This window comes from Phyllobates terribilis, unplaced genomic scaffold (genome assembly GCF_046119375.1).
Source record: "Phyllobates terribilis strain yellow unplaced genomic scaffold, ASM4611937v1 Scaffold_4__5_contigs__length_816908805, whole genome shotgun sequence".
NCBI classification, from domain to species: Eukaryota; Metazoa; Chordata; class Amphibia; order Anura; family Dendrobatidae; genus Phyllobates; species Phyllobates terribilis.
In genome coordinates, this window is record NW_027362764.1 from 351,078,672 (window position 1) to 351,150,760 (window position 72,089).

The following is a 72,089-nucleotide window of genomic DNA, read 5'->3' on the forward strand; positions in this document are numbered from 1 at the left end:
TAATGGGCACCACATAGCCCTCAATTTAATATAATGGGTCTCACATAGCCCTTCAATTAATGTAATGGGCACCACATAGCTTTACATATAATGTAATGGTCCCCATGTAACCCTCCTTTTAATATTATGGGCTCTACATAAATTTTCTCATAATATATTAGGACCCACATAGCCTTCCATTCAACATAAGGGGTCCATATAGTCATATATAGGTGAAAAAATGGGAAAAGATGTGCTCCGGAGGCACGTCATCGGGAAAGGGTGTGCTCCAGTGGCACGTCAACTGGAAAGTGTGTGCTCCGGTGGCAATCCAACAAGAAAGGTGTGCTCCAGTGGCACTCCAATGGGAAAGGGTGTACTCTGGTGGCACGCCAACGGGAAAGGGTGTGCTCCAGTGGCACGCCAATGGGAAAGGGTGTTCTCCGGTGGCACTGCAATGACAAAGGGAAGGCTATTTGTGTTATATGAAATGCCATGTGAGGCTCATTATATTAAATGGAGGGCTATGCAGGGCGCATTATAATAATTGCAGGGCTTCGTGGAGCCCATTGTATTAAATGGAGGGTTTTGTAGGGCTTTTTATATTATAGCTAAATCTATGTAGGGTCCATTATATTGAATGTTGGGATATGTGGGGCCGATTATAGTAAATTTGAGGCTATGTGCCCACGTTGCATTTATGAAGCAGAAAATTTCTGCTTCATTTCTGCAAGTCCTCTCCCGGAAAAACGCATGCGGAATTCCGCATGCGTTTATCGCGCATTTTTCGCGCGTTTATCACGCGTTTTCCACATGCGGAATTGCCTTGCGTTTTTTATGCATTAGACAAAGGCAATTCTGCTTGCGGAAACGCAAAATTAAATGACATGCTGCGGATTTTTGAATGCAGCATAAACGCTGCGGAAAAATCCGCAGCATGTGCATAGAACTTGCGGAATCACATTGGGGACCATGGGGTGCGGATTACCTAGCGTTTTACAAGCGTTTCCGCTGCGGAAATTCCGCATCAAAAACGCTTGAAAAACGCTACGTGGGCACACAGCCTGAGGGTTTTGTTGTTCCAAATATATATTAACCCTAGAATGCGTGACGTCTGAAATATACACTTTCACGTAACCCGGGCCTTTTAGGCTCTTGTACAAATCACCTGGAGGAACTCAAATAAATAACTTTTACACGTTTATTTCAAAATTGCAAAGTAAGTTATTAAAAATGCACAACATTGTAATTATAATTGTTTGCAGAAAACACCAAAAAAATAAGTACATGGGCCTAAAAGGCCCGGGTTACGCATTCTATGTGATTAATCCTTTTTATCATGTAACGATTTTTTTTCAAATTTCAAACAAAGACATGAAAAACACACTAACATGGGTATATAAATGTTGAAGTAAACTAGCTGCAGCTACTTTTCTTTTCCAACTTTTCCTTTTTGAATTTTATTGATCTTCCGCACAAGTTGCATGTTATCTTTTGTGAAGAATGTTCTTTACAGATATTTTCTCCACAAATGATGTAGTAACACTCAGTTTTCCTGTCTTTCTTTGTTGGAGAAATAAAACCAAGCTTTTGTTTTCTTTCTCCTGGCTCTAGAATTGCCTGAAAATGGAATACGCCACACCATTTGATAGCTTTTCTAGCTTGCTTTGGCAAGCATTTTATGTTGCTTCGCTGCATCATGTGAGGCATTACAAGTTGATGGCAAAGGAACTTGAAGAATAGGCATCTACTGTCCTTCCTACTAGCATGGAAATGGGGATTAGTTTCAGTATAAATAATGTAGGAATTAAGGGTTGATACATCAAGCATATTTGAAAAAATTACTGCAGACCAACATTTTGTATGCCTCTGTCATGAATATTTTCCAACCATTTCACCCATTTTGTCCACACCTCCTTTAGTTTTATTATAGTTCAGGATGATTTCTGGTTTCTGTTTCCTGACAATACTGGAATCATGATGCATGGTGCTGAGTAATATAAAGGATTTTTCCTTCTTCACTTTGTAAGACACAATTGTTGCTTTGTTGCTGAAACCAAAGACACTATCATAAAGTGATTGCTGTGGAATGTGCTTCATCACCGAAGGAATATCTTGTCAATTTGGCTTCATAGTACGCTGTAAGACCTTTTTCATGCAAAAAAATTGCCCAGTTCAACATTAGTAAAGTAATTGTCCATTGCAGTGTTTCTACCAGAATTATAAATTGGTGCAGCAAGTTTTTTTTACAATGTCTGAACCTAGGTCTTTCTACACTGGAGTGCCAAGTTCTTTGCCACAGTAGATAAGCCCATTCATCCCATAATAATTTGCAGAATCACACATCCAGAATATTTTTATTCCATACTTGGCTGGTTTACTAGGCATATATTGAATGAACTTGCAACGTCCTCTGTAGGCTACAAGTTGCTCATCCACTGTTACATTAGCACTAAGATTGTAGAGCTTGGTACAATCCTTGATAAAAATATTCCAGATGTAACTGATAGGTGCTATTTGATCCATTTCCAACCTCGCAGGACGAGTTCGCTTATCATCAAATCGAAGGCTTCTCCGAATTTCGTCATATCTATCCACTGACATTGTTACTTTGTAGTGTGGATCAGAAAGTGGGTCCAGAAATAATTCTCTGATAGGAACATCACAAGGTTTTTTACACCCTGCCAGAAGTGTTAGTCCAATATAATTATTAATCCATGTCCATAAATGCAGAAAGGTGCACTAGACACTGCAATAACTTTATCTAGATATACAGTACAGACCAAAAGTTTGGACACACCTCATTTAAAGATTTTTCTGTATTTTCATGACTATGAAAATTGTACATTCACACTGAAGGCATCAAAACTATGAATTAACACGTGGAATTATATACTTAACAAAAAAGTGTGAAACAACTGAAAATATGTCTTATATTCTAGGTTCTTCAAAGTAGCCACCTTTTGCTTTGATGACTGCTTTGCACACTCTTGGCATTCTCTTGATGAGCTTCAAGTGGTAGTCACCGGAAATGGTCTTCAAACAATCTTGAAGGAGTTCCCAGAGATGCTTAGCACTTGTTGGCCCTTTTGCGGTCCAGCTCACCCCAACCATCTCGATTGGGTTCAGGTCTGGTGACTGTGGAGGCCAGGTTATCTGGTGTAACATCCCATCACTCTCCTTTTTCAAATAGCCCTTACACAGCCTGGAGGTGTGTTTGGGGTCATTGTCCTGTTGAAAAATAAATGATGGTCCAACTAAACGCAAACCGGATGGAATAGCATGCCGCTGCAAGATGCTGTGGTAGCCATGCTAGTTCAGTATGCCTTCAATTTTGAATAAATCCCCAACAGTGTCACCAGCAAAGCACCCCCACACCATCACACCTCCTCCTCCATGCTTCACGGTGGGAACCAAGCATGTAGAGTCCATCCGTTCACCTTTTCTGCAGTGCACAAAGACATGGTGGTTGGAACCAAAGATCTCAAATTTGGACTCATCAGATCAAAGCACAGATTTCTGACGCTGGTGACTCGGATAAACTTATCCTCAGAAGCAGAGGTGACTCTTGGTCTTCCTTTCCTGGGGCGGTCCTCATGTGAGCCAGTTTCTTTGTAGCCCTTCATGGTTTTTGCAACTGCACTTGGGGACACTTTCAAAGTTTTCCCAATTTTTCGGACTGACTGACCATCATTTCTTAAAGTAATGATGGCCACTCGTTTTTCTTTACTTAGCTGCTTTTTTCTTGCCATAATACAAATTCTAACAGTCTATTCAGTAGGAGGACTATCAGCTGTGTATCCACCAGACTTTTGCACAACACAACTGATGGTCCCAACCCCATTTATAAGGCAAGAAATCCCACTTATTAAACCTGACAGGGCACACCTGTGAAGTGAAAACTATTTCCGATGACTACCACTTGAAGCTCATCAAGAGTATGCCAAGAGTGTGCAAAGCAGTCCTCAAAGCAAAAGGTGGCTACTTTGAAGAACCTAGAATATAAGACATATTTTCAGTTGTTTCACACTTTTTTGTTAAGTATATAATTCCACATGTGTTAATTCATAGTTTTGATGCCTTCAGTGTGAATGTACAATTTTCATAGCCATGAAAATACAGAAAAATCTTTAAATGAGAAGGTGTGTCCAAACTTTTGGTCTGTACTGTATGTCTAAGCCCCTATCGTAAAGACACAACCGCGGAAGAAGCTTAATTGCGAAATGGCGTAGGAGAGGTGAAGCTGCTCCACATGGTTTATCTCTGGTCATAAGCCTAATCAGGTATTGATTTTTATACATCTCCTTTGCCTAGTGCTATAGTGGTTGGTGTGTCCATTTATTGATTACCTTATAGTCAGGTCATAGGGGTTTAATTATATAGCACTTTATATTTAATATTAACCCTATAGCTGGCATCTTTAGTCTTAAATAGGACATTTTTTGGCACCCCCAGCACTTTTACATTTGTGAGGCATCATTAATTATCCTCCTTTTTGTTGGAAATGGAGATATGAATCAGCTTACATTTCACTTCTCTATTGTGGAGGTCCCCTGTATTTTATATTGTGCATGTTTTTTTAATATAGGTGTTTCAATAAAATCATGTTTTTAAATTCTAACTAGAGTCTCTCTTATCCTGCTAGTGTTAATACATCTAGCTGGTTTAAGTGGATATTATTAGTCCAATATAAGCAAACAATTACTCTTTTGAGATATTTTGCCATGTTTTTTTTTCCAGAAGCAATGTCATGGCCTTATGATGCTGGGAAGGCGGAGTCAGCCCCCCTTCCAAGATCACATGGCCATTACATCATCACAGGTCTTTCAACACACAGCCATGATACACCCCCCTCCCCAGCAACCCTGACTACAATAACACAGTAACTTGAGACACAAACACTGATGAGTACAAGGCCCGGTATAGGCCCGGGTTCTATAAATATGGGGTTTCCCCAAAAACGCTTTCTTATACCAAAATGCCTATCACATAAAATTATATGTACAACTGGATATTACCAACAACGACATACTTGAGGAATACCTAGAGTTTCAAAATTTTAATGTAATTTTGCAGAAAAAAGCAAAAAAGTAAGCTACCGGGCTTAAAAGGCCCAGGATACACATTCTAGGGTTACATGGAATGCTATGTAGGGCACATTGTAATAAATGGAGAGCTATTTAGGACCCGTTTTTTTGAATGGAGGGCTATGTGGGTCCCAATATATTATAAGAAAATCTATGTGGGGCACGTTAAAGTAAATTGAGGGCTTGGTAGGACCCATTATATTATATGTAAAGCTGTGTGGTATTCATTACACTAATTGAAGGGCTATGTGGCACCTACTATGTTAAATTGACTGCTATGTGGTGCTCAATACATTAAATGGAGGGCTATGTGGGGCCCATTATATAAAATGAAAGGGTATATGGGGCTGTTATTAAATTTAGTGCCATGAGGGGCCCATTATATTATGTGGAGGCTTACATCTTTCCCCTTACACTAGATGGAACGCTATGTGGGTCCCGTGATATTATATGAATGGCCATGTGGCGCCCATTATATTAAATGGAAGACTATGTGGGGTCCATTATTTTAAATGGAGGGTTATGTGAGGTCCATTATATTAAATGGAGGACAATGCGGGTCCAATTATAATAAATAGAATGGTATGCAAATCCCATTATATTAAATGGAGTTCTTTGTGGGACCCATTATATTAATTGCAGGGCTACATGGGCCCCATTGTATGAAATAGTGGGTTTTGTAGGGCCCTTTATATTATATGTAAAGCTATGTAGTGCCCATTACATTAATTGAAGGGCTATGTTGGACCCACTGTATTCAATTGAGGGCTATGTGGTGCTCAATACATTAAATGGAGGGCTATGTGGGGCCCATTATATTAAATGAAAGGGTATATGGGGCCATTATTAAATGTAGTGCCATGGGCCCATTATGTTATGTGGAGGCCTATATATCACCCCTTATATTAAATGGAAGGCCATGTGGCTCTCGTGATATTATATGGATGGCTATGTGGCGCCCATTATATTAAATGAAAGACCGTATGGGGTCTATTATTTTAAATAGATGGTTGTGTGGGGTCCACTATATTAAATGAAGGGCTATGCGGGTCCCATTATACTAAATAGAATGCTATGTAGGTTCCATTATATTAAATGGAGTTCTTTGTGGAACCCATTATATTAATTGCAGGGCTATGTGGGGCCCATTGTATTAAATAAAGGGTTTTGTGGGTCACAGTATATTAAATGGAATGCTATGTAAGGCGCATTATAATAAATGGAGGGCTATGTGGGACCCCTTATGTTGAATGGAAGGCTATGTGGGTCCCAGTATATTATGAGAAAATGTGGAGCCCATAATATTAAATGGAGGGCTATGTTGGACTCCTATATTAAATGGAGGGCTGTGTTGTGCCCATTATAATAAATAGAAAGCTACAGTTGTGTTTAAAAGTTTACATACCCCGGGAGAATTTTTGCTTCTTTGGCCTTGTTTCAGAGAATGAATGATAACAAAAAAACTTTTTCTACACTCATGGTTATTGGTTGGGTGAAGCCATTTATTTTCAAACTACTGTGTTTTCTCTTTTTAAATCTTAATGACAACCAAAAACATCCAAATGACCCTGATCAAAAGTTCACATACTCTGGTGATTTTGGCCTGAAAACGTGCACAGAATTTGACACAAATTCCTGTGACATGTTTGCTTGTAATCAGAGTGTGTGCATAAAAGCTGAGTGAGTTTCTGGGATCCAGACATCTTTCAACCAGCCACTGACGTTTCTGGCTTGTGAGTCATGGGGAAAGCAAAAGAATTGTCAATGTATCTATGGGAAAAGGTAGTTGAACTGTATAAGACATGAAAGGGATACAAAAAGATATCCAAGGAGTTGATAATGCCAGTCAGCAGCATTCAAACTGTGATTAACATGGAAAATCAGGGGCTCTGTAAAAACCAATCTACAGTTAGGTAGACCAACAAAAGTTACGGCCACAACTGCCAGGAAAATTGTTCTGGATGCAAAGAAAAACCCACAAATAACATCAGCTGAAAATCAGGACTCTCTGAAAACTAGTGATGTGGCTGTTTCAAGATGCACAATAAGGAGGCACTTGGAACAAAAATGGGCTGCATGGTCGAGTCGCCAGAAGAAAGCCATTACTGTGCAAATGCCACAAAGTAACTCGCCTATAATACGCCAAATAGCAGAGACAAGCCTCAAAACTTCTGGAACAAGGTAATTTGGAGTGATGAGACCAAAATTGAACTTTTTGGCCACAACCATAAACGTTACATTTGGAGGGAGGTCAACAAGGCCTATGATGAAAGGAACACCATTCCTACTGTAAAGCGCGGAGGTGGAAACTTGGTAAAAGTTAACCGGTTCCTGAACGCCCACTGTAGATAAACGTCGGCGCTTGCTGGGCTCTGTGCAGCGCCGACGTTTAAAAACCCCCAGGGTCCTGCAAGCACTGTGATTCCAGTGCAGAGCGACAGCTCTGACAGGGGACATCATCGGGACCTGATTGGATCAGGTCCCAATGATGTTAACCCTTTGCTATCTTCTATATGCCACGATCTATAGTGATCGCGGCATATAGAAGATAGAGGAGAGGGGGTCGTCTTACCTCTCCGACGACCCCTGATACCTTCCAGGACCTGGCTTTGCTATGGCAGCTGGAGGTCACATGACCGCCTCCAGATCTGCCATATATGGTGTCCTCCCTGGCTCAGCCTGCAGCTGAAGCCTGGCAGGAGACTCTGACTGTGAAACAGTCAGCGAAGATCTCATGTAATGTAATACATGTCTATTACATTACATGAGATCAGTGATCAGAAAAAAAAAAATTAATGTCCCATACAGGGACTAAGTAAAAATGTAAAAAAAAAGTAAAAAAAATGTTTTTAAACTGTTAAAAAAAATCACAAAATAAATAAAAATAAATAAATAAAATATTAAACCAATAAATCCGTATATTTATGCAAAACCAAAAAAAGTACACATATTTTGTATCGCCGCGTCCGAAACAACCCGATCTATAAAACTGTCACACTAACTCCTTCTGTGCACACCGTAATAAAAATAAATAAAAAATGGAGCAAAAAACTATGCTTTTTCATCATATCGCCAAACAAAAAGTGGAAAAAAATGCGATCAAAAAGCAAAATGGAAATAAAAATGGTACCGCTGAAAACGTCATCTTGTTCCACAAAAAAAACGCCATACTGCTCCATCAGCCGAAAAATAAAAGTTATAGCGCTCAGAATAAAGCAATACAAAAAAAATATTTTTTCTATAAAACTGTTTTATTGTGTAAAAGCGCCAAAACATAAAAAAAATATACAGTAAGTGTAGTATCGCTGTAAACGTACTGACCCGAAGAATAACGCTGCGTGATCACTTTTACCACACGCAGAACGGCATAAAAAAAACCTCAAAAAACAATTCCTGAATTGTTGGTTTTTGTTAATTTTACCTCCCAAAAAACGGAATAGAAAGCAATCAAAAAATGTCACGTACCCAAAAATGGTACCAATAAAAATGTCAACTCGTCCTGCAAAAAACAAGCCGTCACATGACTCTGTCGGCCGAAATATGGAAAAATTATAGCTCTCAAAATATGGCGATGCAAAAACTAGATTTTGCAAAAAAAAGCGTCTCTTAGTGTGTGACAGCTGTCAGTCATAAAAACCCGATATAAATCTGGTATCTCTGTAATTGCACCGACCCGAAGAATAAAGTAGTCTAATCAGTTATATCACACGAGGAACGGCGTAAAAAATAAATAAAACCAATTCTTCACCTGCTACTGATTTGTTTATTATGTCTCCCAAAGATCGCAGTAAGGCTCTGCTCACATTTATCCTGCTCTGCGCTAAGCGCTTACACCCGAGTATCCGTGTAAATCTCTGAAATACGTGATTCAGACGGAACCCATGACGGAAGATTCCCTGTAATGAGGCAGATATAGGCCACTGTGGATGCTGTCTGGCTTGTTATCCCACGGTGTCATTTGTTTTAGGCGTGCATAAAAGTGCGGTTGGCCACAGTTTTGTGCACTTCTGAAAAAAAGAACACCGCTAAACAGAGGCCAGACGGAGTCCAGAGTAACTCTGCTGCCTCATTACAGTGAATGGATCCCGCAGGGGTTTCATCTGAATTACATCACTTGGAAATTTAGATGGAAACCCCGATGTAAGTGCTCAGCCTAGAGCGCCGGATAAATGTTACGTAAAATGTTCCCAATAAAAGCTTCAACTCAGTCCTCAAAAAAAGATAGTCCCCACTCAGGTCATCTGTTAAAAATATAAGGGACTTCTAAGTTACTGGTAGCAGAAAGGCTCTGGAAAAGCGAAATGCCCCTTGCCCCCCAAAAGAAATTCAGAAAATTTTGTGCTCCCAAATCCAAATGCCTATTCTACAAAAAATTGTTCTCCAATTGTCAAATAGCGCTCCGTCCCCCCCAGCCACATATGGGGTATTGACACTTTTAGAAGAAATTGTGTGACACATTTCGGCACCATTTTTACCCATTGCCCTGTGTGAAAATGTAAAATCTGAGGGTAAAACATTTTTTTGTGGTAAAAATATAATTATGCTTTTTTCACTGCCCAATGGTATAAATTTAAAAATTAAAAAATACCACTTCCCTAGATGAATTCCTTGAGAGATGTAGTTTACAAAATGGGGTCACTTGTGGGGGTTTCTGCTGTTTCGGCATGTCAGCGACTCTTCAAATGTGACATGGTGTCTGCAACCTATCCCAGCCAACATAGCGCTCCATTCTCTTCCGAACCCGGCCGTACACCAAAGCTGTGGTTTTCCCCCACATATGGGGTATCAGCGTACTCAGGAGAAATTACACAACAAATTTCATGGTGCAATTTATCCTGTTACCCTTATGATAATGCAAAATTAGGGAATGAAAAAAAAATTTTGTGGGAAAAATGTGAAAATGTTATTTTTACAGCTCATTATTATAAACTTCTGTGAAGCACCTTGGGGTTCAAGGTGCTCACCACACATCTAGATGAGTTCCCTAAGGGGTCTAGTTTCCAAAATGGTGTCACTTGTGGGGGGTTTCCACTGTTTAGGCACATCAGGGGCTCCCCAAATGCAACATGGCGTCCGCTAATTATTCAAACAAATTTTACATTCAAAAAGTCAAATGGCGCTCCTTCCCTTTCAAACCCTGCCGTGCGCCCAAACAGTGGTTTGCCTCCACATATGAGGTATCGGCGTGTTCAGGAGAAATTGCACAACAAATTTCATGGTGCAATTTATCCTATTACCCTTATAATAATGCAAAATTAAGGGATGAAAAACGTTTTTGTGGGAAAAATGTGAAAATTTTATTTTTACAGCTCAATATTATAAACTTCTGTGAAGCACCTTTGGGTTCAAGGTGCTCACCACACATCTAGATAAGTTCCCTAAGGGGTCTAGTTTCCAAAATGGTGTCACTTGTGGGGGGTTTCCACTGTTTAGGAACATCAGGGGCTCTCCAAACGCAACATGGCGTCTGCTAATTCAGACAAATTTTATATTCAAAAAGTCTAATGGCGCTCCATCCCTTCCGAACCCTGCAGTGCGCCCAAACAGTGGTTTTCCCTCACATATGGGGTATCAGCGCGCTCAAGAGAAATTGAACAACAAATTTTGGGGTCCATTTTTTCCTGTTACCCCTGTGAAAATAAAAAAAATTGGGTCTAAAATAACATTTTTGTGAAAAAAGTTAAATGTTAATTTTTTTCTTCCACATTCCAAAAATTCCTGTGAAGCACCTGAAGGGTTAATAAAGTTCTTGAATGTGGTTTTGAGCACCTTGAGGGGTGCAGTTTTTAGAATGATGTCACCTTTGGGTATTTTCTGTCATAAAGACCCCTCAAAGTGACTTCAAATATGATGTGGTCCCTAAAAAAATGTTTTTGTAAATTTTGTTGGAAAAATGAGAAATCGCTGGTCAACTTTTAACCCTTATAGCTCCCTAACAAAAAAAAATTTTGGTTCCAAAATTGTGCTGATGTAAAGTAGACATGTGGGAAATGTTATTTATTAACTAGTTTGTGTGACATATCTCTCTGATTTAAGGGCATGAAAATTCAAAGTTTGAAAATTGCAAAATTTTCAAAATTTTCGCCAAATTTCTGATTTTTTCACAAATAAACGCAAGTGATATCGAATAAATTCTACCACTATCATGAAGTACAATATGTCACGAAAAGACAGTCTCAGAATCAGGGGGATCCGTTGAAGAGTTTCAGAGTAATTACTTCATAAAGTGACAGTGGTCAGAATTGAAAAAATTGGCCCGTCATGAAGGCAAAAACAGGCTCTGGTGCGAAGTGGTTAAAGGAAAGATTAATGCAGCACGTTATCAGCAAAGACTGGAGGCAAATTTGCATTCAACAGCCCGAAAGCTGCGCATGGGACGTACTTGGACGTTCCAACATGACAACGCTCCAAAACACATGGCCAAATCGACCTGTCATTAGTTACAGCAGAACAAAGTGAAGGTTCTCAGTCTCCTGACCTCAATATCATTGAGTCACTCTGGGGAGATCTCAAGCGCGCAATTCATGATAGAAAGCCCAGGCATTTACCAGAACTGGAGGCTTTTTGCCAAGAAGAATGGGCAGCTTTACCATCTGAGAAAATAAAGAACCTCATCCACAACTACCACAAAAGACTTCAAGCTGTCATTGGTGTTAGAGGGGGCAATACACGGTATTAAGAATTGGGGTATGTGAACTTTTGATCAGGATTATTTGGATGTTTTTGGTTATATTAAATGAAAGGCTACGTTGGACCCATTATATTATATGGAGGGCTATGTTGGACCCACTATATTAAATGGAGGGCTATATGGGGTCCATTATATTAAATATAGAGCTATGTGGGGCCCATATATTAAATGGAAGGCTTCATATATTAAATGAAGTGGTTTTGTGGGGTCCATATTACATGTAAAGCTATGTGTTGTCCAGTATAATAAATAGAAAGCTATATACAGTACAGACCAAAAGTTTGGACAAACCTCATTTAAAGATTTTTCTGTATTTTCATGGCTATGAAAATTGTACATTCACACTGAAGGCATCAAAACTATGAATTAACACATGTGGAATTATATACTTAACAAAAAAGTGTGAAACAACTAAAAATATGTCTTATATTCTAGGTTCTTCAAAGTAGCCACCTTTTGCTTTGATGACTGCTTTGCACACTCTTGGCATTCTCTTGATGAGCTTCAAGAGGTAGTCACCGGAAATGGTTTTCACTTCACAGGTGTGCCCTGTCAGGTTTAATAAGTGGGATTTCTTGCCTTATAAATGGGGTTGTGTTGTGCAGAAGTCTGGTGGATACGCAGCTGATAGTCCTATTGAATAGACTGTTAGAGTTTGTATTATGGCAAGAAAAAAGCAGCTAAGTAAAGAAAAACAAGTGGTAATCATTACTTTAAGAAATGAAGGTCAGTCAGTCTGAAAATTGGGCAAACTTTGAAAGTGTCCCCAGATGCAGTTGCAAAAACCATCAAGCGCTACAAAGAAACTGGCTCACATGAGGACCGCCCCAGTAAAGGAAGACCAAGCGTCACCTCTGCTTCTGAGGATAAGTTTATTTGAGTCACCAACCTCAGAAATCGCAGGTTAACAGCAGCTTAGATTAGAGACCAGGTCAATGCCACACAGAGTTCTAGCAGCAGACACATCTCTTCAACAACTGTTAAGAGGAGACTTTGTGCAGCAGGCCTTCATGGTAAAATAGCTGCTAGGAAACCACTGCTAAGGACAGGCAACAAGCAGAAGAGACTTGTTTGGGCTAAAGAACACAAGGAATGGACATTAGACCAGTGGAAATCTGTGCTTTGGTCTGATGAGTCCAAATTTGAGATCTTTGGTTCCAACCACCATGTCTTTGTGCACTGCAGAAAAGGTGAACGGATGGACTCTACATGCTTGGTTCCCACCATGAAGCATGGAGGAGGAGGTGTGATGGTGTGGGGGTGCTTTGCTGGTGACACTGTTGGGGATTTATTCAAAATTGAAGGCATACTGAACTAGCATGGCTACCACAGCATCTTGCAGCGGCATGCTATTCCATCTGGTTTGCGTTTAGTTGGACCATCATTTATTTTCCAACAGGACAATGACCACAAACACACCTCCAGGCTGTGTAAGTGCTATTTGACCAAGAAGGAGAGTGATGGGGTGCTATGCCAGATGACCTGGCCTCCACAGTCACCAGACCTGAACCCAATCAAGATAGGTTGGGGTGAGCTGGACCGCAGAGTGAAGGCAAAAGGACCAACAAGTGCTAAGCATCTCTGAGAACTCCTTCAAGATTGTTGGAAGACCATTTCCGGTGGCTACTTTGAAGAACCTAGAATATAAGACATATTTTCAGATGTTTCACACTTTTTTTGTTAAGTATATAATTCCACATGTGTTAATTCATAGTTTTGATGCCTTCAATGTGAATGTACAATTTTCATAGTCATGAAAATACAGAAAAATCTTTAAATGAGAAGGTGTGTCCAAACTTTTGGTCTGTACTATATGTGACATTGTATTAAATGGAGTTCTTTGTGAGACCCATTATAATAATTGCATTGCTACATGGGGCCCATTGTATTAAATGGAGGGTTTTGTAGGGCCCTTTATATTATATGTAAAGCTATATGTAATGTGGGGCCCATTATATTGAATACTGAGCTATGTGGGACCCATTTTATTACATTTGGGGCTATGTGGGGCCCATTATATTAAATTAAGGGTTTTGTGGATCCCATTATATTAAAGGGACGGCTATGTAGGGCGTACTATAATGAAGGACTATATGGATCCCCTTGCATTGAATGGAGGGTTATGTGAAAAAACAGGAAAGGATGTGCTCCAGTGGCAGGCCACTAGGAAATTAAGTGCTCTGGTGGCACACCAACGGGAAAGGGTGTGATCCAGTGGCACGCCAACAGGAAAGGGTGTGCTGCGGTGGCAGGCCACCAAGAAAGGGCATACTCTGGGGGCACACCAATGAGAAAAGGTGTGCTCCGGTTGCACGCCAACAAGAAAGAGTGTGCTCTGGTGCCACTGCAATGGCAAAGGGAAGGCTATGTGTGGCCTGTTATGTGGATTGCCATCTGGGACTCATTATATTAACCCATTTCCAACATGCGCTGTATATGTACTGAGCTAAACCGCCGTACTTATACTTCCTGATGTTCGTGCGGACTCAACCTGAGTGCCACCACGAACAAGTGCAGGTGTCAGCTCTATATGAGAGCTGACACCCTGCAGCAACACCCACGATAGGTGTTAGCTCCAATCTCAGGCGTTTAACCCTGCTGTTAACAGTGACAGCAACATCGATGGGCATCGCTAAGGTAGGGAGCTCCCTCTGTGCTCCCATCGACACAATGTGAGTGTGATTGTATTGTGCTAATGCTCTCCATGGTGACCCCAGAGCACCGATCTCAGGCGGTTAACCCTGCTGTTAATAGTGACAGCAACATTGATGGGCATCGCAGAGGTAGGGAGCTCCCTCTGTGCTCCCATCGACACAATGTGAGTGTGATCTCATTGTGCTAATGCTCTCCATGGTGACCCCGGGCTTTAAGATGGCTGTGGGGTCAGCCAGGGACGGTGGTCTGGTAGCTCCTGCTCAGAGCAGGAGCTGACACTGCTCCTCCCTGCCTGCGTTGCACTGTCCTAATGCCATGCATTGCAAAAGCATTGCAGAGTATTAGATCAGAGATCAGTCAGTGGAAATTTGATGTCCCATACTGGGAAAGAATAAAAGAGTTTAGAAAAAAAATTGTAGAAAATAATGTTACTCATTTATGTAATAACAAAAATAAACATAAAAAAGTACACATATAGTACACGTATCTGGGATCGCGTCCAGAACAACCTGACCTACAAACTGTCCCTCTAGTTAAATCATTCAGTGAACACAGTAAAAAAAAAAAAATGTATGCTTTATCATCATACCACCAAACAAAAGTCCATTTTCTCCAGTTACCCTTGTGAAAAAAAAATTGGGGTTCAAAGTAAAAATTTTGTGAAAAAAAAGTTAAATGTTAATTTTTTCCTTCCATACTAATAATGAAGAGTGCATTTCCTTCCACACTGCAAGAATTCCTGTGAAGCACCTGAAGGCTAACGCGTCGGCACATCACAGATCAACCTGTTAACTGGCATGCAGAAAGTCCAATGTATCGATGCGAATGGTGGAAGTGAGCACACAGCTTCCGTACTTTCTCAAGCAGCTTATCCAGGCCGGGAGAAATCGCTGTACCACCAGATTGAAGACGTGAGCTGTGCAAGGCACGTGTGTGAGTTTGCCTCGACGTGGGGCCGCGAACAGGTTTGCACTAGTGATGAGAGAGCATGCTCGCTACTGCTCGGTGCTCGCCTGAGCATCTCACTGCTCGAGATGCTCGGCGTTCGCCGAGTCTTTCCGGGTTGCTTGGGCGGGAACTCGGGTCCCCTCCCTGCATGTTTGGCGCTCTTTAGAGAGCCAATGAACATGCAGGGATTGCCTGCCATGCACTGTAATGCCGTAGCCATGTTGGTTGTGGACATTACAGTGATTGGCTGGCCGCACAGCGTCATCAGGTCTATATCAGGCCTGGCGCCGCCATGCTCGTCACAGTCACTCCGGATCAGACAGTGTAGGGAGAGCTGCTGCTGCGTCAGGGATAGATTTGCTTGTGTATTAGGTAGTGTAGGGAGAAAAAACATACATTACACATATCCATCTTAACAAACAGTCCTTCTGAGGACTAATCCATCTGCAGAGATATCAGGCAGGGTGTATAGGCAGGCAGTTTATATAGCAGACTGCAGAGCATATAGCACAAGAGGCTCCATTCCAATTTTGCCTTCTGCTGCTGTTAGATATTTTTATACAAAGGCCCAAGTCTCAGGGTCCAGGAATACTTTTTTTGGATCTTAATCCTTATTATTTGCTTAAAAAGCAATCCAGAGAACACAGTTTTTCTGCACCATTTGCTTGTTGGCACTGCAGAATACAGCCAGGTCCTTTCCATATTACAGCGCTAGAAATCCAGCAATTCAAAACTGTGTTTTCTCTGTCAAACGCATCACATATACGTTGTCAGAAAATACTGCCATTTCTGGCCTCCATTAAAAATTTCCTTTAGTGTGTCAGTGAAGCAATTCACAGCAGTTTGCTGTTCAAACTACTTACGTACAGGCCAGGTATTTAAAACTGTGTTTTCTCCATCACACGGATCACATATACGTTGTCAGAAAATACTGCCATTCCTGGCCTCCATTAAAAATTTCCTTTAGTGTGTCAGTGAAGCAATTCACAGCAGTTTGCAGTTCAAACTACTTACCTACAGGCCAGGTATTTAAAACCCTGTTTTCTCCGTCACACAGATCACATATACTGTACGTTGTCAGAAAATACTGCCATTTCTGGCCTCCATTAAAAATTTCAGTGTGTCAGTGTAGCAATTCACAGCAATTTGCTGGTCAAACTACTTACCTACAGGCCAGGTATTTAAAACCCTGTTTTCTCCATCACACGGATCACATATACTGTAAGTTCGCTCCAAATTCAGTCATTTGTAGTGAGCGTGGAAGATACTGTCCTCCATTTGAAATGGGCAAGGCACGTGGCAAAGGACGGGGAAGTGGACGTGATGGTAATGGTGCAGGAAGAGGCCGAGGACAAGGCCGTGGGCAAGTCGAAATTGTGCCACAAACAAACCTCTTCTCGTCTGACCTTCCTGTCCCAATTTCTAGGGGACCGCAGCACACCACTATTGAACCCAGAGCGGTGTCAAAAGGTTGTTGGTTGGATAGCTTATAATGCTTCCAGTCACTCAGCCACCACCACCACCACCACCCTGTCTTCCACTTGGTCAAGTCTCAGTAGCCGTGAGTATGGACCACATATTCCTTACCCTGATCCTCCATCCTCCTACCATGCCGAGTACCCAGAGACAACTGATCCCACTTGAAGCGGGGCAAGAGGAGATTGCATGTAGCGATGCCCAAATATTTGAGCAGCCACGGTCACATGAAGGCGACGGTGGGAAAGTGTCACAAGAGGTGGATGATGATGAGACACAATTGTCAGAAAGTCAGGAGGAGGACCAGGGTGCGGAAGTGGAAGACGAGGTGGTGGATGATATAGTAACTGACCCAACCTGGCAGGAGGACATGCAGAGCGAGGACAGCAGCACACAGGGGGAGGGAGGCAGAGCACCACAACAGGCAGGAAGAAGCAGTGTGGTGGCCACAGACAGAAGGCAGGTTACCGTTCCCTGTAACACCAACACAAAGGAAGTTGCCAGTACAACTGGTAGGTCTTCCCGAGTCTGGTTGTTTTTTAAAGACTCTGCCGATAACCCCAAAAAGGCCATTTGCACCACCTGCCAGGTCAGCATCAGCAGGGGTGGCAAAACGGCCAGCCTGACCACCACCAGCATGATCAGGCACATGGCAGCAAAGCACTCGACTTTGTGGGCCGAACCCCAGGGTCCAGGAACAGTGTTTGCGGGTGGCACCATTGCTTTTCCGCTGTTGTGCATGCAAGCCAATCCCCTGTCCATGGTGCATGCGAAGATGCCTCCTGCCCTGTACCTGTCATTGCACACTCTCAAGTAGCAGCATCAGGAAGCACGTCCATGTCCTTGTCCCAGCGCAGCGTTGTCCATACCCCAGTCCTTGGAACGCAAGCGCAAATATGCAGCCAACGCCCCACAAGCCACACTACTAAATTCTCACATTTCACGACTGCTTGTGCTCGAAATGTTGCCATTTATTCTCGTGGAGACAGAAGCATTCCGCAACCTGATGGCGGTGGCCGTCCCTCGGTACTCGGTCCCCAGCCGCCACTATTTCTCCCGGTGTGCCGTCCCCGCATTACTCAAGCACGTGTCCCAAAACATTAGCCGTGCCCTCAACAACGCAGTTACCGGTAAAGTCCACCTAACCCCGGACACGTGGACAAGTGCTTGTGGGCAGGGATGGTACATCTCCCTGACGGCACACTGGGTTAGCATAGTGGAAGCCGGGACCCAGTCGGACCTTGGGACGGAACACGTCCTCCCGACGCCAAGGATTGCGGGCCCTAGGTTAATCAGGGTTGCCCCCACAGTCTACAGCTCCTGCACTTCAGCCTCATCCTCCACTTCAGCCTCCATCTCCGAAATGACCACATCAGTCACAAGCTGGAAGCACTGCCTCTGCCAAGCAGCAGCAGGCTGTGCTGAAGCTAATATGCTTAGGTGAAAAAACGCACAATGCTGAAGAGTTGTGGACAGCTCTGAAAGAGCAGGCAGATCTGTGGCTCACACCGCTGAACCTACAGCCAGGCATGGTCGTGTGTAACAATGGCCGGAACCTGGTGGCGGCACTGAGGCGAGGAAAGCTCACACACGTACCATGCCTGGTCCATGTGCTTAACCTCGTGGTTCAGCGGTTTCTCAAATCCTACCTTGAGCTGCCGGATCTGCTTGTTAAAGTACACCGCCTGTGTGCCCATTTTAGAAAGTCAGCTACAGCTTCCGCCGCCCTTGCAGTGCTTCAGCAGCGTTTGCAGCTTCCGGCTCACAAACTGGTGTGTGATGTCCCTACGCGTTGGAACTCTACACTGCAGATGTTGGGAAGGATTTGTGAGCAGAAGAGGGCAGTTGTTGAGTACCAGCATCAACAAGGCCGTGGGTATTCAGTTCAGACACCACACATAAGACCTCAGGAGAGGACATGGATGTCAGACATATGTACCATCCTCCAAAACTTTAAGGACTCCACCAAGATGGTGAGCAGCGATGACGCGATAATTAGCTTCACCATCCCGCTTCTCTGTCTTCTGAAATGCTGTCTGCTCACAGTCAAAGAGGATGCATTGAAGGCGTAGCACAATGAGATGGAGCAAGGAACCATACAGGGTGATAACACACAGCCAAGCCTTGTCTTATCCCACCGTGGATTGGGTGACAATGAGGAAGAGGAGGAGGAGGAAGGACAGGAGCTAGTTTCATGCTCCCTGCACAGCTGTCATACCGTCTGTTCAGCGTGGATGGCCAGAGGAAAGAGAGGAAGAGGAGGAGAAAATGGTCATTCAACCTCTTAGTGAGGACACAGAAGTCTTGCCTGTTAGTAGTCTGGCACGCATGGCTGAGTATATGTTACGCTGCCTTTCCCATGACAGTCATTACTGGTCGGTGACACTTCTAGACCCATGCTACAAGGAGAACTTTATATCTCTTATTCCTGAGGCGGACAGGTCTACAAAAATGCGGCAGTACCAGAAGGCCCTTTCTGCGGAACTATTAAAAAAATTCCCATCAGAAAACGCTGGCAGCAGAGGGCACACTTCGTTGGACAACCAAGGAGTACAGGCGAGAGAGACACAACTTCAATCCAGCAGAGGCAGGGGAACACTGTCAAAGTTCTGGGAGAGTTTTCTCAGACCCTCTCATCGCACAGGCCCTGAGGCGTGGGGTACTCTCACAAGGAGTGCAAAGTTTGGGAAGATGCTGAGGGAGTACCTTGCCGACCGTACCAACGTCCTCCGTGATTCCGCTGTGCCTTATAATTATTGGGTATCCAAGCTGGATACGTGGAATGAACTGGCTCTCTATGCCTTGGAGGTCCTGGCCTGCCTGGCCGCCAGCGTTTTATCAGCGGGTTTTTAGTGCCGCTGGTGGAATTATAACTGATAAGCTCATCCACCTGTCAACTGAAAATACTGGCAGGCTGACTCCTATAAAAATGAACAAGGGCTGGATTGGGCCAGACTTCTCAACACCACCGAATGATAGCAGCGTAACATAAACTCAAATCCAGTGTCTTTTCTTGAGAGGTGTATTCCCATGCACCTTTTCACACCCACACATGGGTATACGCTTCCTGATTTTGGCTATTTGCTCTTGTCCTCCTCCTTCTCCTCATCCTCCACCACCATATCACAAGGGTGACCGTGGTCAGTGATGGGACACCCACATAATTTTTTTAAAGGGTGTTTATGATGCCCGTAAAAATTTTTTTTTATACAATAGGTTCATATATACCCCCCAGTGGTAAATGTTTGTCAGCCCATACACTTAGTGCATGGGCAATACAAGTATAGGAGGCCCGCTCCTTTCTAATGGGAACATTTTTTCATGAGGCCCTCCTCCACGTCTCTTCCAAGGGGCATTGAAGTGCCTCCAAATTTTTGGCAGCCCTTGCATTCACAGAATAGACCAACACTATGGGAGACTCTCTCCTTTCTAATGGGAATTTGTCAATACAATGCCCCTGCACTATGTGTCTTTAAATTCTTAGTGGTGTTTTTACTAAAATTGGTCAGCCGTTGGACTCACTGCATACCCTATAACTGTATAGCAGGCCGTCTCCTTTCTAATGGGAACATGTCGTACTTTGTTACTGTGGCCCTGCTCCATGTGTCTTTAAATTCTTAGTAGTGTTTTTACTAAAATTGGTCAGCCGTTGGACTCACTGCATACCCTATAACGGTATAGCAGACTCTCTCCTTTCTAATGGGAACATGTCGTACTTGTTACTGTGGCTCTGCTCTCTGTGTCTTTAAATTCTTAGTGGGGTTTTTCCTAAAATTGGTCAGCCATTGGACTCACTTCATACCCTATAACTGTATAGCAGACCCTCTCCTTTCTAATAGAAACATGTCGTACCTTGTTACTGTGGCCCTGCTCCATATGTCTTTAAGTTCTTAATGGGGTTTTTCCTAAAATTGGTCAGCCGTTGGACTCACTGTATACCCTATAACTGTATAGCAGACTCTCTCCTTTCTAATAGAAACATGTTGTACCTTGTTACTGTGGCCCTGCTCCATATGTCTTTAAGTTCTTAATGGGGTTTTTCCTAAAATTGGTCAGCCGTTGGACTCACTTCATACCCTGTAACTGTATAGCAGACTCTCTCCTTACTAATGGAAACATGTTGTACCTTGTTACTGTGGCCCTGCTCCATATGTCTTTAAATTCTTAGTGGGGTTTTTCCTAAAATTGGTCAACCGTTGGACTCACTGCATACCCTATAACTGTATAGCAGACTCTCTCCTTTCTAATGGGAACATGTTGTACTTGTTACTGTGGCCCTGCTCTGTGTCTTTAAATTCTTAGTGGGATTTTTCCTAAAATTGGTCAGCTGTTGGACTCACTGCATACCCTATAACTGTATAGCAGACCCTCTCCTTTCTAATGGAAACATGTCGTACCTTGTTACTGTGGCCCTGCTCCATGTGTCTTTAAATTTTAAGTGGTGTTTTTACTAAAATTGGTCAGCCGTTGGACTCACTGCATACCCTATAACTGTATAGCAGACCGTCTCCTTTCTAATGGGAACATGTCGTACATTGTTACTGTGGCGCCGCTCCATGTGTCTTTAAATTCTTAGTGGGGTTTTTCCTAAAATTGGTCAGCCGTTTGACTCACTGCATACCCTATAACTGAATAGCACACTGTCTCCTTTCTAATGGGAACATGTCGTAGCTTGTTACTGTGGCCCTGCTCCATATGTCTTTAAATTCTTGGTGGGGTTTTTCCTAAAATTGGTCAACCGTTGGACTCACTGTATACCCTATAACTGTATAGCAGACTCTCTCCCTTCTAATGGGAACATGTTGTACTTGTTACTGTGGCCCTGCTCTGTGTGTCTTTAAATTCTTAGTGGGGTTTTTCCTAAAATTGGTCAGCCATGGGACTCACATCATACCCTATAACTGTATAGCAGACCCTCTCCTTTCTAATGGAAATATGTCGTACCTTGTTACTGTGGCCCTGCTCCATATGTCTTTAAATTCTTAGTGGTGTTTTTACTAAAATTGGTCAGCCATTGGACTCACTGCATACCCTATAACTGTATAGCAGACCATCTCCTTTCTAATGGGAACATGTCGTAGCTTCTTACTGTGGCCCTGCTCTGTGTGTCTTTAAATTCTTAGTGGGGTTTTTCCTAAAATTGGTCAGCCGTTGGACTCACTTCATACCCTGTAACTGTATAGCAGACTCTCTCCTTACTAATGGAAACATGTAGTACCTTGTTACTGTGGCCCTGCTCCATATATCTTTAAATTCTTGGTGGGGCTTTTCCTAAAATTGGTCAGCCGTTGGACTCACTGCATACCCTATAACTGTATAGCAGACTCTCTCCTTTCTAATGGGAACATGTTGTACTTGTTACTGTGGCCCTGCTCTGTGTGTCTTTAAATTCTTAGTGGGGTTTTTCCGAAAATTGGTCAGCTGTTGGACTCACTGCATACCCTATAACTGTATAGCAGACCCTCACCTTTCTAATGGAAACATGTCGTACCTTGTTACTGTGGCCCTGCTCCATGTGTCTTTAAATTCTTAGTGAGGTTTTTCCTAAAATTGGTCAGCTGTTGGACTCACTGCATACCCTATAACTGTATAGCAGACCCTCTCCTTTCTAATGGAAACATGTCGTACCTTGTTACTGTGGCCCTGCTCCATATGTCTTTAAATTCTTGGTGGGGTTTTTCCTAAAATTGGTCAGCCGTTGGACTCGCTGCATACCCTATAATGGTATAGCAGACTCTCTCCTTTCTTATGGGAACATGTCGTACTTGTTACTGTGGCCCTGCTCTGTGTGTCTTTAAATTCTTACTGGGGTTTTTCCTAAAATTGGTCAGCCATTGGACTCACTTCATACCCTATAACTGTATAGCAGACACTCTCCTTTCTAATGGAAACATCTTGTACCTTGTTACTGTGGCCCTGCTCCATATGTCTTTAAATTCTTAGTGGGGTTTTTCCTAAAATTGGTCAACCGTTGGACTCACTGTATACCCTATAACTGTATAGCAGACTCTCTCCTTTCTAATGGGAACATGTTGTACTTTTTACTGTGGCCCTGCTCTGTGTGTCTTTAAATTCTTAGTGGGGTTTTTCCTAAAATTGGTCAGCTGTTGGACTCACTGTGACGCGCCCCTGGGCCTGTGTCGCGCAGCGTTGCGCACGCGGGAGTCTACCCGGAGCCGGATCAGATAGGGGTTGTAGTCTCGTGGCGGTGACCCGGTCCGTGCCCAGGGAGTCAAACTGAGTGGCAGAGTTTAGCAGAAGATGGTACGGTGATCGACTACGCCACCCGTTGAATGCGGCTATGAAGCCGCCGCTGCAGGGCAGACCGCTGAGGCCGGTGGTACGATTGTGCAGCGTAGTTGGTATAACCCCCAACGGGAGGGGTATGGCCTCAGGGCAGCGGACGTGGATGATGAAACACTCAGAGACGGTGCGGTGTAGTTCAGGGTCTTTACTGGTGGCAAAAGTAGACCCTCCCGGAGTACTGCTAGCGATCGGGGCCTGGTCAGTCCGTGAGCAGATGGGATCTCCCCTGGCCAGGCGGAGTTGTAGGCCTCCCCAACTAATCGTACTCTTCTGGCTACCTTGCTAGAGGCGGGTAAAAGTAGCCCACGTCCCTGAGTGTACCGTGTGGTGCTCACCCGTATGGCCGGTGACTCGGGGCCTTCTGGTAGCCTCCGCTCCACGTCGGCGGTGCTGGTCCCTTGCGTGTGACCGGGCCTTCGGGTTTCTTGGCCAGAGGACCTGAAATCCCCTGCCGGTCGGTTTCTGCTGCTGGGTTAGGATTAGTCCCCACAGCCTCGGACTCCGGGTCCGGTCAGAACTCTTCAATCAGGGCGAGCTCTACAGCTTCCAGCCCCTGACCTCTTTTAGCTTAGCTCCCACAGAGCTCCTGATGTTTCTTTCCTATAGCTGCTCCACTACAGACCAGACTGTGTCTCTGTCTGTGTTCTCTCACTCTACCTTCTCACTAACCCTGCCTCAGCCCCAGTTTTATATAGGGGAAGTTCCTCCCCTCCCAGGACTGGGCAGGAGGTGTGGCATGCATAGGATGTCTGACCAGGAAACCTCCCACCTGCTCACAAACGTAATATTGCTATTACTGTGGAAACCAGACCCCTGGGGTGCCACAACTGCATACCTTATAACTGTATAGCAGACCCTCACCTTTCTAATGGAAACATGTCGTACCTTGTTACTGTGGCCCTGCTCCATGTGTCTTTAAATTCTTAGTGCTGTTTTTACTAAAATTGGTCAGCCGTTGGACTCACTGCATACCCTATAACTGTATAGCAGACCCTCTCCTTTCTAATGGGAACATGTCGTACATTGTTACTGTGGCCCTGCTCCATGTGTCTTTAAATTCTTAGGCTATGTGCCCACGTTGCGGACCTGAAGCATATTTTTTACGCTTCTCCCTGGCGGGAAAATCGCATGCGGATATTACATGCGGTTTTCCCGCCAGGTAGAAGCGTTTGTGAGGCGTCTTTGCATGCATTTCCGCATACGGGTTATCAAGCACTTCTCCAAGCATCACTTGGAAAAGTGCTTGACAACTTGTTCAGAATGGTAAAAAATAAAAAAATAAACTTTATACTCACCTTCCGATGCATTCTCTGCCCCGTCCGGAGTCTTGAGCGGCTCACGCTGTTGTGTGTAGGACCTGCGGTGACGTCATTGAGTCATGTGGTGGGTCACATGACTCAATGACGTGGCAGGTCCTTCAGACAACAGCGCGACGGAGGGAAAACATCAGAAGATAAGTATAAACTTTATTTTATTCTTTTTATTACAGGTTCTTTGGTACCCAGGTCTGGATGAGAGTCTCCTCTCATCCAGACTTGGGTACCATCCGCACATTGATTCCGCTGCGCTTCCGCAAAATTAATGAACATGCTGCGGATTTTTGACCGCAGCATATACGCTGCGGAAAAATCCGCAGCATGGGCATTGACATTGCGGAATGCCATTGGGGACCATGGGGTGCGGATATACATGCGATTTTCAAGCGTTTACGCTGCGGAAATTCCGCAGCATATACGTTTGAAAAACGCTACGTGGGCACACAGCCTTAGTGGGGTTTTTCCTAAAATTGGTCAGCTGTTGGACTCACTGCATACCCTATAACTGTATAGCAGACCCTCTCCTTTCTAATGGAAACATGTCGTACCTTGTTACTGTGGCCCTGCTCCATGTGTCTTTAAATTTTAAGTGGTGTTTTTACTAAAATTGGTCAGCCGTTGGACTCACTGCATACCCTATAACTGTATAGCAGACCGTCTCCTTTCTAATGGGAACATGTCGTACATTGCTACTGTGGCGCTGCTCCATGTGTCTTTAAATTCTTAGTGGGGTTTTTCCTAAAATTGGTCAGCCGTTTGACTCACTGCATACCCTATAACTGAATAGCACACTGTCTCCTTTCTAATGGGAACATGTCGTAGCTTGTTACTGTGGCACTGCTCCATATGTCTTTAAATTCTTGGTGGGGTTTTTCCTAAAATTGGTCAGCCGTTGGACTCACTGCATACCCTATAACTGTATAGCAGACTCTCTCCTTTCTAATGGGAACATGTCGTACTTGTTACTGTGGCCCTGCTCTGTGTGTCTTTAAATTCTTAGTGGGGTTTTTCCTAAAATTGGTCAGCCGTTGGACTCACTTCATACCCGATAACTGTATAGCAGACTCTCTACTTTCTAATGGAAACATGTCGTACCTTGTTACTGTGGCCCTGCTCCATATGTCTTTAAATTCATAGTGGGGTTTTTCCTAAAATTCGTCAACCGTTGGACTCACTGTATACCCTATAACTGTATAGCAGACCCTCACCTTTCTAATGGAAACATGTCGTACCTTGTTACTGTGGCCCTGCTCCATGTGTCTTTAAATTCTTAGTGGTGTTTTTACTAAAATTGGTCAGCCATTGGACTCACTGCATACCCTATAACTGTATAGCAGATCGTCTCCTTTCTAATGGGAACATGTCGTAGCTTGTTACTGTGGCCCTGCTCTGTGTGTCTTTAAATTCTTAGTGGGGTTTTTCCTAAAATTGGTCAGCCGTTGGACTCACTTCATACCCTGTAACTGTATTGCAGACTCTCTCCTTACTAATGGAAACATGTCGTACCTTGTTACTGTGGCCCTGCTCCATATGTCTTTAAATTCTTGGTGGGGTTTTTCCTAAAATTGGTCAGCCGTTGGACTCACTGCATACCCTATAACTGTATAGCAGACTCTCTCCTTTCTAATGGGAACATGTTGTACTTGTTACTGTGGCCCTGCTCTGTGTGTCTTCAAATTCTTAGTGGGGTTTTTCCTAAAATTGGTCAGCTGTTGGACTCACTGCATACCCTATAACTGTATAGCAGACCCTCTCCTTTCTAATGGAAACATGTCGTACCTTGTTACTGTGGCCCTGCTCCATATGTCTTTAAATTCTTGGTGGGGTTTTTCCTAAAATTGGTCAGCCGTTGGACTCGCTGCATACCCTATAATGGTATAGCAGACTCTCTCCTTTCTTATGGGAACATGTCGTACTTGTTACTGTGGCCCTGCTCTGTGTGTCTTTAAATTCTTACTGGGGTTTTTCCTAAAATTGGTCAGCCATCGGACTCACTTCATGCCCTATAACTGTATAGCAGACCCTCTCCATTCTAATGGAAACATGTTGTACCTTGTTACTGTGGCCCTGCTCCATATGTCTTTAAATTCTTAGTGGGGTTTTTCCTAAAAAAGGTCAACCGTTGGACTCACTGTATACCCTATAACTGTATAGCAGACTCTCTCCTTTCTAATGGGAACATGTTGTACTTTTTACTGTGGCCCTGCTCTGTGTGTCTTTAAATTCTTAGTGGGGTTTTTCCAAAAATTGGTCAGCTGTTGGACTCACTGCAAACCTTAATACTGTATAGCAGACCCTCACCTTTCTAATGGAAACATGTCGTACCTTGTTACTGTGGCCCTGCTCCATGTGTCTTTAAATTCTTAGTGCTGTTTTTACTAAAATTGGTCAGCCGTTGGACTCACTGCATACCCTATAACTGTATAGCAGACCCTCTCCTTTATAATGGGAACATGTCGTACATTGTTACTGTGGCCCTGCTCCATGTGTCTTTAAATTCTTAGTGGGGTTTTTCCTAAAATTGGTCAGCCGTTTGACTCACTGCATACCCTATAACTGTATAGCACACTGTCTCCTTTCTGATGGGAACATGTCGTAGCTTGTTACTGTGGCCCTGCTCCATATGTCTTTAAATTCTTGGTGGGGTTTTTCCTAAAATTGGTCAGCCGTTGGACTCACTGCATACCCTATAACTGTATAGCAGACACTCTCCTTTCTAATGGGAACGTGTCATACTTGTTACTGTGGCCCTGCTCTGTGTGTCTTTAAATTCTTAGTAGGGTTTTTCCTAAAATTGGTCAGCCGTTGGACTCACTTCATACCCTATAACTGTATAGCAGACTCTCTCCTTTCTAATGGGAACATGTTGTACTTGTTACTGTGGCCCTGCTCTGTGTGTCTTTAAATTCTTAGTGGGGTTTTTCCTAAAATTGGTCAGCTGTTGGACTCACTGCAAACCTTAATACTGTATAGCAGACCCTCACCTTTCTAATGGAAACATGTCGTACCTTGTTACTGTGGCCTTGCTCCATGTGTCTTTAAATTCTTAGTGCTGTTTTTACTAAAATTGGTCAGCCGTTGGACTCACTGCATACCCTATAACTGTATAGCAGACCCTCTCCTTTATAATGGGAACATGTCGTACATTGTTACTGTGGCCCTGCTCCATGTGTCTTTAAATTCTTAGTGGGGTTTTTCCTAAAATTGGTCAGCCGTTTGACTCACTGCATACCCTATAACTGTATAGCACACTGTCTCCTTTCTGATGGGAACATGTCGTAGCTTGTTACTGTGGCCCTGCTCCATATGTCTTTAAATTCTTGGTGGGGTTTTTCCTAAAATTGGTCAGCCGTTGGACTCACTGCATACCCTATAACTGTATAGCAGACACTCTCCTTTCTAATGGGAACGTGTCATACTTGTTACTGTGGCCCTGCTCTGTGTGTCTTTAAATTCTTAGTAGGGTTTTTCCTAAAATTGGTCAGCCGTTGGACTCACTTCATACCCTATAACTGTATAGCAGACTCTCTACTTTCTAATGGAAACATGTCATACCTTGTTACTGTGGCCCTGCTCCATATGTCTTTAAATTCTTGGTGGGGTTTTTCCTAAAATTGGTCAACCGTTGGACTCACTGTATACCCTATAACTGTATAGCAGTCTCTCTCCTTTCTAATGGGAACATGTTGTACTTGTTACTGTGGCCCTGCTCTGTGTGTCTTTAAATTCTTAGTGGGGTTTTTCCTAAAATTGGTCAGCCATTGGACTCACTTCATACCCTATAACTGTATAGCAGACTCTCTACTTTCTAATGGAAACATGTCGTAACTTGTTACTGTGGCCCTGCTCCATATGTCTTTAAATTCTTGGTGAGGTTTTTCCTAAAATTGGTCAACCGTTGGACTCACTGTATACCCTATAACTGTAGAGCAGACTCTCTCCTTTCTAATGGGAACATGTTGTACTTGTTACTGTGGCCCTGCTCTGTGTGTCTTTAAATTCTTAGTGGGGTTTTTCCTAAAATTGGTCAGCCGTTGGACTCACTGCATACCCTATAACTGTATAGCAGACCCTAACCTTTCTAATCGAAACATGTCGTACCTTGTTACTGTGGCCCTGCTCCATGTGTCTTTAAATTCTTAGTGGTGTTTTTACTAAAATTGGTCAGCCGTTGGACACACTGCATATCCTATAACTGTATAACAGACCGTCTTCTTTCTAATGGGAACATGTTGTAGCTTGTTACTGTGGCACTGCTCCATATGTCTTTAAATTCTTGGTGGGGTTTTTCCTAAAATTGGTCAGCCGTTGGACTCACTGCATACCCTATAACTGTATAGCAGACTCTCTCCTTTCTAATGGGAACATGTCGCATTTGTTACTGTGGCCCTGCTCTGTGTGTCTCTCAATTCTTAGTGGGGTTTTTCCTAAAACTGGTCAGCCGTTGGACTCACTTCATACCCTATAACTGTATAGCAGACTCTCTCCTTTCTAATGGAAACATGTCGTACCTTGTTACTGTGGCCCTGCTCCATATGTCTTTAAATTCTTGGTGGGTTTTTTCCTAAAATTGGTCAACCGTTGGACTCACTGTATACCCTATAACTGTGTAGCAGACTCTCTCCTTTCTAATGGGAACATGTTGTACTTGTTACTGTGGCCCTGCTCTGTGTGTCTTTAAATTCTTAGTGTGGTTTTTCCTAAAATTGGTCAGCCGTTGGACTCACTGCATACCCTATAACTGTATAGCAGACCCTCACCTTTCTAAAGGAAACATGTCGTACCTTGTTACTGTTGCCTTGCTCCATGTGTCTTTAAATTCTTAGTGGTGTTTTTACTAAAATTGGTCAGCCGTTGGACTCACTGCATACCCTATAACTGTATAGCAGACCATCTCCTTTCTAATGGGAACATGTCGTACATTGTTACTGTGGCCCTGCTCCATGTGTCTTTAAATTCTTAGTGGGGTTTTTCCTAAAATTGGTCAGCCGTTGGACTCACTGCATACCCTATAACTGTATAGCAGACTCTCTCCTTTCTAATGGAAACATGTCGTACCTTGTTACTGTGGCCCTGCTCCATATGTCTTTAAATTCTTGGTGGAGTTTTTCCTAAAATTGGTCAACCGTTGGACTCACTGTATACCCTATAACTGTATAGCAGACCCTCTCCTTTCTAATGGGAACATGTCGTACATTGTTACTGTGGCCCTGCTCCATGTGTCTTTAAATTCTTAGTGGGGTTTTTCCTAAAATTGGTCAGCCGTTGGACTCACTGCATACCCTATGACTGTATAGCAGACCGTCTCCTTTCTAATGGGAACATGTTGTAGCTTGTTACTGTGGCCCTGCTCCATATGTCTTTAAATTCTTAGTGGGGTTTTTCCTAAAATTGGTCAGCCGTTGGACTCACTGCATACCCTATAACTGTATAGCAGACTCTCTCCTTTCTAATGGGAACATGTCGTATTTGTTACTGTGGCCCTGCTCTGTGTGTCTTTAAATTCTTACTGGGGTTTTTCCTAAAATTGGTCAGCCGTTGGACTCACTTCATACCCTATAACTGTATAGCAGACTCTCTCCTTTCTAATGGAAACATGTCGTACCTTGTTACTGTGGCCCTGCTCCATATGTCTTTAAATTCTTGGTGGGGTTTTTCCTAAAATTGGTCAACCGTTGGACTCACTCTATACCATATAACTGTATAGCAGACTCTCTCCTTTCTAATGGGAACATGTTGTACTTGTTACTGTGGCCCTGCTCTGTGTGTCTTTAAATTCTTAGTGGGGTTTTTCCTAAAATTGGTCAGCCGTTGGACTCACTGCATACCCTATAACTGTATAGCACACTGTCTCCTTTCTGATGGGAACATGTCGTAGCTTGTTACTGTGGCCCTGCTCCATATGTCTTTAAATTCTTGGTGGGGTTTTTCCTAAATTTGGTCAGCCGTTGGACTCACTGCATACCCTATAACTGTATAGCAGACACTCTCCTTTCTAATGGGAACGTGTCATACTTGTTACTGTGGCCCTGCTCTGTGTGTCTTTAAATTCTTAGTAGGGTTTTTACTAAAATTGGTCAGCCGTTGGACTCACTTCATACCCTATAACTGTATAGCAGACTCTCTACTTTCTAATGGAAACATGTCATACCTTGTTACTGTGGCCCTGCTCCATGTGTCTTTAAATTCTTAGTGGGGTTTTTCCTAAAATTGGTCAGCCGTTGGACTCACTGCATACCCTATAACTGTATAGCAGACCGTCTCCTTTCTAATGGGAACATGTTGTAGCTTGTTACTGTGGCCCTGCTCCATATGTCTTTAAATTCTTAGTGGGGTTTTTCCTAAAATTGGTCAGCCGTTGGACTCACTGCATACCCTATAACTGTATAGCAGACTCTCTCCTTTCTAATGGGAACATGTCGTATTTGTTACTGTGGCCCTGCTCTGTGTGTCTTTAAATTCTTACTGGGGTTTTTCCTAAAATTGGTCAGCCGTTGGACTCACTTCATACCCTATAACTGTATAGCAGACTCTCTCCTTTCTAATGGAAACATGTCGTACCTTGTTACTGTGGCCCTGCTCCATATGTCTTTAAATTCTTGGTGGGGTTTTTCCTAAAATTGGTCAACCGTTGGACTCACTCTATACCATATAACTGTATAGCAGACTCTCTCCTTTCTAATGGGAACATGTTGTACTTGTTACTGTGGCCCTGCTCTGTGTGTCTTTAAATTCTTAGTGGGGTTTTTCCTAAAATTGGTCAGCCGTTGGACTCACTGCATACCCTATAACTGTATAGCACACTGTCTCCTTTCTGATGGGAACATGTCGTAGCTTGTTACTGTGGCCCTGCTCCATATGTCTTTAAATTCTTGGTGGGGTTTTTCCTAAAATTGGTCAGCCGTTGGACTCACTGCATACCCTATAACTGTATAGCAGACACTCTCCTTTCTAATGGGAACGTGTCATACTTGTTACTGTGGCCCTGCTCTGTGTGTCTTTAAATTCTTAGTAGGGTTTTTACTAAAATTGGTCAGCCGTTGGACTCACTTCATACCCTATAACTGTATAGCAGACTCTCTACTTTCTAATGGAAACATGTCATACCTTGTTACTGTGGCCCTGCTCCATATGTCTTTAAATTCTTGGTGGGGTTTTTCCTAAAATTGGTCAACCGTTGGACTCACTGTATACCCTATAACTGTATAGCAGACTCTCTCCTTTCTAATGGGAACATGTTGTACTTGTTACTGTGGCCCTGCTCTGTGTGTCTTTAAATTCTTAGTGGGGTTTTTCCTAAAATTGGTCAGCCATCGGACTCACTTCATACCCTATAACTGTATAGCAGACCCTCTCCTTTCTAATGGAAACATGTTGTACCTTGTTACTGTGGCCCTGCTCCATATGTCTTTAAATTCTTAGTGGGGTTTTTCCTAAAATTGGTCAACCGTTGGACTCACTGTATACCCTATAACTGTATAGCAGACTCTCTCCTTTCTAATGGGAACATGTTGTACTTTTTACTGTGGCCCTGCTCTGTGTGTCTTTAAATTCTTAGTGGGGTTTTTCCTAAAATTGGTCAGCTGTTGGACTCACTGCATACCTTATAACTGCATAGCAGACCCTCACCTTTCTAATGGAAACATGTCGTACCTTGTTACTGTGGCCCTGCTCCATGTGTCTTTAAATTCTTAGTGCTGTTTTTACTAAAATTGGTCAGCCGTTGGACTCACTGCATACCCTATAACTGTATAGCAGACCCTCTCCTTTCTAATGGGAACATGTCGTACATTGTTACTGTGGCCCTGCTCCATGTTTCTTTAAATTCTTAGTGGGGTTTTTCCTAAAATTGGTCAGCCGTTTGACTCACTGCATACCCTATAACTGTATAGCACACTGTCTCCTTTCTGATGGGAACATGTAGTAGCTTGTTACTGTGACCCTGCTCCATATGTCTTTAAATTCTTGGTGGGGTTTTTCCTAAAATTGGTCAGCCGTTGGACTTACTGCATACCCTATAACTGTATAGCAGACACTCTCCTTTCTAATGGGAACGTGTCATACTTGTTACTGTGGCCCTGCTCTGTGTGTCTTTAAATTCTTAGTAGGGTTTTTCCTAAAATTGGTCAGCCGTTGGACTCACTTCATACCCTATAACTGTATAGCAGACTCTCTACTTTCTAATGGAAACATGTCATACCTTGTTACTGTGGCCCTGCTCCATATGTCTTTAAATTCTTGGTGGGGTTTTTCCTAAAATTGGTCAACCGTTGGACTCACTGCATACCCTATAACTGTATAGCAGACTCTCTCCTTTCTAATGGGAACATGTTGTACTTGTTACTGTGGCCCTGCTCTGTGTGTCTTTAAATTCTTAGTGGGGTTTTTCCTAAAATTGGTCAGCCATTGGACTCACTTCATACCCTATAACTGTATAGCAGACTCTCTACTTTCTAATGGAAACATGTCGTAACTTGTTACTGTGGCCCTGCTCCGTATGTCTTTAAGTTCTTGGTGAGGTTTTTCCTAAAATTGGTCAACCGTTGGACTCACTGTATACCCTATAACTGTATAGCAGACTCTCTCTTTTCTAATGGGAACATGTTGTACTTGTTACTGTGGCCCTGCTCTGTGTGTCTTTAAATTCTTAGTGGGGTTTTTCCTAAAATTGGTCAGCCGTTGGACTCACTGCATACCCTATAACTGTATAGCAGACCCTCACCTTTCTAATCGAAACATGTCGTACCTTGTTACTGTGGCCCTGCTCCATGTGTCTTTAAATTCTTAGTGGTGTTTTTACTAAAATTGGTCAGCCGTTGGACTCACTGCATATCCTATAACTGTATAACAGACCGTCTTCTTTCTAATGGGAACATGTTGTAGCTTGTTACTGTGGCCCTGCTCCATATGTCTTTAAATTCTTGGAGGGGTTTTTCCTAAAATTGGTCAGCCGTTGGACTCACTGCATACCCTATAACTGTATAGCAGACTCTCTCCTTTCTAATGGGAACATGTCGCATTTGTTACTGTGGCCCTGCTCTGTGTGTCTTTCAATTCTTAGTGGGGTTTTTCCTAAAATTGGTCAGCCATTGGACTCACTGCATACCCTATAACTGTATAGCAGACTCTCTCCTTTCTAATGGAAACATGTCGTACCTTGTTACTGTGGCCCTGCTCCATATGTCTTTAAATTCTTGGTGGGGTTTTTCCTAAAATTGGTCAACCGTTGGACTCACTGTATACCCTATAACTGTATAGCAGACTCTCTCCTTTCTAATGGGAACATGTTGTACTTGTTACTGTGGCCCTGCTCTGTGTGTCTTTAAATTCTTAGTGGGGTTTTTCCTAAAATTGGTCAGCCGTTGGACTCACTGCATACCCTATAACTGTAAAGCAGACCCTCACCTTTCTAAAGGAAACATGTCGTACCTTGTTACTATGGCCCTGCTCCATATGTCTTTAAATTCTTGGAGGGGTTTTTCCTAAAATTGGTCAGCCGTTGGACTCACTGCATACCCTATAACTGTATAGCAGACTCTCTCCTTTCTAATGGGAACATGTCGCATTTGTTACTGTGGCCCTGCTCTGTGTGTCTTTCAATTCTTAGTGGGGTTTTTCCTAAAATTGGTCAGCCATTGGACTCACTGCATACCCTATAACTGTATAGCAGACTCTCTCCTTTCTAATGGAAACATGTCGTACCTTGTTACTGTGGCCCTGCTCCATATGTCTTTAAATTCTTGGTGGGGTTTTTCCTAAAATTGGTCAACCGTTGGACTCACTGTATACCCTATAACTGTATAGCAGACTCTCTCCTTTCTAATGGGAACATGTTGTACTTGTTACTGTGGCCCTGCTCTGTGTGTCTTTAAATTCTTAGTGGGGTTTTTCCTAAAATTGGTCAGCCGTTGGACTCACTGCATACCCTATAACTGTATAGCAGACCCTCACCTTTCTAAAGGAAACATGTCGTACCTTGTTACTGTGGCCCTGCTCCATATGTCTTTAAATTCTTGGTGGGGTTTTTCCTAAAATTGGTCAGCCGTTGGACTCACTGTATACCCTATAACTGTATAGCAGACTCTCTCCTTTCTAATGGGAACATGTTGTACTTGTTACTGTGGCCCTGCTCTGTGTGTCTTTAAATTCTTAGTGGGGTTTTTCCTAAAATTGGTCAGCCGTTGGACTCACTGCATACCCTATAACTGTATAGCAGACCCTCACCTTTCTAATGGGAACATGTCGCATTTGTTACTGTGGCCCTGCTCTGTGTGTCTTTCAATTCTTAGTGGGGTTTTTCCTAAAATTGGTCAGCCATTGGACTCACTGCATACCCTATAACTGTATAGCAGACTCTCTACTTTCTAATGGAAACATGTCGTACCTTGTTACTGTGGCCCTGCTCCATATGTCTTTAAATTCTTAGTGGGGTTTTTCCTAAAATTGGTCAACCGTTGGACTCACTGTATACGCTATAACTGTATAGCAGACCCTCTCCGTTCTAATGGAAACATGTCGCATTTGTTACTGTGGCCCTGCTCTGTGTGTCTTTCAATTCTTAGTGGGGTTTTTCCTAAAATTGGTCAACCGTTGGACTCACTGTATACCCTATAACTGTATAGCAGACTCTCTCCTTTCTAATGGGAACATGTTGTACTTGTTACTGTGGCCCTGCTCTGTGTGTCTTTAAATTCTTAGTGGGGTTTTTCCTAAAATTGGTCAGCCGTTGGACTCACTGCATACCCTATAACTGTATAGCAGACTCTCTCCTTTCTAATGGGAACATGTCGCATTTGTTACTGTGGCCCTGCTCTGTGTGTCTTTCAATTCTTAGTGGGGATTTTCCTAAAATTGGTCAGCCATTGGACTCACTGCATACCCTATAACTGTATAGCAGACTCTCTCCTTTCTAATGGAAACATGTCGTACCTTGTTACTGTGGCCCTGCTCCATATGTCTTTAAATTCTTGGTGGGGTTTTTCCTAAAATTGGTCAACCGTTGGACTCACTGTATACCCTATAACTGTATAGCAGACCCTCTCCGTTCTAATGGAAACATGTCGCATTTTTTACTGTGGCCCTGCTCTGTGTGTCTTTCAATTCTTAGTGGGGTTTTTCCTAAAATTGGTCAGCCGTTGGACTCACTTCATACCCTATAACTGTATAGCAGACTCTCTCCTTTCTAATGGAAACATGTCGTACCTTGTTACTGTGGCCCTGCTCCATATGTCTTTAAATTCTTGGTGGGGTTTTTCCTAAAATTGGTCAACCGTTGGACTCACTGTATACCCTATAACTGTATAGCAGACTCTCTCCTTTCTAATGGGAACATGTTGTACTTGTTACTGTGGCCCTGCTCTGTGTGTCTTTAAATTCTTAGTGGGGTTTTTCCTAAAATTGGTCAGCCGTTGGACTCACTGCATACCCTATAACTGTATAGCAGACTCTCTCCTTTCTAATGGGAACATGTCGCATTTGTTACTGTGGCCCTGCTCTGTGTGTCTTTCAATTCTTAGTGGGGTTTTTCCTAAAATTGGTCAGCCATTGGACTCACTGCATACCCTATAACTGTATAGCAGACTCTTTCCTTTCTAATGAAAACATGTCGTACCTTGTTACTGTGGCCCTGCTCCATATGTCTTTAAATTCTTGGTGGGGTTTTTCCTAAAATTGGTCAACCGTTGGACTCACTGTATACCCTATAACTGTATAGCAGACCCTCTCCGTTCTAATGGAAACATGTCGCATTTGTTACTGTGGCCCTGCTCTGTGTGTCTTTCAATTCTTAGCGGGGTTTTTCCTAAAATTGGTCAGCCGTTGGACTCACTTCATACCCTATAACTGTATAGCAGACTCTCTCCTTTCTAATGGAAACATGTCGTACCTTGTTACTGTGGCCCTGCTCCATATGTCTTTAAATTCTTGGTGGGGTTTTTCCTAAAATTGGTCAACCGTTGGACTCACTGTATACCCTATAACTGTATAGCAGACTCTCTCCTTTCTAATGGGAACATGTTGTACTTGTTACTGTGGCCCTGCTCTGTGTGTCTTTAAATTCTTAGTGGGGTTTTTCCTAAAATTGGTCAGCCGTTGGACTCACTGCATACCCTATAACTGTATAGCAGACCCTCACCTTTCTAAAGGAAACATGTCGTACCTTGTTACTGTTGCCTTGCTCCATGTGTCTTTAAATTCTTAGTGGTGTTTTTACTAAAATTGGTCAGCCGTTGGACTCACTGCATACCCTATAACTGTATAGCAGACTCTCTCCTTTCTAATGGGAACATGTCGTACTTTTTACTGTGGCCCTGCTCTGTGTGTCTTTAAATTCTTAGTGGGGTTTTTCCTAAAATTGGTCAGCCGTTGGACTCACTTCATACCCTATAACTGTATAGCAGACTCTTTCCTTTCTAATGGGAACATGTTGTACTTGTTACTATGGCTCTGCTCTGTGTGTCTTTAAATTCTTAGTGGGGTTTTTCCTAAAATTGGTCAGCCGTTGGACTCGCTGCATACCCTATAACTGTATAGCAGACCCTCTCCTTTCTAATGGGATCATGTCATACATTGTTAATGTGGCCCTGCTCCAAGTGTCTTTAAATTCTTAGTGGGGTTTTTCCTAAAATTGGTCAGCCATTGGACTCACTGCATACCCTATAACTGTATAGCAGACCCTCTCCTTTCTAATGGGAACATGTCATACCTTGTTACTGTGGCCCTGTTTCATGTGTCTTTAAATTCTTAGTGGGGTTTTTCCTAAAATTGGTCAGCCGTTGGGCTCACTGCATACCCTATAACTGTATAGAACACTTTCTCCTTTCCAATTGGAGCATGTCGTACCTTGTTACTGTGGCCCTGCTCCTTGTGTCTTTAAATTCTTGGTGGGTTTTTCCTAAAATTGGTCAACCGTTGGACTCACTGCATACCCTATAACTGTATAGCAGACCCTCTCCTTTCTAATGGGACATGTCGTACCCTGCTACTGTGGCCCTGCTCCATGTGTCTTTAAATTTTTAATGGGGTTTTTCCTAAAATTGGTCAGCCGTTGGACTCACTTCATACCCTATAACTGTATAGCAGACTCTCTACTTTCTAATGGAAACATGTCATACCTTGTTACTGTGGCTCTGCTCCATATGTCTTTAAATTCTTGGTGGGGTTTTTCCTAAAATTGGTCAACCGTTGGACTCACTGTATACCCTATAACTGTATAGCAGACTCTCTCCTTTCTAATGGGAACATGTTGTACTTGTTACTGTGGCCCTGCTCTGTGTGTCTTTAAATTCTTAGTGGGGTTTTTCCTAAAATTGGTCAGCCATTGGACTCACTTCATACCCTATAACTGTATAGCAGACTCTCTACTTTCTAATGGAAACATGTCGTAACTTGTTACTGTGGCCCTGCTCCGTATGTCTTTAAATTCTTGGTGAGGTTTTTCCTAAAATTGGTCAACCGTTGGACTCACTGTATACCCTATAACTGTATAGCAGACTCTCTCCTTTCTAATGGGAACATGTTGTACTTGTTACTGTGGCCCTGCTCTGTGTGTCTTTAAATTCTTAGTGGGGTTTTTCCTAAAATTGGTCAGCCGTTGGACTCACTGCATACCCTATAACTGTATAGCAGACCCTCACCTTTCTAATCGAAACATGTCGTACCTTGTTACTGTGGCCCTGCTCCATGTGTCTTTAAATTCTTAGTGGTGTTTTTACTAAAATTGGTCAGCCGTTGGACTCACTGCATATCCTATAACTGTATAACAGACCGTGTTCTTTCTAATGGGAACATGTTGTAGCTTGTTACTGTGGCCCTGCTCCATATGTCTTTAAATTCTTGGTGGGGTTTTTCCTAAAATTGGTCAGCCGTTGGACTCACTGCATACCCTATAACTGTATAGCAGACTCTCTCCTTTCTAATGGGAACATGTCGCATTTGTTACTGTGGCCCTGCTCTGTGTGTCTTTCAATTCTTAGTGGGGTTTTTCCTAAAATTGGTCAGCCGTTGGACTCACTTCATACCCTATAACTGTATAGCAGACTCTCTCCTTTCTAATGGAAACATGTCGTACCTTGTTACTGTGGCCCTGCTCCATATGTCTTTAAATTCTTGGTGGGGTTTTTCCTAAAATTGGTCAACCGTTGGACTCACTGTATACCCTATAACTGTATAGCAGACTCTCTCCTTTCTAATGGGAACATGTTGTACTTGTTACTGTGGCCCTGCTCTGTGTGTCTTTAAATTCTTAGTGGGGTTTTTCCTAAAATTGGTCAGCCGTTGGACTCACTGCATACCCTATAACTGTATAGCAGACCCTCACCTTTCTAAAGGAAACATGTCGTACCTTGTTACTGTTGCCTTGCTCCATGTGTCTTTAAATTCTTAGTGGTGTTTTTACTAAAATTGGTCAGCCGTTGGACTCACTGCATACCCTATAACTGTATAGCAGACCCTCTCCTTTCTAATGGGAACATGTCGTACATTGTTACTGTGGCCCTGCTCCATGTGTCTTTAAATTCTTAGTGGGGTTTTTCCCAAAATTGGTCAGCCGTTGGACTCACTGCATACCCTATAACTGTATAGCAGACCGTCTCCTTTCTAATGGGAACATGTTGTAGCTTGTTACTGTGGCCCTGCTCCATATGTCTTTAAATTCTTAGTGGGGTTTTTCCTAAAATTGGTCAGCCGTTGGACTCACTGCATACCCTATAACTGTATAGCAGACTCTCTCCTTTCTAATGGGAACATGTCGTATTTGTTACTGTGGCCCTGCTCTGTGTGTCTTTAAATTCTTAGTGGGGTTTTTCCTAAAATTGGTCAGCCGTTGGACTCACTGCATACCCTATAACTGTATAGCAGACCCTCACCTTTCTAAAGGAAACATGTCGTACCTTGTTACTGTTGCCTTGCTCCATGTGTCTTTAAATTCTTAGTGGTGTTTTTACTAAAATTGGTCAGCCGTTTGACTCACTGCATACCCTATAACTGTATAGCAGACTCTCTCCTTTCAAATGGGAACATGTCGTACTTTTTACTGTGGCCCTGCTCTGTGTGTCTTTAAATTCTTAGTGGGGTTTTTCCTAAAATTGGTCAGCCGTTGGACTCACTTCATACCCTATAACTGTATAGCAGACTCTTTCCTTTCTAATGGGAACATGTTGTACTTGTTACTATGGCCCTGCTCTGTGTGTCTTTAAATTCTTAGTGGGGTTTTTCCTAAAATTGGTCAGCCGTTGGACTCGCTGCATACCCTATAACTGTATAGCAGACCCTCTCCTTTCTAATGGGATCATGTCATACATTGTTAATGTGGCCCTGCTCCAAGTGTCTTTAAATTCTTAGTGGGGTTTTTCCTAAAATTGGTCAGCCGTTGGAATCACTGCATACCCTATAACTGTATAGCAGACCCTCTCCTTTCTAATGGGAACATGTCATACCTTGTTACTGTGGCCCTGTTTCATGTGTCTTTAAATTCTTAGTGGGGTTTTTCCTAAAATTGGTCAGCCGTTGGGCTCACTGCATACCCTATAACTGTATAGAACACTTTCTCCTTTCCAATTGGAGCATGTCGTACCTTGTTACTGTGGCCCTGCTCCATGTGTCTTTAAATTCTTGGTGGGTTTTTCCTAAAATTGGTCAACCGTTGGACTCACTGCATACCCTATAACTGTACAGCAGACCCTCTCCTTTCTAATGGGACATGTCGTACCCTGCTACTGTGGCCCTGCTCCATGTGTCTTTAAATTTTTAATGGGGTTTTTCCTAAAATTGGTCAGCCGTTGGACTCACTTCATACCCTATAACTGTATAGCAGACCCTCTCCTTTCTGATGGGAACATGTCATACCTTGTTACTGTGGCCCTGCTCCATGTGTCTTTAAATTCTTAGTGGGGTTTTTCCTAAAATTTGTCAGCCGTTGGACTCACTGCATACCCTATAACTGTATAGCAGACTCTCTCCTTTCTAATGGGAACATGTCGTATTTGTTACTGTGGCCCTGCTCTGTGTGTCTTTAAATTCTTAGTGGGGTTTTTCCTAAAATTGGTCAGCCGTTGGACTCACTTCATACCCTATAACTGTATAGCAGACTCTCTCCTTTCTAATGGAAACATGTCGTACCTTGTTACTGTGGCCCTGCTCCATATGTCTTTAAATTCTTGGTGGGGTTTTTCCTAAAATTGGTCAACCGTTGGACTCACTGTATACCCTATAACTGTATAGCAGACCCTCTCCTTTCTAATGGGAACATGTCGTACATTGTTACTGTGGCCCTGCTCCATGTGTCTTTAAATTCTTAGTGGGGTTTTTCCTAAAATTGGTCAGCCGTTGGACTCACTGCATACCCTATAACTGTATAGCAGACCGTCTCCTTTCTAATGGGAACATGTTGTAGCTTGTTACTGTGGCCCTGCTCCATATGTCTTTAAATTCTTAGTGGGGTTTTTCCTAAAATTGGTCAGCCGTTGGACTCACTGCATACCCTATAACTGTATAGCAGACTCTCTCCTTTCTAATGGGAACATGTCGTATTTGTTACTGTGGCCCTGCTCTGTGTGTCTTTAAATTCTTACTGGGGTTTTTCCTAAAATTGGTCAGCCGTTGGACTCACTTCATACCCTATAACTGTATAGCAGACTCTCTCCTTTCTAATGGAAACATGTCGTACCTTGTTACTGTGGCCCTGCTCCATATGTCTTTAAATTCTTGGTGGGGTTTTTCCTAAAATTGGTCAACCGTTGGACTCACTGTATACCCTATAACTGTATAGCAGACTCTCTCCTTTCTAATGGGAACATGTTGTACTTGTTACTGTGGCCCTGCTCTGTGTGTCTTTAAATTCTTAGTGGGGTTTTTCCTAAAATTGGTCAGCCGTTGGACTCACTGCATACCCTATAACTGTATAGCAGACCCTCACCTTTCTAAAGGAAACATGTCGTACCTTGTTACTGTTGCCTTGCTCCATGTGTCTTTAAATTCTTAGAGGTGTTTTTCCTAAAATTGGTCAGCCGTTGGACTCACTGCATACCCTATAACTGTATAGTAGACCCTCTCCTTTCTAATGGGAACATGTCGTACATTGTTACTGTGGCCCTGCTCCATGTGTCTTTAAATTCTTAGTGGGGTTTTTCCTAAAATTGGTCAGCCGTTGGACTCACTGCATACCCTATAACTGTATAGCAGACCGTCTCCTTTCTAATGGGAACATGTTGTAGCTTGTTACTGTGGCCCTGCTCCATATGTCTTTAAATTCTTAGTGGGGTTTTTCCTAAAATTGGTCAGCCGTTGGACTCACTGCATACCCTATAACTGTATAGCAGACTCTCTCCTTTCTAATGGGAACATGTCGTATTTGTTACTGTGGCCCTGCTCTGTGTGTCTTTAAATTCTTAGTGGGGTTTTTCCTAAAATTGGTCAGCCGTTGGACTCACTTCATACCCTATAACTGTATAGCAGACTCTCTCCTTTCTAATGGAAACATGTCGTACCTTGTTACTGTGGTCCTGCTCCATATGTCTTCAAATTCTTGGTGGGGTTTTTCCTAAAATTGGTCAACCGTTGGACTCAGTGTATACCCTATAACTGTATAGCAGACTCTCTCCTTTCTAATGGGATCATGTTGTACTTGTTACTGTGGCCCTGCTCTGTGTGTCTTTAAATTCTTAGTGGGATTTTTCCTAAAATTGGTCAGCCGTTGGACTCACTGCATACCCTATAACTGTATAGCAAACCCTCACCTTTCTAAAGGAAACATGTCGTACCTTGTTACTGTTGCCTTGCTCCATGTGTCTTTAAATTCTTAGTGGTGTTTTTACTAAAATTGGTCAGCCGTTGGACTCATTGCATACCCTATAACTGTATAGCAGACCCTCTCCTTTCTAATGGAAACATGTCGTACCTTGTTACTGTGGCTCTGCTCCATATGTCTTTAAATTCTTGGTGGGGTTTTTCCTAAAATTGGTCAGCCGTTTGACTCACTGCATACCCTATAACTGTATAGCAGACTCTTTCCTTTCTAATGGGAACATGTTGTACTTGTTACTATGGCCCTGCTCTGTGTGTCTTTAAATTCTTAGTGGGGTTTTTCCTAAAATTGGTCAGCCGTTGGACTCGCTGCATACCCTATAACTGTATAGCAGACCCTCTCCTTTCTAATGGGATCATGTCATACATTGTTAATGTGGCCCTGCTCCAAGTGTCTTTAAATTCTTAGTGGAGTTTTTCCTAAAATTGGTCAGCCGTTGGACTCACTGCATACCCTATAACTGTATAGCAGACCCTCTCCTTTCTAATGGGAACATGTCATACCTTGTTACTGTGGCCCTGTTTCATGTGTCTTTAAATTCTTAGTGGGGTTTTTCCTAAAATTGGTCAGCCGTTGGGCTCACTGCATACCCTATAACTGTATAGCAGACTTTCTCCTTTCCAATTGGAGCATGTCGTACCTTGTTACTGTGGCCCTGCTCCATGTGTCTTTAAATTCTTGGTGGGGTTTTTCCTAAAATTTGTCAACCGTTGGACTCACTGCATACCCTATAACTGTATAGCAGACCCTCTCCTTTCTAATGGGACATGTCGTACCCTGTTACTGTGGCCCTGCTCCATGTGTCTTTAAATTTTTAATGGGGTTTTTCCTAAAATTGGTCAGCCGTTGGACTCACTGCATACCCTATAACTGTATAGCAGACCCTCTCCTTTCTAATGGGAACATGTCATACCTTGTTACTGTGGCCCTGCTCCATGTGTCTTTAAATTCTTAGTGGGGTTTTTCCTAAAATTGGTCAGCCGTTTGACTCACTGCATACCCTTTAACTGTATAGCAGACTCTCTCCTTTCTAATGGGAACATGTCGTGCCTTATTACTGTGGCCCTGCTCCATGTGTCTTTAAATTCTTAGTGTGGTTTTTCCTAAAATTTGTCAGCCGTTGGACTCACTGCATACCCTGTAACTGTATAGCAGAACCCCTCCTTTCTAATGGGAACATGTCGTACCTTGTTACTGTGGCACTGCTGTATGTGTCTTTAAATTCTTAGTGGGGTTTTTCCCAAATTTTGGCAGCCCTTGCAGTCACAGCATGGGTATTACCACTATAGACACGCTCCTTAATAATTGGAACATTTTTTTTACTGAGACCCTACTCTATGTCTCTTCAAAGGGGTATTGGGATGCCTCCAAATTTTTGGCAGCCCTTGCAGTCACTGGATATGCAATATCAGTATAGGAGACCCACTTGTTAATAATGGGAAGAACAAATCATAGCCGGCTGATGGCTCTCTAACAATAGCTAGGGCCGACTGCTGGCCTTTTAAGAATAGTAAGGGCCGTCTGATGTCCCTATTAAAATAGGCTTTATGACTTTCAGCGTCCCTCCATCATAAATAAAACAGGATGTGTCTGATGATGTGTCACACACCTCATTACCAGATAAGGTTGTAAAATGTTAAAATGACATTTCCCGGTGAATGCATTTGTCTTAAAAAATAACGTAAAAAAAACAAAACAATAGGATCTTTCTTTAGTATAAAAAACAGCGTTACCAATTTAACCTCAATGTAATCACATTGTTCAGCTCATGCACCTCCTCCTCCATCTCCAAAATGACCACATCAATCACAAGCTGACAGCACCGCAGCACTGCCTTGGCCAAGCGGCAACAGGCGGTGCTGAAGATAACATGCCGAATGCTTATTTGAAAAACCACCCAGCACTGCAGAGTTGTTGAAAGCTGTAACACAGCAGCCTGATCTGTGGCTCTCACCGCTGAACATACAGCCAGGCATGGTCTTGTGTGACAATGGGCGGAACCTGGTGACGGAGAAATGACAGCCGGGGTAGATACGGTTTCCAGTCCTTTCACCGAGCTAAAGAATATGGCCGTGGTGAAATACAACTCCCACTGAGAAGCTGTTTCAGATTGAAAAACATTGTGCCCACCAGATGATTTGATTCTGAGGGCTAACCTTTCTCCTCCGCTCAAGAGCCCCATAGCAGCTGCAAAGTTAGCGCTATCATGAACTCTCCTGAGGTAGAAGCCAAGGCACACCAGAGGATTCTGTGGTGGGACCGTCCAACCCTGCCAAGAAGCAGTCCTGGCTAAGAAAATTGTGTGGGAAGGTTCCCGGACACTCTATGGCTGCTTTTTTACTGAGGAGGAAACACACGCAAACACGGGGAGAACATACAAAGTCCTTGCAGATGTTGTCCTTGCTGGGATTTGAACCCAGGGTCCCAGCGCTGCAAGGCTTCAGTGCTAACCACTGATCCAATGTGCTGCCGTTCACCCTCTAATATCTAACAGACTGGAGAAACTTTCACCTACTGCCACTCTGTCTTCAGCTCCTTTGTGAGAAAATGTATTTGGGCAGCCATTCAGTCTACCAAATAAAATTGGGGATGGCTTCGCTACTGGTACTGGGGGCAGTGCTAATACCATGGCGTCGTACCATAGCTTGCTGGAAATATTCCAGGCTGGTAGGAGGCAAGCAAATTCCCACAGAAAAGTACCAGCAGTAATGTTCAGGGACCCACGCTTGTAGAAGACGGAGTCAACACCGGGAGAAATAGTGACGGCTGGGGACCGAGTATGGACACGAGGCATGAGTCATGTGATTGCGAAAAGCTTCCGCCTCCATGAGCCTAAAAGGCCACATTTCAAGTGCAAGCAGTTTTAGAGGACTTCCTGGGAGAAATGACACGCAGGGTAGATACGGTTTCCCTCTATGCCAGTCCCTTCACCGAGCTAAATACAACTCTCAGCAAAAAAATTTGTGGACTGGCTCCGTACCGTCCCTGGCCACATTCACCTGTCCACGTGTTTGTGGTTAGGCGGTCCTTTCCAGTAAGTGCACTGGGGAGGGCATGGGTAATGTTGTGGAACCCGTGCTTGTGGAAGGTGGAGGCGATATCGGGAAATATAGTGGCGGCTGGGGACCGAGTATGGACACCCGGGCGCCGCCGACATGAGGTTATGAAAAGCTTCCGCCACCACGAGCTTAAAAGGCCATATTTCAAGTGCAAAAAGCTGCCCAGAAATCTGGCAGTTTAGTGTTGCGGCCTGTGGGTCGGTGGGTGGCTGGCTGCATACTTGCACTTGCATTCCAAGTAACAGAAAACTAAGCAGATGGTGACCTGTATCATCATCATGGCCTCACCTCAGCACTATGAACTCTCCTGAAAGAGAAGCCAGAGCCCGCCGGAGGAGTCTCCGGTTCTCTGGTGGGCCCGTCCAGTCCTGCCGAGAAGCAGTCCTGGCTAAGAAAAGTGTGGTGGAAGGTTCCCGGACACTCTATGGCTGCTTTTTTAATGTGGATCGGCCATGCTTATGCATGTTATTTCTCAAACCGCATTACATATCAGGCCATTGTCCAGCTCTGTATTCAAGAAACTAAATGCCAAGCAATGTGAACTGAGTTCTAAGATGGTACACATGCAAGAAATAGGAGCATGTTCACACTAGCAAAAAGAAACTTTCCTATTTGTCTACCCTTTTATATGCATTACTTCAACTTTGATATACAGTAAGGTTTTTAATATAGACAGTGTAGGTACCGTCCCAATTTAGGGTCACCTTGCCGCTGGTGGGACGGCTTGTATACTTTTTTTGATCAAAAATAGTTCACTAAGTACCCTATATTTAATATGCAACTTTGCTTTACATTTATATATAATGATGGTAGGGTATGAGATATATTTCTTGTCTTTTGTAGGTTTTGCTTCTTTTTGCTAGTGTGAACATGCTCCTATTTCTTGCATGTGTACCATCTTAGAACTCAGTTCATATTGCTTGGTTTTTTGTCTTGTTTGCATTCTGTGCAAAGTAAGGGTGTGGCATCCCCTTTGTTGAGCTGATTAGTATATATTTAGCTTGCCACGGGCCTAGGTGGTCTGGAGTTGGGACCCGGTCCTATTTGTCTACCCTTTTATATGCATTACTTTAACTTTGATATACAGTAAGGTTTTTAATATAGACAGTGTAGGTACCGTCCCAATTTAGGGTCACCTTGCCGCTGGTGGGACGGCTTGTATACTTTTTTTGATCAAAAATAGTTCACTAAGCACCCTATATTTAATATGCAACTTTGCTTTACATTTATATATAATGATGGTAGGGTATGAGATATATTTCTTGTCTTTTGTAGGTTTTGCTTCTTTTTGGTAGTGTGAACATTCTCCTATTTTTTGCATGTGTACCATCTTAGAACTCAGTTCACATTGCTTGGTTTTTTGTCTTGTTTGCATTCTGTGCAAAGTAAGGGTGTGGCATCCCCTTTGTTGAGCTGATTAGTATATATTTAGCTTACCACGGGCCTAGGTGGTCTGGAGTTGGGACCCGGTCCTATTTGTCTACCCTTTTATATGCATTACTTCAACTTTGATATACAGTAAGGTTTTTAATATAGACAGTGTAGGTACCGTCCCAATTTAGGGTCACCTTGCCGCTGGTGGGACGGCTTGTATACTTTTTTTGATCAAAAATAGTTCACTAAGTACCCTATATTTAATATGCAACTTTGCTTTACATTTATATATAATGATGGTAGGGTATGAGATATATTTCTTGTCTTTTGTAGGTTTTGCTTCTTTTTGCTAGTGTGAACATGCTCCTATTTCTTGCATGTGTACCATCTTAGAACTCAGTTCACATTGCTTGGTTTTTTGTCTTGTTTGCATTCTGTGCAAAGTAAGGGTGTGGCATCCCCTTTGTTGAGCTGATTAGTATATATTTAGCTTACCACGGGCCTAGGTGGTCTGGAGTTGGGACCCGGTCCTATTTGTCTACCCTTTTATATGCATTACTTCAACTTTGATATACAGTAAGGTTTTTAATATAGACAGTGTAGGTACCGTCCCAATTTAGGGTCACCTTGCCGCTGGTGGGACGGCTTGTATACTTTTTTTGATCAAAAATAGTTCACTAAGTACCCTATATTTAATATGCAACTTTGCTTTACATTTATATATAATGATGGTAGGGTATGAGATATATTTCTTGTCTTTTGTAGGTTTTGCTTCTTTTTGCTAGTGTGAACATGCTCCTATTTCTTGCATGTGTACCATCTTAGAACTCAGTTCACATTGCTTGGTTTTTTGTCTTGTTTGCATTCTGTGCAAAGTAAGGGTGTGGCATCCCCTTTGTTGAGCTGATTAGTATATATTTAGCTTACCACGGGCCTAGGTGGTCTGGAGTTGGGACCCGGTCCTATTTGTCTACCCTTTTATATGCATTACTTCAACTTTGATATACAGTAAGGTTTTTAATATAGACAGTGTAGGTACCGTCCCAATTTAGGGTCACCTTGCCGCTGGTGGGACGGCTTGTATACTTTTTTTGATCAAAAATAGTTCACTAAGTACCCTATATTTAATATGCAACTTTGCTTTACATTTATATATAATGATGGTAGGGTATGAGATATATTTCTTGTCTTTTGTAGGTTTTGCTTCTTTTTGCTAGTGTGAACATGCTCCTATTTCTTGCATGTGTACCATCTTAGAACTCAGTTCACATTGCTTGGTTTTTTGTCTTGTTTGCATTCTGTGCAAAGTAAGGGTGTGGCATCCCCTTTGTTGAGCTGATTAGTATATATTTAGCTTACCACGGGCCTAGGTGGTCTGGAGTTGGGACCCGGTCCTATTTGTCTACCCTTTTATATGCATTACTTCAACTTTGATATACAGTAAGGTTTTTAATATAGACAGTGTAGGTACCGTCCCAATTTAGGGTCACCTTGCCGCTGGTGGGACGGCTTGTATACTTTTTTTGATCAAAAATAGTTCACTAAGTACCCTATATTTAATATGCAACTTTGCTTTACATTTATATATAATGATGGTAGGGTATGAGATATATTTCTTGTCTTTTGTAGGTTTTGCAAGAAATTAAATGCGCAAATAAAGATGTGTGTGTCAAAGCACCACCGGCAAGTGCGAGTTGATGTTGGATGGGCTGCCATTGCTTCTGCAACAAGCTGCATTGCAGGACTTCCTGGGAGAAATGACATACAGGGTAGATACGGTTTCCCTCTTTGCCAGATCTTTCACCGAGCTAAATACAACTCTCAGCAAAAAAAGTTGTGGACTGGCTCCGTACCGTCCCTGGCCACATTCACCGGTCCACGTGTTTGTGGTTAGGCGGTCCTTCCCAGTAAATGCACCGTGGAGGGCACGGGTAATATTGTGGGACCCGTGCTTGTGGAAGGCAGAGGAGACACCGGGAGAAACAGTGGGGGCTGGGGACAGAGTATGGACACCCAGGCGCCACCGGCATGAGGTTATGAGAAGCTTCCGCCTTCACGAGCTTAAAAGGCCACATTTCAAGTGCAAGCAACTGTCAAAAATTTGGCAGTATAGTATTGCAGCCTGTGGGTGGGTGTCTGCCTGCATACTTGCCAGTGGCGTACCGCCAATGGCGGCAGACCACGTGACTGCTATGGGGCCCGTGAGCCGGGGGGGGCCCAAAGCAGTCCAGGGGTGGACATACCGCCGCTGGTGCAGCGGTGCCAGGTCCCCACCATGCAGCTGCACCAAGGGACCCGCAAGGTGCAGCTGCTCCCTGCACGTGGCGGTTAATGAGTGATCCCTGGAGCTCTGCTGCTGTCAGGAGGAGAATAGCAGCAGAGCTGGAGGGTTCGTCCTCTGCTTCCTCCCTGACCCAGGCACGCGCAGCTAGATGACGTCATCATACAGCACGCGCCTAGGTCAGCAAGAAAGCAGCCGGCAACCAGGAGGATGCTGCAGGGGAGCGAGCTGAGGTTAATTGTTTTTGTTTTTTTGTTTTTTTACTGAAACGCTGGGGAGGGTGGGTAGGGGGAGAGCAATGCTGGGATGGTGGGGCTGGGGCGAGCAATAATTGGGCTGATGGGGCCGGGGAGAGGAGTGATGGGGCTGGGAAAAGCAATAATGGGTCTGGGAAGAGCAATAATGGGGCTGATGGGGCTGGGGAGAGGAGTGATGGGGCTGGGAAGAGCAAACATGGGGCTGGGAAGAGCAATAATGGGGCTGATAGGGCTGGGGAGAGCAATGATGGGGATGGTGGGGAAGGGGAGAGCAATGACGTGTTGCTGGGAGAGCGCAATGACGGGGTGCTGGGAGAGAGCAATGATGGGGGTGGTGGGAGAGAGCAATGATAGAGGTGCTGGGACAGAGCAATGATGGGGTTGCTGGGAGAGAGCAATGATGGGGGTGCTGGGAGAGAGCAATAATGGGGGTGCTGGGAGAGAGAAATGATGGAGGCGCTGGGACAGAGCAATGATGGGGGTGCTGGGAGAGAGCAATGATGGGGTGCTGGGAGAGAGCAATGATGGGGCTGCAGGGACAGAGCAATTACGGGGGTGCTGGGACAGAGCAATGACGGGGGTGCTGGGACAGAGCAATGATGGGGGTGCTGAGACAGAGCAATGATGGAGGTAGTGGGAGAGAGCAAAGATGGGGGTGTTGGGAGAGAGCAAATATGGGGGTTTCACTTTGCTTGTACTGTGAAGCCCTGTATGTTTTCCGTGTGCACATAGCCTTACATTTAATTGGGGAGAGTCACAGAGACTGAATAATTTATATTATTGGCCAGTGGAGATTATAGTTAATGGGGGGCACAGTGCTGCTTATCACTTTATATTTTGATTACTAAGTGGCTAATAGTATATTAATGGGGGGGTACATATCTGTATTCGAGGACGCAGAGCGGGGGAGACACATGTATGCATACAATATGTGACCTTGTTATTTTCTAGTCTGGAGATCATCGTGACAAGATGAATCATGGCTGGGAGATGTCGACTTGAAGGTCTGACCAGATGGAGAAGAAGCAGCAGAAACTGTCTCTGATCATATGACACATCAGCGGTAAGTGCCTGGATGGAAATATTATTCTATATCTTCACTGTGTGACTTGGAGTGATAATGTTATCTGTAAAATCCCTTAGGCTGCATTCTCACATTTGTGTGAAATGTCCGTGTGCTGCCAGATTTTTTATAGGATGGTCTACAGACTCGTACACTTTTATAGATCCATTCACACATCCATGAAAATCACGGATCTGAGAATGAGATCTAAGAGGGTCAGAGAATGTCCTGTTCTGATCCGATTTTGAGGAATAGAATAGGACATGCTCAATGCGTCGGTAAAACAGGACAGCAAACCAACACCGCACACAGATGCAGGAATGTAGCCTTATTATGTATAGCACAGTCCCTTAGTATATAGTGTACTCACTTATTATGTATAGCGCCATCCTTGGTTATATAGTTTCCTCTTTTATTATGTATACCACCCTCCCTTATTATGTACCATCCTCTCTAGCTCTAGGGGCTCACAGTTGGGGGATCATACTGTGTTGGGGTCAGCATACTTTGCCCTGGGAGTTGAGATGGGGTACAGTAGGGTCATTATACTGCGTATGTGGAGGAATTCACCATGGGGGTATTATACTATGTTTGGGGGGCCCTTTTATTGGCATCACACTTTATGGGGCAATGAAAGAGAGATCTAGGACTTCAACAGGAGGAAAATGACTATGTAAAGGATGAAAAGTTGTGAGATCTGATCTTTGGTGACCCTGACAATTATTAACTTTTTTTTTTGGAAGGGGGGGGCCCAATTAGAGCTTCTGCTATGGGGCCCCATGATTCCTATGTACGCCCCTCATACTTGCGCTTGCATTCCAAGGAATGGGGTAGGGACAACTGAACGCTGCAGTGGGATAAGGACGTCGACGGTGATTGTTGCAAGTCTGCAATGACAGGTGAATGGCGGGAGGCATCTTCTTATGCTCCAAGGATCACTTATGATGGGCACACTTTTAGGCAGTGATCTGGGAGACAGAGATGCTTCCAGAGGTCTTCCCCATGCTGTTCCCATGTCTTTTCAGCACTGTATGCATGTGTCTGATGATGTGTCACACACCACATGGCCAGATAAGGTTGTAAAATGTTAAAATTATATTTCCTGGTGAATGCATTTGTCTTGGTTGAAAGCAATGCTAAAGTGCAAAAACGCATCAAAAACACTACGTGTGAACATAGCCCAATGTGTGGAGGAGTATTTTTGTTTTTGGTCATTTATTTTCCTTTATATACATTGTACATGTCATGGAAAGGATGTTGCTTAACATATTTCCCAGGAAAATCCATTTTGGTTTCGCTTTGGTATGTTTTATTGTGAGTCCGTAAAAGTGGTGTAATACCTCTGACAACGTTGTTGACAGCAGTGACCTGGGAGTCATAAATGCTTCCAGGGGTCTTCCCCATGCTGTTCCCATGTCATTTGAGGACTGTTCCCATCGATTTGGGCAATTTTTAGGACCTCTGCAGACCGCCGGGGGGAGACGCCTGAAAAATGCTTGAGTTTCCCATAGACTTACATTGGGCCGAGCAATGAGTACTCAAGCATTTTAGTGCTCGCTCATCACTAGTTTGCACCGTTATCACACACGGCCTTCCCTGGGTCCAAGTTCAGCGGAGACAGCCATTGCTGAAACAGCCTGAAGAGCAGAGATCTCCAAGGCATATTAATTTGAAGACTGTCTGATTGCGGTGAGCCCTGGCTGCGCAGTACAGAGGTGGTGTGGATTCGCTCTGCACTGTTGGAACAGGTGTCTCATTAAGACAGGTTGATTGCACAGGTGGAGGCCCTAGAGGAGATGGAGGATGCAGAAGCAGTGGAGGAAGTGTGAAATACAGAGGTTTGACCTGCAAGCCTTGGAGATTCCAAGATTTGTGGAGAAGTCCCTTCCCCACATGTCCCCACAGCCACCAGAGTAACCCAGTGCCCAGTCAGCAAGATGTAACGCCCTTGGCCATGATTACTTGTCCAGGTGTCTGTGGTGAAATGCACCCTGGCAGATATATATGTAGTCAAGGAACGGGAGATGTCTGCGACATGCTGGTGTAGCACAGGCACAGCTTTCTTAGAGAAGTAATGGTGACTGGGCAACTGGTGCTGGGGGACTGCGATGGCCATCAGCTTTTGGAAACCATCTGTATCTACAAGGCGGAAAGGCAGCATTTCCATGGCCAACAGATTTGAGATGGTGGAGTTCAACCTCTTAGCTTTGTCATGTGTAGGATGAAACTATCTCTTTTACGTGACCACAACTGCGGGACCGAGGGCTGGCTGCGGTGCTGAGAGAGGGCGGAGTACGGTGAAACGGACAATCTGCTGGACTGTGAGTGAGGTGCAGTTGCAGATGTTACGGTGGATTGAGAAACGTGTCGTGTGCTCGGTGAAACAAACACAGCAGGCATGTCCGCTTCCGTTACAGTTGACGGGCTCTCACTCAGCCTGACTGTAGCGGGTAGAGAAGTTTTGAGGGAGAAGACCTGCGTGCCAATACTTGGCACAGTAACAGAGGAGTGGGAAGAAGAAGCAGCGGATGCAGTTGATGGGGCAGCTGATGGTTAAGGTCCACTGGTCTGCATTTTAGCGCAGCGAGATTCCCAGCGTAATATATTGTAATGCACACGCCCGGACTGACTGGCGTGTGCGTGTTTAGTGATTCCACTGTGCCATGAACCGGAGAGTGCCTGGAGGGGCGTAACTAAGTATCTGCCCGATCCGACCAAGGTCACACGACGGCATAAGACGCCAGTGCACCAGGGAGGAACCGGGCAGAGGGACCAGGTGCTACTCCAGGTCAGACCCCGGACACGGCTGTTGACCCACACAGGGGAATACTGGAACAGGCAGGTTAGGCTGGCACACAGACTGGTGGGTATAGGCAGACACGGCTGGAATGCAGACGGGTGGATGCTGGCGAGCACGACTGGTATGCAGGCAGGGAGGTACTGGCTGGTACGACAGGCTGGAGCACAGAGTGGATAGGACCAAGTTCAGACTGTAACTCAGGAACAGAACCGCAGATGCGGTGGTCAAACACAGCAGAGTGAGACCGACCGGAGCGGCGAGCAAGAGCAGAGCAAAACGAGACCGCCAGTAGCGGTGAGCGAGAGTAGGGCAGGACAAGGCCGTCTGGAGCGGTGAGCAAGGAGTCAGAGCAGAGCGAGACTGCCGGAGCAGTGAGAAAGGAGTCAGAGCAAAGCAAGACTGCTGGAGCAGTGAGCAAGGAGTCAGAGCAGAGCGAGACTGCCAGAGCAGTGAGCAAGGAGTCAGAGCAGAGTGAGACTGCTGGAGCAGTGAGCAAAGGGTCAGAGCAGAGCGAGACTGCCGGAGCAGTGAGCAAAGGGTCAGAGCAGAGCGAGACTGCCGGAGCAGTGAGCAAAGGGTCAGAGCGGAGCGAGACTGCTGGAGCAGTGAGCAAAGGGTCAGAGCGGAGCGAGACTGCCGGAGCAGTGAGCAAAGGGTCAGAGCGGAGCAAGACTGCCGGAGCAGTGAGCAAAGGGTCAGAGCGGAGCGAGACTGCCGGAGCAGTGAGCAAAGGGTCAGAGCGGAGCGAGACTGCTGGAACAGTGAGCAAAGGGTCAGAGCGGAGCGAGACTGTCGGAACTGTGAGCAAAGGGTCAGAGTGGAGCGAGACTGCCGGAGCAGTGAGCAAAGCAGAGCAGGCAAGAACCACCGAAGCGGTGAGCAAGGCAGAGCAGGGGGGACAGGGCTCTGTTCACACAGAACAGACAGGAAGGGAAAGGTAGAACTAGATACCCACAGGGTACTTGCAGTGAAGTAGCGAGTGGACCACAAACTCACAAACGGAAGTACAGTGACAACGAGCAGGAGTTAGGTACGAGTTCAGACTCTGCAGAAAAAGGGAAGGTACGGACATAGAGAAAAACAGGAAACAGGCTAGGAGAGTATTCAGACAAGAACAGACTCAGCAGCAAGATACAGGAGCGGGTCTAGGTATGCGGCCCCTAGAAGGCGGAATGAACAGGCTAGGAGCGTGTTCAGACAGGAACAGGCAAGATACAGGAACGGGTCTAGGTATGCGGCCACTAGAAGGCTGAAAGAACAGGCTAGGAGCGTGTTCACACTGGCCTGGAAATACAGCCTCCAGGATAGGCAGAAGACAACAGGCTAGAAGATAGTTCAGACAGGACACAGTTCAGACACGGGAACTGATACCGCAAGGCAGGAAACATAGACAGGACCTGGCACATCAGTGACTAGAAGTCAACTGACAGAACACAATGCTCAGGCGAGGATTCCAGGGAGGAGCTGGGTTAAATACCAGGTGACAGACAGCAATAGGCTGAGGACGCATTAGGGGTGTGTCTGCAGCAGCTACAAGAAACAGGAAGTTCAGCGGGCATCGCCATAAGCAGACAGAGCAGAGCAGACAACATGTAAAGAAGCCAAAGTGACAGTCTGGACTGGAAATCAAGTGAGCGCTCTTGCACAGTGGGAGATGGACCACTATGCAAGGACGCCGCCAGGTATGTTACACGTATGTTGTGTGTGCATGTGAAGGTTCATGTATGTAGTAGTCAAATTATTGCACTTTTTCCCTCTACTAAGTTTTTTGTTGCAAAGTGTGCAGATAACATGAGTTGGCTCATCCTTTGCAGTCTCAATAAAGGCCCAGGCTAGACAGCCCTTGCCAACCCTGCAAGCTGCAGACCTGCGACCGCTGCTGGCCAGAGCCAGAGCCACAGATGTAGCTAAGGATGCAGTGCTCCTCGTGCTGTCATCACTCCGTGTCTGCGCCATAGAGCGGAATATAACCTCCTCGTCTTCCTCCTCCACCTACTCAAATGAGCTACTTGGCTGCGTGACTCTGGGTTCACACCAAATAGGATATTCAACCTCATCATCATCCAATATGTTGTTCCATTACTCGCCCTCAGAGTGACCCTTCTCCTCTTGTTGCCCTGACAGCACAATACAGTTCGAATGAGAGTCAGGTATCTGAGTCTCATCAGGATCACCTCCCTCCCCGGTGGTTAACTTCTGGTGACGAGGATCAGGAACCTGCTTGGATCCTACTCCGTATTGCTGCCAATCCAACATAAAAATTTTTTGGGCATCGGTGCAGATGCTTTCCTCCTTTTCTTGACTCTGAATGTTTGGAGTACACTTCTGATGCCCACCATGGTATAAAATGGGTGAACAGTTCTACAGACTCGCCCATCTGTGGCTCGCTACAGTCATTTGGGCGCTTGGACAGTTGTGACAAGGGGGGAAGCAAGGGTAATTGGGGTGCTCACTAGTGCTTTCACTAACATTATCACCTACCTCAAATATACATTGAACGCCAAAGCTATTTCCCCTTCCACCACGACCTTTTTTTTCCCCACTCATGTTGCTCAGATACTGTAGTAGGAGCACGCTATTAGCATAATAAAATTTGATTTTTTCCTCTGCAACAGCTCTGCACACACCTGAATTTCAGCGGCACTAAATGACAAGGTAAAATATGACTTGCGGTATTACGTTAATAACCGAACAAAGTATTTTTTTTACTGTGGATGACGCCTATATAATATAGATTTTCTCCAAACTATTTCAAACTGAGATGTTCCTGCTGTATAGTGTTAAAAAGACGAACAAAGTACAGTGAAATAAGCATTTGATCCCTTGCTATTTTTGTAAGTTTGCCTACTGACAAAGACATGAACAGTCTATAATTTTAAGGGTAGGTTAATTTTAACATTGAGAGATAGAATATCCCCCCAAAAAATCAAGAAAATCACATTGTATAAATTATAATTTTTTTTGAATTTTGCAGTAAGAAATAAGTATTTGATCCCTCTGGCAAACAACACTTAATACTTGCTGGCAAAACCCTTGTTTTCAAGCATAACAGTCAGACGTTTTTTGCAGTTGATGAGGTTTGCGCACATGTCAGGAGGAATTTTGGTCCACTCCTCTTTGCAGATCATCTCTAAATCATTAAGATTTTGAGGCTGTCGCTGGGCAACTCGGAGCTTCAACTCCCTACATAAATTTTCTATGGGATTAAGGTCTGGAGCCTGGCTAGGCCGCTCCATGACCTTACTGTGCTTCTTTTTGAGCAACTCATTTGTTGCCTTGGCTGTATGTTTTGGGTCATTGTCTTGCCAGAAGACCCAGCCATGACCCATCTTCAATGCTCTTACTGAGGAAAGGAGGTTGTTGGCCAAAATCTCGCGATACATGACCCCATTCATCTTCCCTTCAGTACGGTGCAGTCGTCATGTCCCCTTTGCAGAAAAGCACCCCGAAGTATAATGTTTCCCCCACCATGCTTCACGGTTGGGATGATGTTCTTAGGGTTGTACTCATCCTTCCTCCAAACATGGCGAGCTGAGTTAATGCCAAAGAGCTCAATTTTTGTCTCATCTGACCACAGCACTTTCTGCCAATAACTCACAGAGTCATCCAGGTGTTCATTGGCAAAATTCAGATGGGCCTGCACTTGTGCCTTCTTGAGCAGGGGGACCTTGCGGGCACTGCAGGATTTTAAACCTTTAAGGAGTAATGTATTACCAATGGTTTTCTTGGTTACTGTGGTCCCAGCTGCCTTGAGATCATTAACAAGTTCCCCCCGTGTAGTTTTAGCCTGATCTCTCACCTTCCTCATGATCAAGGATACCCCACGAGGTGAGATTTTGCATGATGCCCCAGATCGATGTCGATTGACAGTCATTTTGTATTTTTTCCATTTTTTTACTATTGCACCAACAGTTGTCTCCTTCTCACCCAGCATCTTACTTATGGTTTTGTAGCCCATTCCAGCTTTGTGAAGGTCTATGATCTTGTCCCTGACATCCTTAGAAAGGTCTTTGGTCTTGCCCATGTTGTAGAGGTTAGAGTCTGACTGATTAATTGAGTCTGTGGACAGGAGTCTTTTATACAGGTGACTATGTAAGGCAGCTGTCTTTACTGCAGGTAACGAGTTGATTCGGAGCATCTAACTGGTCTGTAGGAGCCAGAGAACTCATAATGGTTTGTAGGGGATCAAATACTTATTTCTCACTGTAAAATGCAAATAAATTTATCTAATTTATACAATGTGATTTTCTTGATTTTTTTTGGATATTCTATCTCTCAATGTTAAAATTAACCTACCCTTAATATTATAGACTGTTCATGCCATTGTCAGTGGGCAAACTTACAAAAACAGCAAGGTATCAAATACTTATTTCCCCCACTATATTTTTTTTACTGGGGATGACGCCTGTATAACATAGGAGATATTCTCTAAACTATTTCAAACTGAGATTTCCCTGCTGTACAACGTTAGGAACCGAACAAAGTATTTTTAAATTGTGGATGAGGCCTGAATAATATAAGAGATGTTCTCCAAACTATTTCAAACTCAGATCTAGGCTGCTGTATAATATTAGCAACAGCAAAAAATAGATTTTTTTGATTCATCACAAGCTCTGAATACAGCTGAATTTCACCGCCACTAAAAGTACTCGGTGGCTTATAGCAGAGCGTAACACGTTTGCAAAAAATATATACTTTTTGGACTCTGTCTGGCAACAGAAAAAAATCATTTTTTTTTACTCTGAAAACAGATGAATTTCACTGCCACTAAAAGCACTAGATGGCTTATAGCAGAGTGTAACACGTCTGCGACACAAAAAAATCTTTGGTGGACTGCGGTTAGCAACAGCAAAAGAATATTTGTTTTACTGTGCATAAAGCTGAAGTTCATCCACCAAAAAAAATGACAAACTGGGCTAAAATAGCTTGCACTATCATATTAGCAAATGAAAAAAAAAAGTTTTCTGTGCTCTGCACTCAGAAGCTCAGATAACTGAATTTTAACCCCACAAAAAAGTGGTCTTCAAGGGCTTGCTTGCTTTATCACATTAGCAAGTGAAAAAATAGATTAAAGGTCTGCATGGAGCACAGACAGTACAACCGGTGCACAGCACTGTTCTGAGCAATAGGCCCTGCTCTTTGTGTCAGAATCTCAGTAATTGCACATAACAAAAAAAAGGGCTGCAAGATCGATTGAACAGGTACACAGCACAGGACTTATCTACACTATCTGACTTCCATAGAAGCGCCCATCTACCTAGCTAATATCTTTCATTACACAGGACAGAGAACACTCAGCAGCATCTATCTCCTTCCATGACATGCATAAAATGGTGCTGAGGGAACATGGCCGGTCTTTATATGGAGAGGACATGTGATTTCAGCAGACAATTTCAGAAGCCCTTGTGTCTGGGACACTGTGGATGCTTCCTGTGCTATGATTGGCTATCCGTGCTTTCCTGACTTAATGTTACCGCCTACAGGAAAAAAAAAAAAAAAAGAAGTGCGCCGCTGATCAGACCTGTTCTGAGCTATCACCAGCCCCCCCACTCATCTGCCACGTCTCCCAGCTCATCATACAGAAGCACTATGCTGGTAAAACTGTAAAAAACACTAGTTGCCCCGCAATCACGTAACCACGTAAATTCGCAGAACGTTACCGATTTTCCCGAATTTAACAAATTTTGCTGGCCTTTCCGATCACGAATCCGAATGTGCCACATTCGTGTCGAACTTAAAATTTGAGATCGGATTTCGAACATATTCGCTCATCACTAGTTATGCCCCAATTTAGGGAAATGTAAACACTTCTAATTGAGTCTCCATCTACTGGATTCGCTTTAGGGGAAGACGTGTCGTTCCTAATTCTACAATTTCTACTGTAGTGAAACTGATGCCACTTTGCTGGTGTCTGCCACTATTTTTTGGAAATGTGGGTGTCAGGCAAAAGGTATTTTTGCCCGAGTTTTAAAAAATGAGAGATGTTTTTAAAAAAGAAAAAAAAAAACCCACCCCCTATCTGTTTGTAAGTGAAGACATAGAACTCACTTTTGCTTTTCCCCAAACCAGGAATTTTTATGACCCGCCATAAAACCTCAGTCCAGTGCAAGCACTGGAGCAAACCGGAAAATCCCTCCAAAAAATCCCATTGTTTAATTGTACAAACGTTTTATGCCAATTTTAATCACGCACAGGTCTGACAGAAACATCGGAACCACGTTTTTTGAATGCTTACCTTTTTCCCATTACAATAGTATAACTTGCATAACTGAGGAATGACCGGGAACTGAGATAATGGATTCTGAGCTTCTGAGCGTCATAGAGGTTTCATATTTAATATCTATCTTCATGAATATTGGTGACGGTCAAGATGATGTCTCCCTCTTGGATGTGGGACCCCCCCACACCAAGATATGGAATCTGAAGGATCTGTTAGGTCTTCTGCAGCTGGGTGGGCTCGCAAAGCCGAGCCCCCCTTGTAAGGTAAATAAGGGGTGTTCCCCAGAGTTTTGGCTGCTTACTAAAAAGCAAATCGGCCATTTTCAGGTCATTCTTCTCAGGGACGTCGAACGCACGCACATCACGCGGCGTAAGAAGAATCACCTCTAATTTCCGGGGAGCCGTCCCTCCCACAGAATCTGAGACCATCACCTTGTGAAGCAGGTTTTGCTATTACTTATCCCTTTTATTTTAATAACTGTTTATGCATACATGTGAATTGTCTCCTTTATAATATCTTGTATATATTTTGTAAACACTGCCCACCTTTTGGGAGTAAATCATTAATTATTTACCAGTTTCTTTCTTCTTGTCCTATGTCGAGCAAACACGTTCCTCACCCGCTAATTCACGTTACCTACCAGGTACCCGATCCACCTGTTAAGCGATCGGTGGTGGCAGTATACCAGTATTTATGTGATATTGTGGTTTGAGGGTGGCTGGTCGGAGGTATATATACGTTCCTGGAAGGAACTGGTGGTATATATACGTCCTGTCACATCACGTGCCGCAATAGTCGACATAAATGAGAGCAGCTGCACCCGTGCTTATCCTCTGTCAATACCGTGTTTGACCAGCAGGATAAGGGGGCGCCAGAGAGCTGCAAGGTCTGACCCAAGAGTGGGTGTTGTTTTCGTGACAAATTGGTGGCAGCGGTGGGATCATAGGACATTAGTGATCTGGTTTGAGCAATCATTCCTCTCACTAAAAACTTGCACAAAAGTTTTGAAGATCGAACTCAGTGTTTATTAGATCTGAGACAATACTGTATGTGTAGCAGTTACCCCTACCCTTCTTCGCTTTTTCTTTTCTATTTTTATTTTGGTGATCATGGGCGTAGTTGGGGAGTCCTGGTATCACCAGCAGAAAAAGGACACTCTTACTGGAATATGTATAATCAAAGGCATTGACCCCCTCGGCAAAAGCAAAGAACAAATGATTTCTGAACTGTTACAAGGTGCTGCAGAGCCCGTCCGACAGCAGAGCCCTGATGAGGGGGCGGCCAGCCAAGGCCCGGATGGCGCTGCTGCAGGGGTCCAACCTGTGATTGCCAGCCATACCCGCAACCAGGGTAGTGTGGACCCCCACCTGCAGATGGCCTTGGAGGAGCTCGCCACAGACAATCATGATGGACGACTGGAGCTGATCCTGAAATTCCAGGAGCGGGCTGAGCGACAAGCTGACCGAGAGGCTGCTGAGCGACAAGCTGACCGACAACACCAGCTGGAGCTAGCCCGGATTCAGAAGGAGTCGCCCTCTACGCAGACCCGTGAGTCCAACAGTGCCAGCTGCTTTAAACCTCGTCCTGAGCACTTCCCTGTGATGGAAAAGGATGGGGACTTGGACACATTTCTGCGAGGCTTTGAAAAGGCCTGCAGGCAGTATCAGCTGCCCATCGACCAATGGGCAAGATATTTGACTCCAGGGCTCCGAGGAAAAGCTTTAGAGGTGTTTGCTTCCCTCCCTCGAGAGCAGGATGGAGACTATGGGGCCGTCAAGCAGGCCCTGATAAAAAAGTACCAGCTGACTCCGGAGGTTTACCGGAAAAAATTCAGAACCCTCCAACGTGGACCACATGACACCTACAGCGATGTGTTAGACGGGCTCAGAACCAACTTTGAGCAGTGGATCCAAGAACTGTCAGCGACCACCTTTGAGCAGCTAAAGGACCTGATGGTGAAAGACCAGTTCCTGCATCTGTGTCCGACTGAGGTACGGCAGTTCGTGATGGATCGGGAGCCACCTGATGCCAATAAAGCAGCGCAGATCGCAGACACCTACGAGGCCAACCGGAGACCAGAGGTGCGGAAGCCGGTCGTCGCCAGCTGGAAAGGGGGTAAGCCATCAACCACCATCCCTGCCCCTGCCAGCCGACCTTCCGGAGGCCTTTTTCCCGTTGCCAAGGCCCTGCCTGCATCCGATGCCCGCAGGTGTTATTCCTGCAACCAGACTGGTCATCTCAGCGCCACTTGCCCAGAGAAGCAGAGGAAGAACCCCCCATCCAAGGCCCCAGGGCCTAATGCTTCAGTTCTTTTGGTGGGTGGGCCGGTTGGGAGGGCCTGTGAAAACTTTCAGTCTGTCAGGGTGGGGGACACTCTCACTGTAGGCCTCAAGGACACTGGGGCCGAACGAACCCTCATCCGACCCGAACTGGTGTCCCCTGAAGCGCTTATTCCAGGAAAGACCCTGACTGTCACTGGGATTGGGGGCGTCCGATGCCCCTTGCCCATGGCCCGGGTTTTTATTGATTGGGGTGCGGGGAGTGGGGTGAAGGAAGTGGGAGTATCCAAAAACCTACCTGCAAATGTTTTGTTGGGAACTGATTTGGGGAGGATGTTTGCTTATTATGTCCCTGACACCCCTCCCCGATCTGATACGGTTGGTAAGGTTAATGCTAATAATGTGAATGTCAATGCTTTACATGATGATGGTGATGATGATGATGATGATGATGATGATGTTGTTGTATTGGAAGGTGCAGGAGAACTCAGCCATGTCACTCTGCGGGGTGATGTTGCTGAGGATCCCCTAGCAGGAGCAAATGTCAGTGCCAAGGGTAATGGGGAGAGGCACGAGGACCATGAAGCAGGTGGTGCTGTGCCAGTGACCAGTGTCACAACAGAAGGTGACCTGGCTGATGGTAGCTGCCGCATACGTAGCACTGTGCCTGAGGTAATGGAGGATGATGGAGAAGTAGTTCTCATGGCCTCTCAGGCTAATGAGACGGTGTTATTCCCCGGGGAGACGGCCTATATAGCCGCTGTTACCCGCAGTCAGAGTGCCCAGAATGCAAGTAACGCCCTGCCTTCTGGACCCTCCTCGGACAGAGGAATAACAGGATCAGGTATGGACCCAGAGCCGGTCCCAGAGGGTCCCAGTGAGGACGTGGCCTTAACCTCACTTCTGGCTTCCTCCAGCCAGGAGTTTCAGGCAGCTCTGCACTCAGATGATAGTCTGGAGACGTTAAGGAGCCTCGCGGAGAAACCCACCTCCGAGTCGGATAAGGAGAGGGTATTCTGGGACCAAGGGAGGTTGTACCGGGAGACAGTTCCCTGTACACCCCAACAGGAGTGGCTGAGGGAAAGACAGCTGGTCGTCCCCTACCAATTCAGGGACGAGTTGTTGCGGATCGCCCATGAAATTCCACTCGCTGGACACTTGGGGGTTAGCAAAACTAAGGCCCGGCTGTCTCATCACTTTTATTGGCCCAAAATGAGGACAGATGTGGTGAACTACTGTCGCTCCTGTACCACGTGTCAAAGAGTGGGAAAGTCAGGGCCGGCCCCCAAAGCCCCCCTGATCTCTTTGCCAGTGATAGAGGAGCCTTTCCAGAGGATTGCTGTGGACATTGTGGGACCACTGGCCATACCCAGCAGCTCTGGAAAACGATTCATCCTTACCGTGGTAGACTATGCTACCCGGTATCCGGAGGCAGTAGCCCTGTCCTCAATTAGGGCGGATAAGGTGGCGGACGCCCTCTTGGCCATCTTTTCGCGAGTAGGATTTCCCAGGGAGATGCTTACCGACCAGGGGACTCAGTTCATGTCACGCTTAATGGAGGCCCTATGTAAGAAAATGCAGGTGCAGCATCTGGTATCGAGTGCGTATCACCCACAGACCAATGGTTTGTGTGAGCGATTCAACGGTACCCTCAAACAGATGTTAAAAATGCTGGTTGAGACCCAGGGTCGCGACTGGGAGCGTTACCTCCCACACCTGCTATTTGCTTACAGAGAGGTTCCACAGGCCTCGACGGGGTTCTCCCCCTTTGAGCTCCTGTATGGCAGGCGTGTCCGAGGACCCCTTGGGTTGATAAGGGAATTCTGGGAAGAAGAGCCGAGCTCCCCAGGAGTGTCCATCGTGGAGTATGTCATGCGCTTCCGTGACAAGATGCAGACCTTGACGCAGTTGGTGCATGACAACATGGCGCAAGCCCAGGCTGACCAGAAGCATTGGTACGACCAGAACGCCCGAGAACGGACCTACCAGGTGGGTCAGAAGGTGTGGGTGCTGGTCCCCGTACCAAAGGACAAGCTTCAGGCGGCCTGGGAAGGCCCGTACGTCATTCACCAACAGCTCAACCCGGTCACCTACGTGATCACCCTTGACCACGAGCGGGGTAGGCGGAAGGCGTTTCACGTTAATATGATGAAGGCTCATCAAGAACGTGGAACCTGCGTCCTACCGGTCTGCAACCTGCCCGAGGATGGGGAGGATGACCCCCTCTTGGACATGCTCGCCCAAGCAAAGGCCAGCGGGTCCCTAGAGGATGTAGAGCTAAGCGACTTGCTATCCGCAGACCAGAGGTCTCAGATGCAAGCAGTGCTGAAACCCTTCCAAGCAGTGTTCACCAACCTGCCTGGCAGGACTGAAGTGGCGGTCCATGAAGTGGACACCGGGAATCATGCCCCACTCCGGCGGACAGCCTATCGAATCTCCGACGAGGTGCAGCATGTCATGCGCCAGGAGGTCGAGGAGATGCTGCAGTTGGGGGTGATTAAGCGGTCCAAGAGCGCGTGGGCTTCACCTGTAGTCCTGGTGCCTAAGAAGGACCGGACCACTCGGTTCTGTGTGGACTACAGGGGGCTCAACGCTATCACCGCCTCTGACGCACAACCAATGCCACGCATTGAGGAGCTGCTGGAGCGGTTAGCCAGCGCGAGCTATCTCTCCATTATGGATTTGAGTCGGGGATATTGGCAGATTCCCTTGAGCCCCGGGGCCCAGGAGAAGTCCGCCTTTATCACCCCCTTCGGATTGTATGAATCCACGGTCATGCCCTTCGGCATGAAAAATGCCCCTGCCACGTTCCAGCGAATGGTCAACCACCTGCTCCAGGGACTGGAGAGGTACGCAGTAGCGTACCTGGATGACATTGCCATCTTCAGTCCCACCTGGGAGGATCACCTCGAGCATCTGCAGCAGGTGCTCGGGCGCATTCACCAGGCGGGCTTGATCATCAAGCCGGGAAAGTGCCAGATGGGCATGAACGAGGTCCACTACCTGGGGCACCGGGTAGGTGGGGGTACTCTGAAGCCAGAGCCTGGGAAGGTGGACGCTATCGTGTCCTGGCCCACCCCCAGGACCAAGAAGCAGGTGCAGTCCTTCTTGGGCACCGCAGGGTACTATAGACGCTTTGTGCAGGACTATAGTAGCCTTGCGAAGCCCTTGACAGACCTCACCAGGAAGAGCCTACCCCATTCCGTCAAATGGACGGATGAATGCGAGGTGGCCTTTAGGGCTTTGAAGACTGCCCTGAGCAGCTCTCCTGTACTAAAGGCGGTCGACGGCACACGGCCACTCTTAGTACAGACCGACGCCAGTGAATTTGGCCTCGGTGCTGTACTCAGCCAGGTCGACTCGGGGAACCAAGAACACCCCGTGTTGTACCTAAGCCGGAAACTGCTGCCGAGGGAAGTGGCCTATTCCACCATAGAGAAGGAGTGCCTGGCCATTGTATGGGCCCTCAACCGCTTACAGCCTTACTTGTACGGGCGCCCCTTCACGGTCGTGACTGACCACAACCCCCTGAGTTGGCTGCACACCATGTCAGGTGCCAACGGAAGGTTGTTACGCTGGAGCCTCACCCTCCAGCAGTACGACTTTACCGTTCAACACCGCAGGGGCAGCGAGCATGGCAATGCCGATGGGTTGTCCCGGCGAGGGGAGCCTCCAGACATACGCTTGGAGGAGTACCAGAAGGTCCTACCTCCATAGCGCAGTCAAAAAGGGGGAGGTGTCAGGCAAAAGGTATTTTTGCCCGAGTTTTAAAAAATGAGAGATGTTTTTAAAAAAGAAAAAAAAAAACCCACCCCCTATCTGTTTGTAAGTGAAGACATAGAACTCACTTTTGCTTTTCCCCAAACCAGGAATTTTTATGACCCGCCATAAAACCTCAGTCCAGTGCAAGCACTGGAGCAAACCGGAAAATCCCTCCAAAAAATCCCATTGTTTAATTGTACAAACGTTTTATGCCAATTTTAATCACGCACAGGTCTGACAGAAACATCGGAACCACGTTTTTTGAATGCTTACCTTTTTCCCATTACAATAGTATAACTTGCATAACTGAGGAATGACCGGGAACTGAGATAATGGATTCTGAGCTTCTGAGCGTCATAGAGGTTTCATATTTAATATCTATCTTCATGAATATTGGTGACGGTCAAGATGATGTCTCCCTCTTGGATGTGGGACCCCCCCACACCAAGATATGGAATCTGAAGGATCTGTTAGGTCTTCTGCAGCTGGGTGGGCTCGCAAAGCCGAGCCCCCCTTGTAAGGTAAATAAGGGGTGTTCCCCAGAGTTTTGGCTGCTTACTAAAAAGCAAATCGGTCATTTTCAGGTCATTCTTCTCAGGGACGTCGAACGCACGCACATCACGCGGCGTAAGAAGAATCACCTCTAATTTCCGGGGAGCCGTCCCTCCCACAGAATCTGAGACCATCACCTTGTGAAGCAGGTTTTGCTATTACTTATCCCTTTTATTTTAATAACTGTTTATGCATACATGTGAATTGTCTCCTTTATAATATCTTGTATATATTTTGTAAACACTGCCCACCTTTTGGGAGTAAATCATTAATTATTTACCAGTTTCTTTCTTCTTGTCCTATGTCGAGCAAACACGTTCCTCACCCGCTAATTCACGTTACCTACCAGGTACCCGATCCACCTGTTAAGCGATCGGTGGTGGCAGTATACCAGTATTTATGTGATATTGTGGTTTGAGGGTGGCTGGTCGGAGGTATATATACGTTCCTGGAAGGAACTGGTGGTATATATACGTCCTGTCACATCACGTGCCGCAATAGTCGACATAAATGAGAGCAGCTGCACCCGTGCTTATCCTCTGTCAATACCGTGTTTGACCAGCAGGATAAGGGGGCGCCAGAGAGCTGCAAGGTCTGACCCAAGAGTGGGTGTTGTTTTCGTGACAGTGGGGAATCCTGATTTGGTCTTCATTAGTGATGAGCGAGCACTAAAGTGCTCGGGTACTCGTTGCTCGGGTCGATAAAATTGGAATGCTCGAGTGCTCAGTCCGAGTAATGAACCCAGTGTAAGTCAATGGGAAATTCGAGCATTTGTCTGGCGGCCCTCACCCGGCGGGTTGCAGAGGGCCTAAAAATTGCCCAAATCAATGAGAACAGTGCTCAAATGGCATGGGAACAGCATGGGGAAGACCCCTGGAAAATGCTTCCCAGGTCACTTCTTTCCACAATGTTGTCAGAGGTTTTACGCCACTTTTACGGACTCACAATAAAACATACAAAAACGAAACCAAAATGGATTTTCCTGGGAAATGTTAAGGAACATCCTTTCCAGGGCAAACTTATGTATAAGGCAAAATAAATAACCAAAAACAAAAATGCTCCTCCACACCTTGGGCTATGTTCACACATAGCGTTTTTGATGCGTTTTTGCATTGCTTTCAATCGTGACAAATGCATTCACCAGGAAATGTCATTTTAGCATTTTACAACCTTATCTGGCCATGTGGTGTGTAAAACATCATCAGACACATCCTCTTTCATTTATGATGGAGGGACTCTGAAAGTCTCAAACACTATTTTGACAGCCTTACTAGTCTTAAAGGGCCAGCAGTCGGCTATGCTTTATTGTTCCCATTATTAGGAGTGGATCTCCTATACTGTTATTGCGTATGCAGTGACTGCAAGGGCTGCCAAAAATTTGAACGCAATACAATACCCCTTTGAAGAGACATAGAGGAGGATCTCAATAAAAAAATGTTCCCATTATAAAGGAGTGGGTCTCCTATTGTGGCAATGCCCATGTTGTGACTGCAAGGGCTGCCAAATTTTTGAAAAAACCCCACTAACAATTTAAAGACAAATAGAGCTGGGCCACAGTAATGACATGTTCACATTAGAAAGGAGAGGGTCTGCTATCCAGTTATAGGGTATGCAGTGAGTCCAACGGCTGCCAAAACTTAGGGAAAACCCTACTAACAATTTAAACACACATAGAGCTGGGCCACAGTAACGACATGTTCCTATTAGAAAGGAGAGGGTCTGCTATCCTGTTATAGGGTATGCAGTGAGTCCAACGGCTGCCAAAATTTAGTAACAACCCTAGTAACAATTTAAACACAAATAGAGCTGTGCCACAGTAATGACATGTTCCCATTAGAAAGGAGAGGGTCTGCTATCCAGTTATAGGCTATGCAGTGAGTCCAACGGCTGCCAAAATGTAAGAAAAACCCTCCTAACAATTTAAAGACACATAGAGCTGGGCTACAGTAACGAGTACGACATGTTCCCATTAAAAAGTAGTGGGTCTCCCATACTGTTTGCCTATGCAGTGAATGCAACGACTGCCTAAAATTTGGAGGAAATCCAATGCCCCTTGCAAAAGACGTAGAGGTCAGAGGGCCTCCTGAAAACAATGTTCCCATATTTAGGAAGTGGGTCTCCCATACTATTTGCCTATCCAGTGAATGCAATGGCAGCCAAAAATTTGGAGAAACTCCAATGTCCCTTGCAGGAACCGTAGATACGCTGATATGGTAGATATGGTGGTGATATGGAGGAGGATGTGGTGGATGAGGAGAAGGAGGAGGGCAAGAGCAAATAGACAAAATCAGGAAGCATATACCCATGTCTGAGTGTGAAGACAGATCTGCATGTGAATAGAGTTAGACCTCTCAAAAAAAGACACTGTATTTGAGTTTATGTTACGCTGCTATCATTTGGTGGTGTTGAGAAGTCTTGTCCAATCCAGCCCTTGTTCATTTTTATAACAGTCAGCCTGTCAGCATTTTCAGTTGACAGGTGGATGCGCCTATCGGTTATAATTCCACCGGCGGCACTAAAAACCCCCTCTGACAAAATGCTAGCGGCAGGGCAGGCCAGGACCTCCAAGGCGTAGAGAGCCAGTTCATGCCACGTGTCCAGCTTGAATACCCAATAATTATAAGGCACAGAGGAATCACGGAGGACGTTGATGCGGCCTCACCATCTTCCAAAACGTTTCCCTCCTTGGGAGAGTACCCCGCGCCTCAGGGCCTGTGCGATGGGAGGGTCTGAGAAAACTGTCCCAGAACTTTGACAGTGTTCCCCTGCCTCTGCTGGATTGCATGTGTCTCTCTCACCTGTACTCCTTGGTTGTCCAACGAATTGTGACATCTGCCGCCAGCGTTTTCAGATGGGAATTTTTTAAATAATTCCACAACTAGGGCCTTCTCGTACTGCACCATTTCATTGGGCCTGTCCAGCGTAGGAAAAAGGGACAGAAAGTTTTCCTTGTAGTGTGGGTCTAGAAGTGTCACCAACCAGTAATGACTGTCATCCAAAATTCGGACAACGTGAAAGTCACAGGAAAGGCAGCATTGCATGAACTCAGCCATGTGTGCCAGACTGCTAACAGGCAAGACTTCAGTGTCCTCACCAAGAGGACGACTGACCATGCTCTCATCCGCCTCCTCCTCCCTGTCCTCAGGCCATTCACACTAAACAGATGATATGACAGTTGTGCAGGTAGAACCGCCTATAGCGCAGGAAACTAGCTCTTGTTCTTCCTCCTCCTCCCCTCTTCCTCATTGTCACCCAATCCACATTGGGGTGAGATGAGGCTGGGCTGTGTGGAATCACCCTGTATGGTTCCTTGCTGAATCTCATCATGCTCCGCCTGCAATTCATCCTCTTTCATTGTGAGTCAGAAGACAGAGAAGGGGGATGGTGATGCTAATTATGGCATCATCACTGCTCACCATCTTGGTGGAGTCCTCAAAGTTTTGGAGGATGGTACATATGTCTGACATCCATGTCCACTCCTGAGGTCTTATGTATGGAGTCTGAACTGAATACCGACAGCCTTGTTGATTCTGGTACTCAACAACTGCCCTCTTCTGCTCACAAATCTTTCCCAACATCTGCAATGTAGATTTCGAACGCGTGGGCACATTGCAGATCAGTCGGTGAGCTGGAAGCTGCAAACGCAAGGGCAGAGGAAGCTGTAGCTGACTTTCTAAAATAGGCACACAGGCGGTGTACTTTGACAAGCAGATACGGCAGATCCAGGTAGGTTTTGAGAAACTACTGAACCATGAGGTTAAGCACATGGGGCAGGCATGGTACGTATGTGAGCTCGCCTCACCTCAGAGCCGCCACCAGGTTCCGGCCATTGTCACACACGACCATGCCTGGCTGTAGGGTCAGCAGTGTCAGCCACAGATCTCCCTGCTCTTTCAGAGCTGTCCACAACTCTTCAGCGTTGTGTGTTTTGTCATCTAAGCATCTTAGCTTCAGCACAGCTTGTTGACGCTTGGTTGAGGCAGTGCTGCAGTACTTCCAGCTTGCGACTGATGTGGTCATTTTGGAGTCGAAGGCTGAAGAGGAAGAGGAGGTACAGGAGCTGTAGAATGTGGGGGCAACCCTGATTGACCCAGGGCCCGCAATCCTCGGCGTCGGGAGGACGTGTTCCGTCCCAAGGTCCGACTGGGTCCCGGCTTCCAGTATATTAACCCAGTGTGCCAACAGCAAGATGTACTGTCCCTGCCCACAAGCACGTGTCCATGGTGTAGGGTTTTGTACTCACTCAGCCACGTTAGAGGTAGGCACAGGACACTGTCTCTTTAAAATGTCCAAGGCAGGTTTATTCAAGCTTTATAAACTGCACTTTCAAAGGAAACAAAACAGCCTTCTCTGGCACAAAGTAAGAAAACAGGAAGTCAGTGTCTTTTTGCACAGACATGCTGGAGGTCCCTACACCTCCAGCCACAGACACTGAATGAGACACTCTGTCTGCATTTTATATACACACCCTGGGGTGGGGATATGTGAGCAGCCAATCCCACCCGTCTCTTGAGACTGTTCCAAAAAACTGGCCCTGACACGCCCTATTAACTCTCTCTGCACTGTGTGCTGGAGCATGCTTTCCCGGTTTTACATCACTGAAGCTGCCAACCTCAGCGGTACATATCTCCCCTCAGTGACATGTCTGGCAGCCATCTTACATACCTCCCCCCTCTGCCCAAAGCCAGGGGGCTTGATACCTTCCGCTAATATACAGTGGATCCTTGACAATACGTCAGCATTGCCATGCAATTTCCCAGGCCTATGCTCTACCTGGAGGCTGAACTCCTGAAGAGCTAGGAACCACGTTCTCACTCGAATATTGTTCCCCTTCCTGCTCATCCACCTTAGTGGGGCGTGGTCTCATACCAGCCTGAACTTCCTGCCTAAGAGGTAGTATCTTAGAGAGTCTACCGCCCACTTGATGGCCAAACATTCCTTCTCCACTATGGAGTAATTTCTCTCACAAGAAGTCAGCTTCAGGCTTAAATAAATTATGGGGTGCTCTTCGTCGTTCATCTCTTGTGAAAGAACAGCACCCAGCCTGACATCTGACACGTCTGTTTGGATCACAAACTCCTTTGAGAAATCCGGTCCCACCAACACCGGTTGTTTACACAGGGCTTGCTTGAGTTCCTGGAAGGCCATCTCGGTTTCTGGAGACCACTTAGCCATAGCCAATTTTGTCCCTTTAAGGAGGTCTGTCAAAGGGGCGAATGTCATGGCAAAAGTTAGGGATGAACCGGCGGTAGTAGCCCACGATGCCCAGGAACGCTCTGACCTGCTTTTTTGTGAGAGGTTGTGGCCAACCCTGTGTCAATTTTTTTTTGGGGGGGGGGCTTTATCACGCCTCTACCTACGACATAGCCCAAATATCTGGCCTCCTCCATGCCCATGGCACATTTCTTCGGGTTGATGGAAAACCCCACTTTCCGTAGAGCATCGAATATTGCCTGGACTTTACTCAGATGGCTACCCCAATCCTGGCTGTAGATCATGATATCATCCAGGTCGGCTGCTGCATACTTCTTGTGGGGAGCTAGAATCTGGTCCATGGCTCTCTGGAAGGTAGCTGGAGCTCCTTGCAATCCAAAAGGCATTCTGGTGTATTGGAAACACCCATCTGTCATTGAAAAGGCCATCTTCTCCTTGGCCTCTTGGGACATAGGGATCTGCCAATACCCTTTTGTGAGGTCAAGGGTGTTAATGTACCTGGCCGGTCCTAGTCTCTCAATTAGAATTAGTTTATCTACCCTGGGCATTGGGTATGAATCAAACTTAGAGATCTCATTCAGTTTCCTATAGTCATTGCAGAATCGCCATTCTCTATATGGTTTTGGCACTAAGACTATGGGACTGGACCAGCCACTCTTGGACTCCTCGATGACCCCCAGATTCAGCATGCGCTTCACCTCCTTCGAGACTACCTATTGGCGGGCTTCCGGAATCCGATATGGCTTCATATCCATCGGACATGAGGCTCCGTAAGCACCTCATGCTATGACCTGAGTACAGCCCGGTAGATCTGAGAACAGGTCCCTGTTCCGCTGCAGCAACTCTCGGCATTGTTGCTTCTGGGCACGTGACAGCGACTCTGGCATCTTGACTTCCTCCACGTCGGTTTCAGTTTTCGCCATTAGACATGGAGCTTCCACCGGCTTGCTGTCTCGCCATGGCTTAATAA